At 39.6% G+C, this 72,089-nt stretch overlaps 1 protein-coding gene across 1 annotated transcript; it reads right to left on the reverse strand.

Moving 5' to 3' along the window:
* Positions 1 to 16,252: 16,252 nt before the first annotated feature.
* Positions 16,253 to 56,829, reverse strand: zgc:172282 (leucine-rich repeat and fibronectin type III domain-containing protein 1-like protein). Its single transcript, XM_067365716.1, has 3 exons — positions 55,451 to 56,829; positions 20,298 to 20,926; positions 16,253 to 16,320 (listed from the first exon to the last, which is right to left on the reverse strand). Exons 1-3 carry the CDS (start codon positions 56,827 to 56,829, stop codon positions 16,253 to 16,255), a joined length of 2,076 nt encoding a protein of 691 aa, XP_067221817.1.
* Positions 56,830 to 72,089: the final 15,260 nt, after the last annotated feature.

Here is a 72,089-nt window from a genome sequence, read left to right on the forward strand (position 1 = left end):
GGAATCATAAACATAGGCAACTCTGAATCTTATCACGCTCCAAAAGTGTGACAAGATTTCCACGAGCCATCCCGACACTGATGATAAAATGTGCGATCCATTTGAATTATATTGAGAGTGAAACACTTTAAAACGCTATAGAGAAAGTCAAACGCGATCTAGACTGATGGACAAAATGAACAGAAGTCTGAAAAGAGGACAAACATCATCTTGCGCCAACATTTATTAGGAAGCTTTTTAAACTATTCATCACCCACCCTTACTAGAATTTATATCGTTTTATTGTAGTATTTATGGTAAATTTGGCTAACTTGTAGAATTTATAATCTATTAAGGGAATATTTTCACTAGATTTATATTACACCTGTGACATGTTCTGTTGTTTCTATTGGCTATGTGTAGGTTGCTATTATTCATAATAAATGCTATGATAATGGAAAATGATATAGTTTGACTTCTTATGACACAATGAAGTAGAAAATTCAGTCAAACTGATAAGCTTACATGTGCATAAATAATATAAAACTGAGTTTAAAGATGTTACCGGGGGAAACGGCTCTATTTCTGCTGTTCCATAAGCGCCACCTACTGACAGAGAGTGGATTAAATTTCCATTCAGCCTGACTTCTGTTTTTGTTTGTTTGTGACCACATTTTTATACTGTTAATAAATTAGATTTTGAATAATTTGCTTTTTTATACCCTTTTGAATAAAATGAAACTTTAATTTCAGATATATCACTTTTCACAGTGAATATAATTCCAAAGCAGCATGTTTAAATAAGTCAAACTGTAAAACATTAAAGGTCCAGTTTTTGTGTTTTTTTTAAGCTTTGATTCTGTTTATAGTGTGCAATATAACATGTGTTCATGTTTCGCGTGTAAAAAAACACAGTATTTTTCACATAATTTACTTATCTGTATACCGCTGTTTCCACTGTCATAAAAACGGGCTGATGACTTCCTTGTTCTATGAAGTCCTTCCTTCAGAAATACGTAACGAGTTCTCATTGTGCCAGCGGTTCCTGTATTGTGATTCGACAGCAGTTTAGCGCATCTTGCCCGGAAAGGTCACGCCTCTTACCATAAGGTGGAGATGCATGCGCTCAGTGTCTTTGTAAACATGTCTTTAATTTTACCCTATCAATTTGAGCTGGAATCAGACCCGGTGATTGGACTGCGGGATGAAAATAACAGCGTTTCGACGACATGGCGACAAACACACTCTACAAACGCAACTCTTGTGTATTCCTGTGGGCGGAGGTTAGTCAAAAAACGGTTTTAGTGACGTCATTAAAGAAGGAAGTAGAGGGATGTAGTCCAAACTGGCCGTTCGATGTAGGCGACTTCTGTTAAATAAAATATCTCGCTTGGAATTGAACTTTGAGCTTTAAAATTTTACAGATTTTATTTATACAACATTGCACACTAACTAAAGTTTGAAACATGGGATCATGAAGAACGGGACCTTTAAAAATGTCAACCAATTTTAGAATGCACTGTATTTATTTGTATTTAATGAAACATGTTACTAGTGAACAAAAACATAAAACATATTTATGTGTTTGTTGTTTTTTTTTTTTTGTAATAGTACACCACTTATTTTTTTAGGACTACACCACTGATTATGACACAGTTGCCGGCACCGCTTCAACTTTTCCGGTCATGAGTATGAGGTAAACAGCTCTGTTTATCATATTACATACATTTGAGTGTGCTGAAAATGTTTTAATGTTACTCTGTGCATTTGCTCGGCAGCTGCTGTGAGACATTGTTACACACTGCAGTAAACTAGATCGATTTAGAATATCATATTAAATACTGGATGGCTTGTGTTGATAAATGGCATGCATTTAATTTTAAAATGTACTGTATGATGGAGAAAATTCTGTATTACTGTTACTAAAAATCAAGCTGCATCTGATTATGCTATGTTAGCTACTTGACAAAATAGTCAAGAAAATTAGATTTTAACAATAAGACTAAATGTGTTGAGCTATATGACAATAATTAGTTTTCTGTCTATAAATATATTAAAACAGTTGTTCCCTTGTCTATTAAAACATGTAAATATTAAAGTGTCTTTGGTGTTTCCATGGTTTCTACAAAAATAAAACCAGAAACCGAGGGTAACGCGGGTATGACGCAATTGACAGGCGACTCCTCACACGTCCCACAGCCTTGGTTAAAATTGCAATTTCCTCACGATTTACAAATAGTTGCAAACATTTGGGATATTGTAAGTACTCAAGTGAACAAAATATATAACACTGGCCTAGTGGTTTTTGGATATTTTACTGCAAAATTCTTGCATATTGCACCTTTATGTGTCAACAATGTAATGACTTAAGACACTTGTCAAAAAGTGTATTTATATGTAATTTCATAATTAGTTGCACTATCTTTTAAATCTGGTTAAAGTGTACTGCTGAATGTACTGACAAGAATTGTAGTAGCCTAAACTACAGTGTAATTTCTAGTGAAACCTGTATGTCATTTATTTAAAAAAATAAATAAATAAAAAAATGTAATTACACAGTTGTAATCATGAAGTTAGTACATTTGAAATATAATAACATGGCGGAAGATAGATATTTTACTTCATAACTTGCTAAGTATGGATTTTTTTTTTCTTTTTTTTTACATAAATGCATTGCTTTGCTTCAGAAGGCCTTTATTAACCTCCCGGAGTCGTGTGAAGTACATTTATGGATGGATGGATGTGGATGGAGACACTTTCTTCAGCTCATACTCATTGGTATCGCTCACTGCCATTATAAAGCTCAGATGAGTCAGTATTGACACTATTGACACTATTCTTTACGATTAAATGTATGTACCAGTTATCAATGTAAAGCTGTTTTGACACAATCTGCATTGAAAAAAGCGCTATATAAATAAAGGTGACTTAACTATTTGCTAAAATATCTCAGATTGTGTTCATCAGAAAGAAGAAAGTCATATACACCTAGGATGGCTTGAGGGTGAGTAAAGTTTGGGCTAATTTTCATTTGAAAGTGAACTAATTCTTTAAGCACTCTTCCTTTTCACTATATAAAGCATCCTAACAGGGATGAAACGTCACAAGTAACTGATTTGAAACACTCAAGCAACTCGCTGCCATGAATGGGAGACTTGCCTCAGAATTGATCAAGGTATAAAGTGACATTAGCATGTTGCTAATGATCATCAGTCATTTTTTTTTTTTTTTACTAAGCCTGTAACAGTGCATTCTGGGACTGCAGCGCAAAATTTCAATAGAAGAATTTAAATGACTGTTTGCGTGTGCAATATTTTCAGTGCTTATTAGACTATTGCATTGTTAGCTTAGCAACATGTGCTAACACAAACCTTGTTTGTAAGCTCTTACTGAATTCCTAACTACTAATTATTTTTCCCACATATGGCAAAAATAGTAAGAGAGATATGCTAGCTTGCTACTGATGCTAATTCAAATTAAGCTTCTCTTGTGTGTTTAACAAGAGGAGTGCTAATCGTCTGATGCGCATGAGTAATGGTTAAATTAGCAGCTTATAGCAGACAGCAAGGAGGTTTTGGAACAGAGCCATTGACTTGACCACTAGTGAATTAGCTTAGAATCATCATGGCCATTTTCTGTGAGGAAAAAAAGAAAAAATTCTCTAAATATAGATGCAGATGTTGACTAATACAGATTTTCACAGTAAAATACTCATCGGCTGGAAACACTGCCCTGGCCATATGGTTTGACAAAGTGAGGTTTCCCCTGAGTGATTGCGCGGCGTAGGAGTGTGAGGATGTTTTGCAGAAACACCTTTGAGTAGGTTGTGACATTACATGTCTCCAGATTCTGTGCTGAAAAATACAAATGGAGTGAGATTTCCAGACGCATGGAGACAGGGGTGCATAAGGTTGACCATATTCAGCCACTCAGTTGCTAATGGACAATTTATGTCAGACAGACTAAAAAAGATGAGTCTGAACTCTGAGGTGCAAGTTTTGTCGGAAAAAAAGAATTGACTTTTAAGACTAAAATGTCTTTGTCTGAGTTAAGGGAAATTGGATGTAATGAATGCAGCACCGCTGTTGATGGTGGCCAACCCAAAGATATTATACAACAGCAGCCTTTAGTGTAGCAAGACGGTCTCTCATTTATCCATAGCCTGTATACTATAAAAACTTAGGCACCACTTTTATCAGAAATCATATGGTATAATGTAGATAAAATCATTCAAGGTTTAGTCACAAGCGCTTTTTAATACTTTTCATTGGTTAAATATTCACAAAACCTACAGACAGATTTAAAGGATGACTAGTCACATGACATTTATGTCTTAGGTGATTGGCTCAACAATTTGTGTCCCAACCCAAGATCATGGTAGCAAGCAGGTCATGTACCTCTGGTGGGGTCATTGTGCTGAATGCTAACTGATAGCTTTCCTCAGGTAATATACAGTACACCTCTTTAGTGTTCATTTATATGGGTTTTTATTTCCTCGGCCTGACAAAACAGAATCCTGTTCAATTTTAACAGCTTTGACAAATTTAGTGCATGTGAAAGTAATGTTGCACGTATAATGATAATTGTATGGACTGCAACTTTACTGTTTATAAAGGGAAGAGAAATTAACAGATAGGAGTGTAAATCGATGTACAAGAAAATTCCTGAAAGGAATGTGACACCTTAAAATGAGACCATTAGAATTGATCTAGTCTTTTATTTTTTTTTTAAAAATCACACACCATAAAAATTACATGTACAAAACTATAAGATCTTAAATTGTTTTATGTACAGTTACAAAAGAAAATGGCAAAATAAAAAGTGACCAAATAACTCAAATTAACAGGTATACTTGTGCTCCCATTTGGGACCGCTGCCGTCTGTTTGTTGCTTTGAGTCCTTTGAGTTTCAGTTCTCACTGGACGGGAGGGTCACAGATGACACTGTAAAGCCAGATGAGATGGAGGAGGAGGAGGAGGAGGAGAAGGGCAGATTGATGAAAGTGCAGGAAGCACAGACATGCTGTTTACTTTGTCCCATCTGAGTTTCCTCTCACTGGTGCAGTTTGCATGATTGAATAGGAGGAGGATGATGAATATCTAGAGGAAACAAGAGAGAAAAACAAGATCAGAGCCCTTGACAGAAGGTGTGAAGCTTTTGAAGAGATAAGAAAAGACTGCAGTCCTTGCCTAGTCATAGTGGAGCTGCTCACAGGTCAGCTAACATACAATTTAGAAGAAAAAAATCAATTCCATTCCATTTAAGCTCTATCGACAGCATTTGTGGCACAATGATTACCAGAGTGAATCTATCTATCTATCTATCTATCTATCTATCTATCTATCTATCTATCTATCTATCTATCTATCTATCTATCTATCTATCTATCTATCTATCTATCTATCTATCTATCTATCTATCTATCTATCTATCTATCTATCTATCTATCTATCTATCTATCTATCTATCTATCTATCTATCTAAAATTGGCTCTCATCATACCGATCTTTTTCTGTAGCCATTGAAAACTCTACTTCTTCTTATACTCTGTTGCTTGCACATGTGGTGTACCACAGGGTTCTGTTTTAGGCCCTGTATTATTTTTTCCTCTATCTTCTTCCTTTAGCCAAGATCTTTCATAAGCATCACATTTTATATCATCTTTATGCAGACGATGTACAGCTTTACCTTTCAGTGAAACCAGATGACAATATCTCTTCAGTCACTGTTGGATTGTTTAAGTGATGTTAAAAGTTGGATGGCGGATAATTTTCTGTTTTTGAAAGAAGTATCTTATGCTCACCAAACCACTTTATTTGATCAACAATATGGTTAAAATAGTAACAACAGAAATATTATTATAATTTAAAACTGTTTTCTATTTTAATACATCATTACTCCAGTCTTCAGTGTCACATGATCCTTCAGAAATCATTCTAATATGCTGATTTGATACTCAAGAGACATTTCTTATTATTATCAATGTTGAAACAGTTGTGCTGCTTGATAGTTTTGTGGAAACATGATTCATTTATGAATAATAGAAAATTAAAAAGAAGAGCATTTATTTGAAATAGAAATCTTCTGAAACATTATAAATGTCTAGATATAATAAAACACAGATTTATTAAAATATATAAAATAGTTTGTATAGTCTTGTGTATTTTAATGTTTAATTCATAAATCCATGGTGGATTACTGTAAGTCACTTTAACATACATACATACTGTTCATAAACTAAAAATGAAAGGGCTTAGTCAAAAAAGTTTATTCTATGACCAACAATACTGTTGACTGAGCTTAACTTGAATGAAAGCTGGAGTATTCGTTTATAGTCTGAAGTCTTCAAAGACCAGAGGGAGTGGGTGAAATTGGCTTTCATAAGTGGTGATTGTGACATCTAATATTACATTGATCTTAAATGCATAAAGGAACAAAAGGAATCAACAGCAGTGCTGGCATCCTCTCAAATTTAGGATGGTGGTCTCCTCTTTGGGCTTCTGGACCCTTTGGATTGGAGAACAGCTGATATAAATGTTAATTTGTTGGCAGGAGCAGCAAACGATGCCGCCAAGCTCTGGAAAGCTTGAGAGACCATGAAAGCAGCCTGGATTAGACAACATTTCTGCCAGTGACTCGACCCCATGCCTTTTCTGCGTCTGTCAGATAATGCGTTCGCCGAGACCACCTTCAACAGGTCAACACCTGGGCACGGACCTCAATCCTTGCCCTGTTTCAGCAAACATCACAATCGGTCTCATATCAAAACCTAAATGAACGTCCATCAATATTGATCTAAGTATGTCACAACTGATTTTTTTCTAGCTCAGTCCTGACAAAAGAAAATTCATGGGCATAAATTTGGCCTCTAGAGCGGCCATATGTTCCAGCCAAGCGCGCTCAGCTCCGAGACAGATACTGGATGTTTCACACAGCATGTGGCCTCAGAGATGGATCTGTCTGGAGCCTCACGGCTCTAAATGACAGCGTAGACGTCATAGTAGACTGAACACATAACCAAGATCTTCCAAACACAGCTAAGATCAACAGCTCCAGGCATTTGCATATTAAGTGAACTTTCTGTTCCTGCTTGTTTTTAATCTCAGCCATTTTCTCCTCACACCTACCCAAAAAAAGCTGCCGTGTTCTGGTGTTTAATCTTGTTAGGTGAAAAATGAATGTTTTCAGTATGGAGTGTGACGACGTAAACAGACTACTTAAGATATATGGGGGTTTATACAAAGAGAAAAGATATGCCTGTTGTTCCGGCGAGGGGACTATTTTGAGTAAAGAAAGAAGATAAATAATCTTCAGACTATCACATTGCATTATAAAAGCTTGATCCCACAGCTGTACAAATACCTGCCCTGAAATCTATTTATAATTCACGACAATTAACTTTGGATTTGTTTAGTTCTTTCAATTGCCTTGAAGCTTCTTCTACTTTTTAAAAATATATTTATATGTCAACACCAGTATATTCAAATATGCACTATTGTTCAAAAGTTTTGGCTCTGTAAGATTTTATTTTATTTTACTATATTTTCAGTAAGGATGTATTAAACTTATCAAAAGTGACAGTAAAGACATTTATAATATTACAAAAGTTTTCTATTTCAAATAAATGCTGTTCTTTTCATCAAAAAATCCTGAAAAAAAAAAAAGTTTCACAGTTTCCAACTGTTTTCAACATTGATAATAATAAGAAATGTTTCTCGAGGACCAAATCAGCATATTAGAATGATTTCTGAAGGATCATGTGACACTGAAGACTGGAGTAATGGAGTAATATAAGACAGTTCTTTTCTGATATTATTTCATAATATTTCTGTTTTTACTGTATTTTCGATCAAATAAATGCAGCTTTGAACATAATAGACTTTTTCAAACACATTGAAAATCTTTTGAATAACTGTATATTTATTTTAGGTAACTTTTTATTTTACAGTGCCATAGTTACACATTATTACATATAATACTTATAATATAGTAATAACAGTAAATTATGCATAATTACAAGTAACTAACCCTAAACCAAACCCTAACCCTAACTGTAACTCTATAGTAAGTACATGTAGTTAAGTAATAGTACTCAGTACTTATTTGAGTATTTACAATGTAACTATGGCACTGTAAAATAAAGTGTAACCTTATTTTATTATTATTATTATTATTATTATTATTATTATTATTTTAAATACGTGAACAAAAAAGTATATTTAAAAGTAAGTATCTTTATTTTTCTATTTTAATTTCTTTTAATTAGCCAATTGATGGGAATAATACATTAAATTGATGAAGAACTAACTAAACCCATAGATAAACACATCCAATCTTCTACATCAGAAACCGAGGACAGCACTCAGAGAATCTTATTACTTAGTTTGGCTGCCATTATAGCTTTCATTATGAGTTATATCACCACACCTTGTTTCTCGTCAGCACTATTGATTCTGCAATTAAATCCAGCCTGACCATTAGATATCATATAAAGGAGTCTTTCAATGGATTTTGTGCAAACCCAGGGGCAAACGGTGAATGACAGCCAGGCATAAATCACAGAAGCTCTTTAATAAAACAGCAGTCTGTCATGCAAATGACACACAAGGGAATCTTGGCCACATCACTTTCCAAAAAGAGAGATAAGTAAACTCCATTTGAACTCTAATCGCTTTAGTGTCAACCTATTTATTTGATACATACACTTGTGCATATGTGCATGGAAGAACAGATGCATAGATTTTTGCATCTTGTTCCATATACACTGTACAGTTCTTTTGGTCACACTTTAAAATAAGGTCCAATTCTCACGATTAACTAACTATTAACTAAGACTTTTGCCCCAATAAACTCCGAATGACTGCTTATTAATAGTTAGTTAGCTGTTAAATTAACTAACTATAGTTAATAGTGGGAATTGGAACATAAAATAAAGTTTTTCTTTTTCATCAACTCACACATCAGTTGGGGTGAACGAAAGCTCAAGCATGGCAAAGCTCAATGCAGCTTCGTTTGAGCTTCCGCAAGAGGTTTGTTCTCACACATCAAGCAGGTTCGGTTGAGCTTTGATTAATGTTCGCTGATCAATCTTTATATGTGAATTCAAATTCAATCTGTTCATCATCTAAAGCGATCGAGTCTCTTCAGAAAATTTTGATTAAACCGTTCAATTCATAGGGATTAGTTTTACAATCTCTTTCTGAACCTTTTAAGCGTCAAAGTGGTAGTTGCGTAGCTGTCAATGGAGGGACAGAAATCTCTCAGATTTCATCAAAAAGATCTTTATTTGTGTTCCAAAGGTGAACGAAAGTCTTATGGGTGTGGAATGACATGAGGGTGAGTAATTAATGACAGAATTTTCATTTTTGGGTGAACTAACCTTTTAAGGAAAGAACTGTGATGTTACTGGAATTTGAATTAACATGTTAAGTATTAAAATATATTAACATTCTGAATAATCCATCCATTTTCAAAACCATCTATCCTAGGTAGGGTGCTATTAAATTAAATTAAATTAAATTAAATTAAATTAAATTAAATTAAATTAAATTAAATTAAATTAAATTAAATTAAATTAAATTAAATTAAATTAAATTAAATTAAATTAAATTATTTAAATTGTATTTCTTCAGATCAGAAGCCATAAAATGTGGGCATAATATCCAGTTGCAATATTCTAAAATAATTTTACAACCTTAAAATCCAGTGTGACCACCCCCAAATGAAACAAGATGCATTTTACAAGTCAATGTGGGTGACTGGTTAATCTAACCAGAGAGTAAATTTGCATTTTCTCTGACCCTGTGAGGGGAGCATTTGGGAAAGAGGAAAGGGCAAATTTATGAGTCATTGTTTCATTCCTAATTTCAATTTGCCAGAAAACGCACACTAAAGGGTCTCCAAGAAACAAAACATTAGCAACAAAACCAGCATCGAACCATTAATTTCGAGGAGCACGGCTGTACTATGTGATTAACAATGTTGTGGTAATTACTAATTGGGGAGTACTTATCTCAAAGAGGTGGAAGGTGGAACAAAGAATTAAGGTATCAACAAACTTCCCCTCTGGGTGAGCAGACAGAGGCCAGATAACATCGCCGTGGACTCCTTCAACGGGTGTGTACAGAAAACAACAACAAATCGCAAGAGCAGCTAATTAAAACAGCACAAAAAATATGCTATTGTTTTCTTACAGTAATTTTCCAATTCCAATCCGATCCAAAATTGGTAAAGGACATTTCAAGGTCTTCACCATGAGCCAACTGGTCTAAACCAGATGTAAGATTTAATTTATGATCCCAAATTAATTAATCATTACATATCAATATTTAAAACTGCTCTTGTTAGTGTAATTTCTGTCTTAATGGCATTTCTGTGATTAAATGGCAAATAAGTAATCAAAACGGACAACCTGCATAAGTGTCTGTGGCAGAAAAATGTGTTCAGTGAGCTTATCGCTGTGTCATCAGCATGAAGAAGTGATTAGTCACGTAATGATTTTTTAATTGGCGAAGAAATGAGGCTTGACAAGTCAAAACGAAATGCTAAGTGTGGTGAAGGGGTGCCAATGCTGTGTAATTGCAGTTCTGTTGGTCTATTTTTAAAAAAATATACAACAACTTAGATTCACCACTGAGAGATGAAAGTCTGAAACAACACTGTTGGAAAGCTTAGTCACAGAAAATTTATATTTTTCATTACTCCACTCTTCAGTGTTCCATGATTCTTCAAAAACCATTCTAATATGCTGATATGCTGCTCAAGAAACATTTCTTATTATTATCGATGTTAAAAACAGTTGTGCTACTTAATGTTTTTGTGTTAATCGTAATACATTTTCCTTAAGATTCTTTGAATAGAACAGCATTTATTTGAAATTGAATGTTTTTACCAATGTAAATGTCTTTACTGTCACTTGTGATCAATTTCATGAATTGTTGGTGAATAAAAGTATACATTTCTTTAAAAAATTACTTCCCACAAATATGTAAACATATATACCACAGTTAGAAATGCTTGCTCATTCTTTCAGCTATTGTTGTTAATAGATCACAATCGGTCTATATATGTTATATCGGTCTATCCCTGATGATCTATAACATATATATGTTAGTCCATGGCCTGCTTACAAAAACAAGATGGTATCACAGAGGTAAATCTCAGTCAACACCTGACAGCTAGGTTTGATTCACAGCTTTAAGCACTGAAACAAGGGAATAAACAACTCAATCTATCTTAACTTTGCACTTCGAACTTTTAACTGCTCTCGTTTCTCAAAGTCATGGAAAGCAGAAGCTTTGATTTTGGGATCAATAGCCACGTGAAGCACCAATCGTTGGCCTGTCAATTTTTCTTTGTCAGCTCCTTTAACTGGCAGACTTTTGAGACCAACTGATTGCGTATGACATCGGCATCAAACACCTTTCTGAGGTCACACGTAGCCAGTCCACATGTGTCCTCAAATTCAATCGATATTTCATCAAGCAAGTTGCAACTTAATTGACTGCTAAAGTTTCTGAGTGGTCTTTATTCTCTGACAACAAATACTAGGAAAAAAAAAAAAAAACTGAAAGAAGTATATATATATATATATATATATATATATATATATATATATATATATATATATATATATATATATATATATATATATATATAAAGTTGTAGTTAATGGTTTAGTTTACCCAAAAATTGAAATTCTGTCATTAATTCCATTCCAAGGCCTCCATTACCAGCAAAATAATTAACACTTTCAGATGCCCAGAAAGCTACTAAAGACATATTTAAAACAGTTCATTTAAGTTCAGTGGTTCAACCTTTAAAATTATAAAGCGACGAGAATACTTTTTGCACCAAAAAAAACAAAATAACTTTATTCAACAATAATTAGTGATGGGCAATTTCAAAACACTGCTTCATGAAGCTTTGAAGCTTCACGAATCTTTTGTTTCGAATCAGTGTTTTGGAGCACGTATCAAACTGCGTAAAGTTACGTCATTTCAGTAAACGAGGCTTCTTTACGTCATAAGTGTTTCGAAATTTCAATGATTCACCGCTGGGGGGCGTGACTTTGGCAGTTTAATATGCGCTCTGAACCACTGATTTGAAACAAAAGATTCGTAAAGCTTAGAAGCTTCATGAAGCAGTGTTTTTAAAATCGACCATCACTAGATATTTTGTTGAAAAAATCGTTATTTTGTTTTGTTTTTTGGTGCACAAAAAGTATTAATTATCACTTTATAATATTAAGGTTGAACCACTGTAGAACTGTTTTAAATATGTCTTTAGTAGCTTTCTGGGCACTGAAAGTGTTCATTGTCTTGCTGGCAATAGAGGCCTCATTGAACCATCGGAATTTATCAAAAATATCTTAATTTGTGTTCCACAGATGAACAGAATTGGACCCTAACCTAAAATGTGACCAAACATTGTTTCTATACCATTTTTTTTTTTTTTTTAGTAGACGTGCTATTACTATGGATTGTCCATTGTCTGAGTATGTAACATTCCCTGCTTGGTTTGCGCGCAGCATCCTGCTTATTTCCTTTGACATGCTCTGTCAAACCTCTGTTCTGACGTCACACGGCATGAATGGTGGAGGAATTTTTAGCAACAGTTAAAAAACAAAAAAACAGTACGATCAACTATTCATGAGGCTGTTGTGCTCAAAATGTTCTGAGCTAAAATACAATCCTCGTATCCACTGTGGAACAACTATGCTGTTAGGTCACCTTGTGATGTAAATTGTGCACGGCCACATTCTAACCTCTGCTTGACGTCTTGCCTTGGAAATGGGGAAACTTAGATACTTGGCATTTACTATGGCCTTATGTTGGCATTTGTTGGCAGTCTGAGGTGATACTTAGAGATGAAAGGTACTGATTATGCAACACAAGCAAGTTAATTATATTTCCACATGAGTGAACATGGTAGAGCATCTGATACATGAATCTGAGGTGCAAGACATTAGCTGATAACCTCAGGACAGACATTGCAATGTCAACACCAGAGCTGAGAGCGTCCTAATCACTGACTCTGATCTCAGGTGAGCATTTTTAGTGAGCAAAATGTACTAATATAGAATTGTTTGCTATATTATCATATATTAAAAACAAATGTGTGTCTATATACGCTACCGACTGTAGATAGAGCATATACCGTATTAGGGAAAGTTACTTTTAAAAGTAATGCATTGCAATATTGTGTTACTCCCTAAAAAAAAGTAACTAATTGCATTACTTAGTTACTTTTTATGGAAATGAATGTGTTACATTGGGGCCGGGCTGTTTGTTTGTTGTTTTATGACAAAAAGTTATATTTTTGGTAAATGTAAATGTCATTTTACACCAAAAGTGACATGAATAAGCCTCAGGCTAAAGGAAATGCAAATTCACACCTGTACAGTAGAGGGTGCAGCTCAAACAAACCTTTCAGCTGTGCTGCATTCTGGGCTAAAGAAGATTAGGTTCCAGGAGAAGTAGTAAATGAGTATATGTATGCTCACGTCTAGAATTAGTCTAGAATAACCACCATATTCACACAGCGCACACAACAACTGCACTTATTCATGATTTCTCTCAACATGGGTACAGGAGAGGTGTCAGTAAATACATGGGAAAACTTGTGTTACTTATTTGAAAACGTATATTGTGTTACTTTACTGGTTACTTAAAAAGGTAATACGATTTATTAATGTTTATTTAAAACTAGAATTTAAATAACTTTAAATTTCATTACGTTTATGTAAGATGAGGCCTATGTAAAGTACATAAGCATTATTGAGAAAAACATTTTACATATTTTCATTGACAAAACATTTTATGTTTCATTAAACCAGTGAGAACAGTTGTGCGAACTGATTGCATTTTGATTTATTGCACCTTGAATGAATATTTTACAATACTTTATAAGTAAAATGTTTTACCACCCAACTTGAAAGATGCAATGTGTAAAATTTGGGAGGATCTATTGACAGAAATGCAATATAATATACAGAACTATGTTTTCAATGATGTATAAAGACCTTACATAATGAACCATTATGTTTTTATTACCTTAGAATGAGCCATTTCAATCTACATACACCACGGGTCCCCTTACATTTTAAGTCACCATTTTGCGCCAGCATGTTTCTACAGTAGCCCTAAACGGACAAACTGCTCTACAGAGCGCGTTTCATCACTATGTTGTTGTTCTTCTAAATAATTCGTGTTTTTAGAGGTCACTACGTTGGATATGCACAAAGAAGCAGTAGTAGTAGTAGTAGTAGTAGTCGTTTGGTTTATTAGAAGCAGAGACCGTTCTTTGTTAGAAGTAAAAAGAAATATCTTTGCTTGACTGGCTACTCTCTGGTGTCTCAGAAGACAACATCTGTCTTGTGTCGGCCAGACGGCCAGTGTAGCTTTAAAAAAGGGAGGGGTGAATGCCGTTGGTTACAGTTCACAACCTCACCGCTAGATACTACTAAAATTTACACACTGCGACTTTAAGAAAAATGTCCTATTATGCTTTTTCACTTTTTCAGTTTTAGTTAATGTTTCTGTCTAAGCATAAAAAAGATCTGCAAAGTTACAAAGCTCATAGTCCACTCCAAAGGGAGATATTGTCTTTAACAGAAAACACTTATCAAGAACTACAACAAATGGCTCGTTGGCACTACAACGCACTTCTTACAGATCTTGTGAAGTCACAATGTCCCTCATTTAAATAATCCCCGCCCACGGAATATGGAAGACCTGCTTTAGGTAGCATCTTGTTGCCATGTCGAAGAGACTTATTTTTAAACTAGACTAAATTTATACAAAATTTATTTTTAACACTGTTCCTGAAAATTATAACTCCAAAGTTTATCTGTGTGCAGTAACTTTTTTCAGAGGACAGCTTCCAGAACCTAAGAGAGTATGAGTCCTTTCTTGAAAGACGGAGCATTTCCCACTTTGTCGGAACAATCAGTTGCTTATGGATCACAACCTGTAAGTATGTTTTAATATTTGTGGCTCTGCTAGCTAATATTACAGTGTTGATGATGTGTTTAGCTACGGGGCTCTCGCTTTTTAAGACTGTTTAGGAACGTAGCACTCTAAAACATTATGTAAAATCCATGCTTGCAAAGGTAGGCCTACTGCAAAATGAATCGCTCTCCAATTGGTATTAACTGACGTTAAAATTGTTAATATTTACACCTGAGCAGATACAGCTAACTAATCAGAGCACATTTCATATTTCAGAAGGAGGGGCTTCATCAAAACAGGAACTAAACAGTGTTTTTCAGACAGATTGGGAAAAGAGGTGCTGCAATAAGGTAAAATATGTGAAAAATAATGTGTTTTTTGAACAGTCAAGCATGAAAATCTATTCTAGTACACACCAAAAACAAAATCAAGACTTCGTAAAAAGGCCCCTTTAATTTTTCAGTTTGCAATTGCAGGTAGAGACACATCAAGGTGAATGTTCTCTTTCCAAAAGAGCAAGTGTATACTCACCCCTTCCAGTGAGGTGTAATTCTTGAACCCAAACCATCCAGTAAACAATGCATACTGTAGTCGGCAGCAAACACATAGACAGTCCCGGCCGCGAGGATGTAAAAGGCAATATGTTCCAAAAGCCAGCAATGGAGAACAATTATTGTGCTCCGTTTCCATTCGTTGCAGTAGTGGATTGAGTCCTCAAATATGTCCCGGTAGGAAACGGTTGGATAGTCCTTGGAATACAGTGTGAGATGTGAAGACTCAGGGGAGAAAGTCCAGCAGGGGTTCAGACAAATTATCCCATATTCCTCCCCATAATCGGATGACCTGGCGAGCTCTGGGATGGGTTGAAAACAGAGAGAGAGAGAGAAAGAGAGAGAGAAAGAGAGGCCATCGATAAACAAAACACTCTCCAAACCCAAATGAAGTGCAGATGTCTCAGCTGGTAGTGCAGATTTTTTTGGAAATACAACCCTGAATAGAGAACAAGTGCATCTGTCACACTACAAAGAATTGAGATGAAACAGAGCTGTAATATGCACCAGACAGGACTGCAGAAACTACGCCAGAACCCATGTAAAAAATGTGTTTGTTATGCGCAGGACAGTATCTGTGTCTTATATATTCATCTCTCAGTTTTTTTTTTTTTTTTTTTTAAGTTTTGTGGTTGTTTTGATCATTTACAAAAATAAATGAACTTAAAAAATTCCACATAGCAGATGACTTAAAATAAAAGAATAAAAAAGAAAGGTGACATTACTCTTCAGGGATGCTTGCTGTCTCTTGCGGGACAGCGGAAGGAGTCATCAAATTTTAAAGTCACTCCAATCTCGTTGAACCTTCTTCTCGTCACTGACCTGTGGGTTTGCTGTGTCTAGGGAAGACAGAAAAATAACCGTGAGGGATGGGTAGGACTGGGGTAGTGACAGCACAGAGCGTTCTCCAGTCTTTCTCGGAACACCACTAAAGCGGAGTCTGATGGTGGAGGTGAAGGACAGCAGCCGGTCTTTGGCGGTAAAAGGGACAAGAATATAATGTGTCACAGAATAGATAAATAAGGTGCAATCAGCTGATTATAAATACGAAATAAACAATTGATCAGGACATTCGGACACATTTGAATTCTACAAACAATGCTATATTTTAAAGCAATATGGAGGAGAAACGGTTAGAGAATATGAGGAAAATTGTGTTTTACGAGCTCAGTGGCTCTCTATTGTTTTTTTTTTTTTTTAAGGGGAGGGGCTTCTAGATATATCCCCCTCTGTCTTCCTGTTTCATTGGAAATTACATCAACACAGTGAGAAAGCTGCACGTTCCAAGGCACTTCAGTAGGCGTTTAAAAGTACATTATTTCTGTAATAAGTACTCTTCTTAAAAGTATGCTATAGTGTACTTATTTTTCACAAAGGGAAACATTAATATATGAGTGATGCGAGAGACATGAGACTAGCAAAGCACAAAACAGGGACATGGGTCAAATATACTGCATAATTGTCAATATACAACATACGCTCACTATAGAATGCTGCAATTGACCAATCAAGGTCAAGTATGCCAGAGAGCCGTGTAATCCTGACACTTATGCAGTGCCAAAACAAATTCTCTGCTGGTACGAAGCCTTTTGATTTACAACAAGCAAACATCTTTCTGATGTCAAGATCTGACACTACGCTGTTCAACTAATCAGCAATTGTTCAACTATTTGTTGCACATGTAGAATGGAAAATACAACATACTATTCCATACACAGAATCCTCTGATGTATTATGTAATGCACAAAACCATTTTTTTATCACTCCATGTTGTTTATCGACCGTGTGTTGGTGTGATGCCATTTTTGGATCAGTAGCTATACAGAAATGCCAATCTTGTGAGGTAATTGTTGGCACTTTTAAATCCAATGTTGTTATTATTATCATTTCTTTATTCTTTTCTGTGAGAACCTTTAGATATGTTAGATAGTATTATAAGTTAAAGTAAAATGAGTATCAAAGTCCTGTTTGTACTTTAGTATTAAGTCATCAAAATCACAACATTGTTAATTGACATAATCAGTTCATACTACAATTCACTCTAGTAAGAAAATAATTTTGCTTACCAAAAGCATAATGTGTAGCTGATACTACAAGATTTTCCCTAGCATAAAAAGACAGTCAGTAATAATAATAATAATAATAATAATAATAATAATAATAATAATAATAATAATAACATTTCATTCAATTTTCTTAATTTTTATACAACTTGTAGATTTGACTGCATTTGCCAGGCTCAAACATTCAACCCAAGCTATTGTAAGGTAAATTATGTCACATATTATTTACACATGTTTTTCTTACATGGATTTAGATGTGGTAAAAGGGTTGAAACTAATCGCAAACCACATTAAAATTAATATAAAATAAACTAGCACATGTCATACACTAGTATTTAGTATTCTATTATCTACCAAGATTGCCAGTGAACATTTAATGAAGGTTAAACCTCTCATTTCTCTGACCGTTTTACTAAAAAAGCAAAGAGCCTTTTTCAGATTCTCTTCATAAAAAGAGTCTGTCTGAGTCATCATGCTCCTTCAGACATAATACATTTTAATTTACATCCTGTGCTACTATAGTTGACTGATGATTACTTTTAATTCGTGGCCATTAGGTGCCTGCAGTGATTGACGGGATCAGTAGAATCATGGAAGTTCACCCTTCTGCATCACCAGCTCTTGACTGAATGGACTTTATCGATTTAATGATTTAAGGATGAGGTCCTCTTGAATTCCATGAGCATTTATCTAGAAACTGCAATTACCTGATTGGACCCATAAATCCAAATTCTACAAAGGAAAAGCTCTTCAAGGAATACCTGGACGTGGCCCATTGAATCAGGTGAATCGCTCTATTCCTGGCAATTACGGGAGTCTCTCTATATATATATATGCGTTGCAGCTGTAAAGGGCCCAGGCATTGTTAAAAGCCCACCGTCAAAGGGTTGTATGAATGTGCAATTGCCTGAAAGCAACCTTAGGCATTTTAAATCAAGTGGTTTGCCTTTGGTTTTGGTGTACTTGCTGTTACACCAGATCTTCGTGCTAGGAATATTAGATCTAGTCTCTATACCAGTTCCTGTCAAAAGATATGTTTTGTCTGCATCCAAAATGGTCAGCAGAGTTTAAAACACAACACAGATGTATTGTCACTGTATTGTCATTGTAAACACACACAGTCTGCAAGTGAGAATTCTTAGATACTTCATTGCTGAACACTTTACAATGGTCATTGATCGTAGTAATGATCATTGTAATACAAATGCAACTGTTCTTTGTTAGTTCATGTTAGCTTGGGTTCATTAAATAATATAAACAAATACAACTTTTGATTTGGATAATGTAATAGTGTCTCGTCTACCAGACAGAATGCCTATGATAACCACCAGAGGGCACTCTTCCTGTCTTCTTTATCGCATTATGAACTGCATTTCCCATGACTCATTGCCTGGACTCATTAGGTTTGTTTGAGATGCATTGGCGCTGCACAGACCGATCAGTGTATAGCCCGGAACACACCAAGCCATCGCCTACGAACTAGTGGTGATGAAAACAGACTGCAGGGTTGGCTCACGTCGGCAGCGTCTGGGTCTAAAGTTGCCCTGACACACCAAACCTTTCCGTACTAGCAGGTGGCGGTAGCTGAACAGCCAATCAGAATGATCAGATAGCCCAACATGTCATATGGGCTGAAAAAAAGCTGACGAGGACCAACTTCAGCCGAAGGTATGGAACACACTGATAAAACTTAGTCGGCCGATGAACAGAAACTGCCCGACGGCCGGACTTATGGCATCAAAGTACCGCAAGAGTGATTTAAAAGCATAAGGAGTCGTCTGGTCTCCAGTCGTTCTCGCGGTACTTTGATGTCATTCGCCGATCAGTCTGCGCAGCACCGATGCATCTTGAACAAGCCAATTGTGTGCCGAATGCTTCCACCTGTGTATTATTATTTCATTTATGCTCTCCTATGTTAGCCCTGTGTGTTCACTTATTCTTTGCGGAGTCTTGCTGCATGTTAAGCCCTGGGTATACTTTGTTTTTTTACTCGTACGCAAGTGTACACGCACAGTTGAACGCACAGTCTTGGACACAGAACGCAAAGTATACTTCATTTGACTCATACACGTACATTGGTGTTTGACGCATGCGCTGTTTTGAGCAATCTCTCTCCACAAGTTACAACCCATGTAAACATCTTTGTATTCTTTCATGCTATAGTTGTACAAATGAAGGTACTTTCTAACCTCTTCAAACAATCTCTTGTCTATGTAAGCCTCCATTGTCGCTGTAGCTTGCATGCGTACTGTTCTGTTCCGTTTATGCAGTTTTTCTTTGACTACCTTCTGAATTGACGTCCCCAGGGCAAGGTTGCCACCTTGTGGATAAACTAATTACTGCAAAAAAAATGTAAATGCGCATGTGTGACCTGCACAAGTATGCATGGTTACAAAAATTTGAAGTTAAGCAACTGAATTCCAGTGGACGGGGCCTATGGTGCTTTGATGTACAACTATTCCTCAATGTCTTGCTCTGGAGGCAATCATATGCAAATGTATTTGTCTATGTGACATCACAGAACCCACATTATGAAAACAAGCTGTTTTTGAACCTTGATTAAATAAATGCTTTATTTATAATGTGGAGGATGTTTTGAAACTTGCAGGATGCTATGAAACTTGCAGGATGTTTTAATGCTACAATGACCTCTCATATTTAAGATTACCAAGGCCAATTTGATTTCTCATTTCATGACCACTTTCACAAATGAAACTTTTTTGTAAAGTGTTACCACATTTTCTTTGACTTACCTCCTTGTGTGTCTGTGCTTGTACCCTCTTTTGAGGAAAGTGAAGGACGTCTCTTGAGCTCTATACAAGTTCTAGGATGGTGCCTTTGTGTTGGGGAGACTATGTCCTCACAGCTCATCTCTGAAATCTGCACAGCTGTCTCAGAGTCTGTGACCAGCACCATGGCAGAGGAGTCTTTAAAACTACCAGTGGCCCCGGCGGCCCCCTCTAAACCATCTCCCGAGGCCTCCTGGCCCTCCATGATTTTGGAGCTGGAGCGCGGGACCTGCCCCGATGCTTGCCCCCCATTCGTCTGTGAGCGTACGTTCGTCATGGCAGTTCCCTTTCCAGAATCTGCCCCGTTATGGCTGTAGACTTTATATCGGATCATGAGGATGATGATGAAAACGAGGACAGAGGCCACAATGATTCCTCCGATGATGATGATCATGGTGCCGCCCAGGAAATGGCTGCGGAGCGACTGGCACTGGCTGTACTCCGTCTCCGTGACGAATGAGACGCAGCCCACCTGCCGCGTGGCGGTCAGCGAGGTCACACCATCATCGTAGACGGCCAGAACGCACAGGTCATACTCCCGTCCGGATACGAGGTCTCGCACCAGGAAGTCATAACTCGCGGAGGGAATCATTCTGCAAGACAGGCAGGGCAGAGTTGAACGTTATCATGTATTCCTCAGATAATACATGAATATAATTAAGATTATGCTCAGCCAGCATGTGCATGTATTATCTACGGCCACATGATCACTGTAGAGAACCTTATGTAATTATATCATAATTCTGAATATTATGGACATTATGTTAATTCTCAATGATGAATTTAATATATAACATACTACAATGCATCATCTAGTCATTTCAGAACTATTGCTATCATAAAATAAAGTGCAGGCAAAAATGTACTCTTTATTAAAAGGCTCCATCAACATAAAGTCAAAATCAATACCCAAGACAAATACATTGGTTTCCATTGAAATTTACAACATGGGTAAGATATTCTAAGTGAAATGGAAGTCTATAATGTATAAACAATATACAGTATAAATATGTTAGAGACTCTCCCCAGGAAAAGCATTTATTATATAAAGGATAATATACATACATTAATATATCTTGTATCGTATTTTATTTATTGCAGCATAGAATTGTGCAATTACTGAGATACACTATTTTGAGGCATGTATTCATCTACTACAGACAGTGTGTGTCTTAGTACACACACGATTATTACTTTTAAGATCATTAATATTACATTTGATATGCGAAACTATCCTGGGGGTTGACATCGAGGAAAAAGTGATTTTCCTTTAGACAAGTAATAAAAGATCTTGATGCAATTAAACCTACATTAAATATTCTATTGCTTCAAATGACCATTTGAAAAGTCAGAGTTCATTAAGGGTAATTGAAAACTGACCATTTGTCAAAGCAAACACTTTTGTGAATCTCTCAACTACAATGATCAGAGAGATTTTCAAGAACTATCATACTACAGAGCTTAACCGTCATATGATTAAGTTCAGAGTAATCCTGGCTCTTGTTAATCTGTACATTTTTCCAAACACTAATACTGTTCATAATAATCCCATGTATCATGAGTTTCATACAGACTATACATTACAAGTAGTTGTCATGTGCAATGAAAACGATATTGAGGGATATTAAATGTATAATCTTATGAAAGATTACTTACACGGGACCACTTGTTAAAAGAAATCACTTGCTTTTATGAAAGCTTCTCATACAATCTCGGTCTGAAAAAAGTTCTGTCATAAAACTCTAGATGGTGCAGGCTGATAGGTCTTTTACTCAGTATGCTTGCAATCACATAATTCTCTATAGGGCACAGCAGATTGGTTCCTGCTGTATCAGCAGCCAATGAGCTTGCTGCTCAACCTTCCAGTACTTGGTCAGCATTTGCAGCACACTTTCAGAAACCCTCCTCTTTCCCCAGCTCCACCTGTGTAGATCTGCTATGGGTTATTGGCGGAATAAGTCCCACCTTCTAAATGAGATGTGCATTTAGGACTGCGCATGCGCATTAGCTTGATCTAGCCTGAAAAATACTGTTTTTTGTCATGATTTGAGGGTTTAGAAACAAAATTTATAAGACGGTTGTTGTCAGATTTCATTGCTGATTTCAAATATGAAATTTAATCGAAAGCTTGTCTAACAGCTTTGGATAATTTGATGTTTCCCCATTCAAAGAGATAAGAGCTGCACTTGAATGCCCGAGAGGCGTTTCAAAGATGGCCGCCGAGTGAAATGACTTGTCTTAAAGGGACTTTGGTCTTACTTGTGTATGTATTGGCAGTAGCATAGCAGATCGATTGAGCAAGCGTTCAGAATTTGAACTGTTGAACCAGAGAGTAGAAAAAAAAATACAGCGTTTAATTCCACAGAGGTCACTGGAAAGTCAAGTTGGAAGATTTTTTTTTTTTTTTTTTGCTCCCATACCTTTTACAATAAGTAATATGATGGTGAATAAGAATATGGTGGTGTTACATATAGGTCACCCAGAAAAAAGAGCCTCTAGTTTTTTTTTTTTTTTTTCAAACCTTTATGCTTTTTTTCTTCTTCTTCTCTGGAACACAAAAATAGAAAATGCTACACAGCTCCTGCCATAAAAGCTCCAAACAAGCCAAAAACTATAGCTTTATATGAAAAAAAAAAATAAAAGAAGAAGTTCAGTGGGGTTCAATACAGAACACTAGGGTTCTTGACTCAAATTTAAAGAACCCTTTATGCCAACAAGGTTCTATATAAGGAGAAATCTCTCGAATGATTTTTCAAATAAGTTCAACTTTAAAAAAAAAAAAAAAAAATGCAAGACCTTGCGTGTTGTCCACATTCCCAATTCCATTGGCCACGTCTCACTTTTTTCGAAACCAAAAACGTGTTCTGTGAGAAACAAGCCCCTGGTCAATGTATTCTGTATCCATTAAGGGGAAATAAGTGTATTGGTTTGGAAGAACATGAAGGTGAATAATGACAAAATTCTCCTTGTTTGGGTGAACTATCATTTTAAAATCTATAAATTGAGAAATATGCATCATGTTACGACGTGGCAAAGGAAAGGCGTGCAACTTCTGGTTATTGATTTTAAAGCCGTCTTTGAAGTGTTCTCATTTGCGTCCTTCCTTCTGTTCATTCAACAAGAAACTGTGCCTTTGTTTTTCCCATTGAAGATGACATGCATCAGATCCCTCTGCACCTTAATTCATTACTCAAACACACTTCACACACGCTCGCTTCATTTGCATGCAGTCGAGGGCCTTTCCTTTCTGTATGATATTAAGACCACCAGTGAAGTCTTGAGTTATTACAGAGGTATTCCAGGCCATCAAAGACCCTCAAAAAATAGCTTTCAAAAGAAAAGAGCTGCTAATAAAGAAACAGAAATACAATACAAAAGAGGACTTTGTGCAGCTGCGGCACAATAAAAAATGTTTGAATTAAAAGACCCATAATTTAGTGAACAACTGAGAATTCTTTTCTCTCTGGTGCCACACAAATCAAAGCTGGTCTCAATTTTCACAGAGCAGTTTATTGTTGTCATTCTCGATTCTGTTGTATTCTCAACATCAGGTGTCGGATGAAGGCTGGAAAGGAAGAAAAACAGTATCGAGCTGAACTGCAGTTCAGTGCTAAACGGCGACTGTAAGTTTGAGTTTTAAAACACACGCTTCCTAATGCTGATTCTTCAACAGACACATGCATTTCAAAACAAGTTATTAAAGTACTGTCCTTGAGGGAATCACATCCTCCAATCCCTGCATCCAAACAACAGTAATAAAACACTGCGGCATGCAATATAAATAACACGGCTGCTAAACATGCTAACACTGTTAGTGCACACCTGCCACAAACTAATCAGTCATTTATTAACTTCACTGAAAAGAGAAAATGATGCTCTCAAAGAGGAATCACACTAATATGCTGTGGGGGGGAAAGCAGTTCGTTTTTTATGGGCGAAGTAAACGCCTATAGATGCTAGTTAGGAATTGCCTCATTTGTCATGGGCTTACAGACAAATGATGCACAGAATACAACTTATATATAATCACACTGTTTTTTAGAGCAGTTCAGGCTAAAAAGAAAGCAAACAAAATGTGCTGTAAACCTATTTATAAACGCAGTCTTTCACAGTATGGGCTTTTATTAGGCAAATTAAAATAATGAAGCGAACATGTAAAACCCAAATGGTGTCAGACAGCCTTAGTGATTATTTTTAGGCCCAGTTTTTGAAAAGAGAAAAGAAAAAAAAAATCCCAGTTTGTATTCAATTCTGATTCATTTGAGAACCTTTCAGTTACAATATGAATTTAGCTTTTTTTTTTTTTTTTTTTACAGCTATAAAGCTGTAAATGGTTCGGGACTTTTTTTTTTTTTTTAAAACTAATCTTCTAAAGACCCAGCTCATAAGAATCATGTGTTTCAGAAATTTGGCTACAAAGGTCTCGCTGTAGATTATTGATTCACTAACAAGAACTGGCTTGAGTGAATCATTTATTCAGGAATCAGGTCGTGCTGTATGTTTTTGACTCACTAAAAAGAACTGGGGGTGCTTCTCAATATCCCTCCTCGTTTCCTCGCTCCTCCGTCCTCCATCCTATGACCCGGAAAACTATCGAGCTCAGCCATCTTGAAGGACATCTCAATTCTCTAATTGCACCGTGAGGAGGCGAGGAACGAGGAGTGAGGAGGCTTCCTGAGGAGTCATGAGCGAGGATACACAGGTGCATCCTTTGCGGAAGTCTTTCTCATCGAGTAACCTGACGCACGCATTAATTCTCCTCCCCCTTCTTATCTGTCACAATAATTTAAATGTATGCTTTACTTTTACAGATTAAATAAACTTTATATCTCATATATTTCAACTAGGCATCTTGCTTTATTCATATTTATTATATTTTTTTAAATAACTAAACTTTAACAACATGTGGGTAGATCCCTCGAGCGCAGCTGATGACGCTTTGAAGTGACGCTAAAGGGAGCGAGGATTTATCATTTCACTTGATTCAATTCCTCCGTCCTCTCGTCTTTTTCTTGCGTCCTTCACTCGCATCCTGGAGGGGTGGAGCTAAGACGCGAGGAAAGGAAGCAAGGAAAGGAAACGAGGATGCACAAATAAGAATTGAGAAGCACCCTGGGTCATAAGAGTAATTTGTTTGTGAATCACAATACATCTCAGGCCCTGTCCCAAATGGCACCCTAAACACTCTTCCCATGAGTCCGCACTTTTGTGACGTAATGCCGCTTTGACTGTCGGGAAGGAGTGTGCTGCGGAGCTCAGCAAAAGTGCGGGCTCGGCAAAAGTGCGCATCGAGGGTGCATATCGAGTGGAAAGGGGATGCTTACGAGCACCCTTCTGAAAACTAAAATTGGCAAATGGGACACCCTACAGTCTCGTGGACTTAACGGACACACACACAGACGCGCGGCAGCCATTGCAAGTCCACAAGACCGAAAGTGCATATGAAGTGTGCCATTTGGGACAGGGCCACCCTGGTCACGCTGTATGTTTTTGATTCATTGAAAAGAATCGACTCGGAGTACTTTGTTTGTGAATCAGACTACATCACACTGGTCACGCTGTATGTTTTTGATTCATTAAGAAGAATCAACTCATAAGAGTAATTTGTTTGTGAATCAGATACACTACATTAGATGTGCTGTATGTTTTTGATCACTAAAAATGACAGGCTCATATGAATCATTTGTTCAGGAATTGGGCAACTCTGATCTCGCTGCATTTTTTGATTTGCTGAAAAGAATTGACTCACCAGAGAACTGGACCATAAGAGTCATTTGTTTTGCAATCACGCCACATTGGTCTTCCTGTATGTTTCTGAATTTGCTCTGCTTGCACTTTTTTTCTGAATCACTTAATAAAACCAACTAATTAGAATAATTTCGACAAAAAAAACAACAACAACAACAACAACAACAAAAAACACATTAGTCACGCTATGTTTTCGATTCTTCAGAAGGAACTTTAGTGATTTTACGCTATGGTTTTATAAAGTGTATATGTTCTCTACTGCTCAACCAACAGGAACATATATTTTAATTTTACATGACATTTCAGGTCTGTTTCAATTGCCTGGAAAATCCAGCCTCACCACTGTACCAGTGGATGAGTCTGGTCAGCCATTGAATCAATTCGATTTCTAGGGCGGAGCAAATCCGATCAAACAGGAAGCGAAGTAAACCAATCAGAGAAGGGCGGATTTGACGTTAGCAAAGCGACAAGAGATTCTACAGCGAAAAATAAATAATGAATGTGTTTTTTTGGTCATTTAAAATTGAATTCACGGCTGAATAGAACAAACTCTCAGTTCTCCAGTGCGCAATCTTTGTTGACATTGAAGGGAAGAATAAACGAATCTGATTGCACGGTACGTTTTGGAGTTTACTCGAATCGCGACGGAGGGCGGACTGACCAGACTGATATATCTTGTAGAAGATATTTCAGTCTGGCCTTGCCAGGCAACTGTTTCAAGGGTTTCCAGAAATTTCAGTATGAGTTTGCTGCATATTTAAAAGATACATGGAAGTAGAAAATATATCCTAAGACCAAGTGAGTCATTAAACAGAATGTTTGTAATATTTGTGTTGTTGGTATCAAAGAATGAAATATATACATTCTTTCTCTTTGTATTTTTATATGGTACAATATTATTCTACTCAAATCAATGTGATAAACGAGTTAAGTCAAAAGTAATCTAAAAGTAATCAAAAAGTAGTAGTCAGATTATATTACCTAAAATGTGTATTGTGATGGATTACATTACTAACAGTGTAATTTGGAATCAGTAACAGACTAATTTGTAAGTAATCTTAACTGTGTGCAGGTTATCCAAAAAAGGACTGCTTTTTCATCCTCTTGAGACTAAATTAACTAAATAAAGAAATGCCACATGCGCATATACCAAGATCTCATGCCTCCCTATATTTTCTAGTATAAAAACCCATCTGTGCTCTTGAACTGTGTAACACAACAATCACACCCGCTCCATAGCAGAAGTAGTGACCCAAAAACATTGCACACATTGCAGATTTTTCCAACGGGGATGCAGTTTTTCCATACGTTAGCATCCACTAAGCTTATTTATTTGTAAAATTATCAGTGCTGTAGTCTCCTGCGTACCTGACCAGTTTGTTAACAAGGGTGTGCTAGGGGAGCATCACTGAGTTCAATCTTTCTGTACGCGCGAGCAGAATCCTGCCACAGCAAGATTGGCTCTCGGAGGTTATGATCTCAGTGCTGCTCAGTTTCAGGGACCAATTTATTACACCAATTTATCTCATATCAGGCCAGAGCTAAAAGCACGCCTGTTAACTACCTGCTGAAAAGCAATTCGTTACGAAATGCCTCATTCTTATCGCATCAATAATAATCAAGCTCTCAAAATGATACGTACAATCAGCTATCAAAGCAAACTAAACCACTGAAGAAGCTGTAATTTAATAAGCTACAAGCTAGTCATAAGAGTAATTAAACAGTCAAGCTAATCTTTTGAAAAAACAAAAACAAAAAAAAAACAGTTTGCTCACCACATGCTACTAACTGCTAAAAGCTATCCAAATATTTAATTTAAAAATAACAAATGAACAAGTCTTAAAGTTCACCCAAAAATGAAAATTATCCCATGATTTACTCACCTTCAATCCATCCTAGTATATGACTATCTTCATTCAGATAAACACAATTGGAGATATATTTAAAAATGTCCTTAGTCCTCCAAGGTTTATAATGTTTGTCAATGGGGGGCCGCGTTTTGAAGACAAAAATACTGCATCCATCTCTAAAAAAAAGAGTAATCCATACGACTCCAGGGGGTTAATAAAGGCCTTCTGAAGCGAAGCGATGCATTTCAAGATATATCTCTGAATGTGTTCATCTAAAAGAAGATAGTCATATACACCTAGGATGGCTTATTTTCAATTCATTAAAAATAACTGATTTTACACTATCGTTTTATACAGCATAAGCCAAAATACGTTTTTTGCATAATCTTTTGGTGGAATACGACATGCATTGTTTATCAGTATGTTAACAAGATAAAGACTGTAGACTGGTGAATTAACTGAAATATCTTTCTATGTGATTAGTGGATTGATTAAAGTGTCTGCTTGTCTTTAACGTCTGACTTAAAATGTCACAGGCGGCACTGAATCGTATCTGTGTGCCAGCTGATATCTGATTCGGACTGTGGAAGCACACAAAGACATCAAGACAGACATACAGTACAATCTACTGCCCAGGATAGAACTCATAAAGGCCTTGAACTCAGTTGGATGTCAAAATATTTAATTTAAAGTCAACATAAAACAGCATTCACAACCCATTTTACTTCCATAATATGAGATAAATCTTAAAATTGATTGGATTGTGCAACGTGAGTGTTACACACGAGAAACATCTTCGACACCCACATTGGAGGAGGCTTTTGACCAAAAGATGAAGGCTGAAGGTCAAGTTCACCCTCGAGAGAATCTTGACATATTCCAATGGTGACACTTCTTTTTAAAATCTATTATTATGGCTATTATTGCTGTAACCTTTACTACATGAAGGTTAACCAGCATTAAATTACTATTGTAGACTATTCACACAATTTTAGAATGTCCACATAACATATAACAGCAGCCTAAAAAAAGCGGCTATTGGTTAACATTAAAATGAAAATGGAAATAAAACAAACAATACATTGACATCCACAGCCCCTTTTGGTTTAATGTTTAATTCAATGCTTTACTTGTCTGTCACAATAATGCAATGTTATTTTTAATTATCTTTATTTGAGGGACTTTCTCAAGAAAATGTTGACATATGCAATTATTTGTGATTCATTTGACAAAATTAATTACAATGTATTAAGTAATGAAAATGACATGCCTAGTTATTGCATTCTAATGAAATAATATGAAGTCATACCTTTAAAATTAAGTACTCTGATCATCCGTACACAATAAGACTAGAAATATGTATTAAGAAAAAAATGAATACACTTTTATGTTGAGTTTAACATCTAAAGGACAAAATAAATACACTACAATTTAAGATTTTTAAATGAGTTTTTGAAAAATTATTCTCATCAATTCTGCATTTATTTGATCAAAATACAGTAAAATATTATTGCAATTTAAAACAACTCATTTCTATTTTAAAATATCATTTATTTTTAGATTTTCAGCATCATTACTCCAGTCTTCAATGTCACATGATCCTTCAGAAATCATTTTAATATGCTGATTTGTTACTCAAGAAATTTTTTTTATGATAATCATCAATGTGCAAACTTATTTTGATGAATAAGAGTACAAACAAGCATTTATTTGAAATAGAAATCTTCTGTAACACCTTAAATGTATTTTCTGTCACTTTTGATTTATTGTATTTTATTTTCTTTTAAAACAGAACAAAATCTTGCTGACCCCGAAACTTTTGAACAGCAGTAAAAGTTGTAGTACAAGTTGGAGGACAACAAAAGTCAAAGCAGACTATGAAACTTCATGCCACATGGAGCTGTACTTCATCAGAGACTCTTCATAAGTGGTTGATGTTGGGTTGTCACACTGCTGGCAGGCCTGTGGAGAGTGGGGGGATGGAAGGATGGGGGTTTGGCCCGTTCCTCATTCCCAGAAGAGAGCCAAGGAGAGCATGAGCCTCAGGCAACTCAAGATGTTCTCTATCTCCTTTCCCAGCTCCTCCTACTGTATATAGAGCAGGTCTGTTTCCAGTTTGCATGTGAAAGGGAAAGTCACAATGCATTTGCAAGTGTCACATTCCCAGAAAATTCCTGAGAGTCAAGCGATGTACAAATACATTTTTCAGAAAATGAAGACATTCATAGAGCCACTAGCTAATGAATTCTCCAGACTTCACCCCGTTCCATGATACTTTAATATCATTGGCTCCTTCCTCATTTGAATTGCATGATATTAATTGTATGCAGTTGCATAACAGTTTCCTCGTTACAAATGCATGGTAACGTTAGAGCCAGCGCCCTTCATCATCCCAAATGTGTGAGCCTCTGCTTGTCTGCGTCTACCTTATGCATTGTGCCAGGACTTGCATTATTGATGTGTGTTGAGTTTCTAAAGACTTTTGCAGAGGCTAGCCGGTGGGCGGCAAATATAACCCCTTCTCCAAGCCCTCAGAGTCCCTCTTCTTCTGCACTGGGACACCGAGCATAACCGACTGCTGAAAGGATGCCTAAAATATTCACTTATCACTTATTCATAAGCTGGTCTGAACCTAGCAAACATGATTTCAGTAATAGAGGTCTTCGCTTGAGGTTGGAGGTCCCTTGAATATTGATCCTTGTAAACAGAACAGCCAGAGAAATGGCTTAATGCTAACCAGAAAAGCGCAGCCCCTCTTACCTACCCTTGTGAAAAAAAGTGCTCTCAACTGTACTGAATGTGCACTTTTAGTGTACTTCAAATCTTAAAAGTTTATTTTAAGAAAAACTGTACTTGTTGATAATATAATATTAATCAAAAAAGTATACTTAAAGAGAGTACACTTTCATGACGCTGTTTTGTAACATACTTCGTAATATCAAATTTTACCTTAAATATCAAGATATTAAATTTTTACTTTTAGTCATTATGTTTCAATAATCTTTTTTAACCCTCTGGAGTCTGAGGCTGATTTGGGGCCTGGAGAAGTTTTGACATGCCCTGACATTTGTGCTTTTTTCATTTGTTCATAAACATATTAATGGAAAAAAGGTCATTACACTGTATTCAGCACAAACTAGGCTACAATAATATGTGAGGAACATGTATGTACATGTTTGTGTTTTTGAAGGAATAACATTTATGCATGGTTATTGAAAAAACTAAAAACTTAAGTCACTGAAATAAGGCCAAAAAAGTATAGTAAATCTGTGTTTACAATACTTTAGGGTATTGGAGGTTGTAAACTAGAGTTTTTGCTTCAAAATTATGTAAAAATTATGCTGCCTACTCCTTAATATAAAACAATATATTGATTTAGTTTTTGTAAGAAACTTTTTGCCAAGAAACACAGTATGCAAGGAGGCGTGAATCACCACTGAAAATGGGCCATTCTCACCTGAGAAGACAAAAGAATTGGATAGTAATGAGCTGAAATGACTTGCATATTAATGAGGCATTTCAGTCAGGTAGGCTATGGAAAAAAACCTTCTGTGATGTCTCAAGCTCATCATGATATATGAAACATACAGAAAAATATTATTACAATATAAAGTAATGATTTTATATTATACTTTAAAATATAATGTATTTCTGTGATACCAAGAGTCTGAATATAGGCTTTTAGTTTAAAAGCATGCACATTTGGAGAAATATTGGATTCTCATATGCTTATGTCAATTTTCTATACAGAGGAGTTATATTTATTTAATATTCACTGCATTACTATGAGCGCTGGTGTTTTTAATTCATCCTTGAAGTCGGAGGGAGCTCTGTGCATTTTCAGTCCAATCAATTCATCTTGTGCGCTAAAGAAACAAAAACTCATCTAAAATTCATCTATAGAAGAAAAGAAAACAGGAACTAATTGCATGTCTTCTAGAGCTCCCAAAAAAAAAAAAAAAAAAAGTCTTCTAGAGCTCCCTAACTATGACTTTTACATCCAGATAAACACTTTTCAAGACAATAGATACATGATTGAGACGATGAATGCATGTATTGCCTCTGAATTTGCGTCTGAATAGCGCTGGCTCTGTGGGCGTGGCCGCATTAGCGGATAATGAGCTGAATCACGGACTTCTGACATGGCTCTCTTTTCATACAGATTACATAAACACATAGGGTTTGTGTTTGACTTACATGATTTAAAACCTGACATCTTAACGTTTTTTTAGACATAAGTTTAATTTTTCTGTGATTAGTATTCACTAAGTTACAGTTCATTTTCTGAGAATTATCAGATTGGACTTCGTTCAGAGGGTGAGGAGTAATCATGCATCATGTTAGTTTTCTTTATTTTACAAAAAGCACAACATTGTGTTTTTACTCTGAGTGTACACAAATAAAAGAAGACATTCCACAGATTAAAATTGTGTATAACTCTTAATTGTATGTGCAACATTAAGGGAGTATTTTGAGTCTCTTTCACACTGGTAAGAAAAAAACGCGGTGGTATCGCCCATTGGCTACTGATATAGCAGGAACCAATCAGCTGTGCCCTACAATTTGAGAGTCAGACTTGTAACCCGAAGGTAGTGGGTTCAAGTCTCAGTACCGGCAGGATATGTAGGTGAGTGAGTGAATAAACAACGCTTTCTTCCACTCTCATTACCCACAACTGAGGTGCCCTTAAGCACCTTACCCCCAATTGCTCTCCGGGTGTGTGTTTAAAACTCACTGCTGTGTGTGTGCACTTGGGTGAAATGCAAAGCACAAATATATGTCACTTTCACTTAAGGAGTGCCTGTGCAGTCTAGAGTTTCATGAGGAATACTGTATTATTATGAGTATATTATTTCCTTAAAATGCTAAAGTGTAACAAAGTGTGCTAAAGTGTACTTCTTTTTCACAAGCGTACAAATCAAAGACCTGCAAACATTTACTCTGAGAAAAAGTGATTGTTGGTGGAAATGTAAAGCCTTGTTAATAATTGATGCAATACATTTCCACTTTGCTCGGACACTTGTTTGCTTGTAAAAGGACACTGCTACTTCACTCTCCCGTTACTGCGTATAAATGGCTTGTGTTGTTTTTGACAGAAAGCTGAATGACCGTACGGTGAACTGTGAAATATCTGGAGCATGTGTGTGCAGATCCATGCATATTTTTGAGACTGCAATTTGTTGTATTGAACTCAACCTTCCAATTACAAACCCGATTCCAAAAAAGTTGGGACACTGTACAAATTGTGAATAAAAACAGAATGCAATGATGTGGAAGTTTCAAATTTCAATATTTTATTCAAAATACAAAGATGACATATAAAATGTTTAAACTGAGAAAATGTATAATTTTAAGGGAAAAATAAGTTGATTTTTAATTTCATGGCATCAACACATCTCAAAAAAGTTGGGACAAGGCCATGTTTACCACTGTGTGGCATCCCCTCTTCTTTTTTATAACAGTCTGCAAATGTCTGGGGACTGAGGAGACAAGTTGCTCAAGTTTAGGAATAGGAATGTTGTCCCATTCTTGTCTAATACAGGCTTCTAGTTGCTCAGCTGTCTTCGGTCTTCTTTGTCACATCTTCCTCTTTATGATGCACCAAATGTTTCCTATGGGTGAAAGATCTGGACTTCAGGCTGGCCATTTCAGTACCCGGATCCTTCTTCTACGCAGCCATGATGTTGTAATTGATGCAGTATGTGGTCTGGCATTGTCATGTTGGAAAATGCAAGGTCTTCCCTGAAAGAGACAACATCTGGATGGTAGCATATGTTGCTCTAGAACTTGGATATACCTTTCAGCATTGATGGTGCCTTTCCAGATGTGTAAGCTGCCCATGCCACACGCACTCATGCAACCCCATACCATCAGAGATGCAGGCTTCTGAACTGAGCGCTGATAACAACTTGGGTTGTCCTTGTCCTCTAGTCCGGATGACATGGCATCCCAGTTTTCCAAAAAGAACTTCAAATTTTGATTTGTCTGACCACAGAACAGTTTTCCACTTTGCCACAGTCTATTTTAAATGAGCCTTGGCCCAGAGAAAATGCCTGTGCTTCTGGATCATGTTCAGATATGGCTTCGTTTTTGACCTATAGAGTTTTAGCCGGCAACGGAAATTATTCACAATTTGTACAGTGTCACAACTTTTTTGGAATCGGGTTTGTAAATATGGATTATAATGTTGGATGTTCTTGAATTAGAGGGTTTACAGGTTTCATTTATTGCTTAGATAACATACATTTATACATGGATTTCATTCAACCCCCCCTATCTATTTTCTAGATAATACCGTATTTCAGTTTACAGTTTATTCACAATATGGCTTTAGTACAATAATAAATAATTAAATAATTAAGTTATTTAATAGTTATTTTAATAGTCTTTACAATATTAAACTTAATATTTTACCCAAACAATATAATATAGTATTTCAGGTACTGTATGAAAACATAAAGCTACAGAAAGACTTGAATTAAAGCAATTTTAAAGTGTTGTTATGGCCATTATAAGAGGCGATACCATATTAACTCAGAACAGTAACTTACTGAAGATTTAAAAACATGAATTAGTCCCATTTCTTTCCCTAAATGCTTTATTTTTTTTATTTGCCAGTAGCATCGAAAGCTCAGTCATAGTTAATACAAGACTTTATTTGCATTCAATGCAATACATATGGCTCTATTTTTGGCAAAGTGTCATACTAGCTCACCATAGTGAATAGAAGTGTTAAAATTGTTCTTCCTTTTCAGTCATCTGAATAAGATCAACTAATTAGGAAAGACGAATACTGCTTGTTTCCAGCAGGTAAACAGTGGCTTGTGTGACATCAGTCTGACAGTCACCCTGGAGTCGAATAATCACAGCAAATGAAGGTATAACGGCAGCCCGTGCTCAAGCAGATGTCTGATTGGAGTATGATTACATTCAGTCCGAGAGAATGTCTCTATATTGACAAGAGAATGCGGTTGAAATTACATTTATTCGTGCCAGCCAATAAAGAGGTGGTGACATGTCAGTGCTTTCCTCTGAGAAATGCCAATTCTGTCCTCACATGGCCGACGGTCCTTTGGTCAGCCCACGCTGGTGTGAGTTAGGGTTGTCTCTGAGCTAATGTGGTGTAAAGTGAGCTGGGCCTAATAAAGCATGGCGAAATGGGAGTCGACAGACCCAAGATGTCATCAAGGAGTGGGCCAAGAAAATGAGACATGCTAAATTCTGCTATATTAATCTGGTGGGTCTCAAAACTAAGATGCCACATTTGAGTTTGAGTGTGCTTAATTGTCTGTTTAATTTTTCTATCTGCTTATGCAAGTTGATCACATAAACTGTCAGATGCTTCCTGGAACAGGCATTTAGAGTTTTTTTTTTTTTTTTTTTTTTTTTTTAAATACTCTGTAGAATGAGAACATCTCTAAAACCATCTGTCTGCAATCAGTAAGTAGCAAATCATGGTTGTATGCTGGTGTTGGGCAAGATCTCCATATATACTACATATATACTGAGCCCCTAAAGGGAAATGGTGAAGAAAGAAAATGAGATGGAAGAAAAATTATTTATCAATGCTTTTACGTTCTCTTGCAAACGCTTTCACCCCCCATCTTGTGAGTGAATGCAAAATTTCTCGGGGGAACGCAAAACATTTTGCGAGTGAACGCAAAGTTTCTCTGGGAGGGGCATTTTGTTAGCGAATGCAAAGTTTCTCGGGGGGGACACAAAACGTTTTGACAGCAAACACAAAGTTTCTTGGGGGTGGGGCATTTTGTTAGCAAATGCAAAGTTTCTCAGGGGAACGCAAAACATTTTGCGAGTGAACGCAAAGTTTCTCGGGGAGGGGCATTTTGTTAGCGAATGCAAAGTTTCTCGGGGGGGACACAAAACGTTTTGACAGCAAACACAAAGTTTCTTGGGGGTGGGGCATTTTGTTAGCAAATGCAAAGTTTCTCAGGGGAACGCAAAACATTTTGCGAGTGAACGCAAAGTTTCTCGAGGGGACGCAAAACGTTTTGTTAGAGAACGCAAAGTTTCTCGGGGGAATGCAAAACATTTTGTTTGCGAATGCAAAGTTTCTCGGGGGAACGCAAAACATTTTGCGAGTGAACGCAAAATTTCTCGGGGGCAGACAAAACATTTTGTTAGCAAACGCAAAGTTTCTTGGAGGAATGCAATACAATTTGTTTGCGAACGCAAAGTTTCTCAGGAAAACGCAAAAATTTTGCGAGTGAACAAAAAATTTCTTGGGGGATGCAAAACATTTTGTTAGCGAATGCAAAGTTTCTTGGAGGAATGCAATACAATTTGTTTGCGAACGCAAAGTTTCTCAGGAGAACGCAAAAATTTTGCGAGTGAACAAAAAATTTCTTGGGGGATGCAAAACATTTTGTTAGCGAATGCAAAGTTTCTCGGGGGGACGCAAAACGTTTTGTCAGCAAACACAAAGTTTCTTTGGGGTGGGGCAAAACATTTTCTTAGTGAACAAAAAGTTTCTCGGGGTGATGCAAAACATTTTGCGAGTGAACCCAAAGTTTCTCGGGGAGGGGGCATTTTGTTAGCAAACGCAAAGTTTCTCAGGGGAAAGCAAAACATTTTGCAAGTGAATGCAAAGTTTCTCGGGGGATGCAAAATGTTTTGTTAGAGAACGCAAAGTTTCTCGGGGGGACATAAAACATTTTGTTAGCAAATGCAAAGTTTCTCGGGGGAACACAAAACCTTTTGCGAGTGAACGCAAAATTTCTCGGGGGGACACAAAACGTTTTGTTAGCCTACGCAAAGTTTCTTGGGGGGACACAAAACGTTTTGTTAGCCTACGCAAAATTTCTCAGGGGACACAAAACGTTTTGTTAGCCTACGCAAAGTTTCTTGGGGGGACACAAAACATTTTGTTAGAGAACGCAAAGTTTCTCGGGGGAACACAAAACATTTTGCGAGTGAATGCAGAATTTCTCGGGGGGACACAAAACGTTTTGTTAGCGAACGCAAAGTTTCTCGGGGGGACGTGCCACCATTTCCTTTTAGGGGCTCTGTACTTAAATACTATTATTGATATAAATTGTTATAAACTAATATCCTCAAATGTTACTTCATTCTTACATTATCCCAACATAATGCAAACTAAACCTCAACAGAGGGCTAAGCTTCCAACTGAGGTTTCTTCTTATTTCATAAAACAAATTTAAATCCCACCTAACCACCTTAATTGAATATTAGGAGTTCATATTTACTTCATATTAACGTCTCAGTACTGGATTCTAATAACCCTCCATTTTTTTCTATCAGCCATAGACATTTGAGCTGGCCATAATTGGAGGAAATACTAAATTGGAAAATATACCAGAGGCAAAAGAAGCAGAAAGCTACAAGAACAAGGGGAGTCACACCGCAGTGTCTCATCTTTCCGTGTAAATGCCGTGGGCGATCCGGCCACGCTGGGAAAGATGCATTCCCGCAATTAAATCGGTACATGCTTAAACAGTCCTGCTGACTCCTCGCTGCATTTCTGAATGCTATCTCGCGCTCAGCCAGGGGAGGAAACTGTTTGCGGTAACTGCCTGACAGACTGGAGGAGAAGAGGATTGGATTGTATTTCACAATGCCGGCTAAACAGCTTTCAGAGCCAGTGGTATGAATAGATAGGGCTTTTGTAGCAAAACTGCTGTCCGACAATCAACTCGTTAAGTCTCACAATATGGCTTTTTTTAAAACTCGCAGACCTTGTGTAGGCCTCAGGTGGGCAGTGCAGGATGCTTCGTCGTTTTATAGTCATATCTGCCAAAGCAATAGCTATAATTTTACACAACATAGTGAAAATAAATGGCCTATTGGATCCAGGTCAAGATCAAACGCTCAACAAACTAGGCTCATTCTCAAACTGCCCGGATAATCCATCAGTTCCAGTCTGAAAGAAGATTCCCAGTCACCTTGAATATTATGTCCTCAAAAGAAAGCTTCTCTATCTCTTCTTCAGAATGTTGACTGGTTTTTCTTCTACCAAATCATCATGAAAAACATTTGCTGGCAAATATTGCACAAAAAACAAAATGCTGAGATAAAAAAAGAAAGAAAAAAAAATAGTGTGTGTGTGTGTGTGAGAGAGAGAGAGAGAGAGAGAGAGAGAGAGAGAGAGAGAGAGCAGAGAGGAAAAAGCTGGTTCAACAGAAGAGCGTGGCCTCATAAATCTCTCCTCTTTCCTTCTAAGGATCGATTGATTTGATAAACAGGAAAAAATATGGTGGTGCAAGTCACTTCTTCAAATCTGCCTGGTTTCACTGTAAGCACAGGAACTTTAAGTAGCTCTAGGAGGAGATGGTCTGGCTCAGAAAATGCCTTTATTGCATTAAAGTGAAACCTCAGTCACACATGCTAGCTAAAGGGCTTTGCTGTCTAGCTTAAGGGAGGGGGTGTACTTACATTACAACGGATGCATTTCGGCCTACATAGCGTTCTTTTGATCGCTGAACTGCACTATGATTTTGAGTGATTTGGTATTGAGACCCTTGTAATGCAACCTTATTTATTCATAGAAAATGGTGCTTCTGAAACCAACCACCGATCAATCTCATTTGTTTCACCCCCAAGTTCTGTTAAAATTCACTTTAACGGTTTTTGTTTGAGGTCCCAGACCCCATATAATGGTTACTTGGAAACTAACCTGTTATTTACCTTTCACAATCTTTTGAGATGTTCCTTTGACAGTCAAAGCCCAGAGAAATATTACTAAAGGTGTATCCATCAGCATGGAAACCTTCTATCCCCAAAATACTACTTTTCAGGAAATGGAGGGGGAAAAACAAAAAACAAACAAAAAAAAAAACATTGTATTTTTTAAATAATTAAACAGCATTGTTAGAGTTCATTTTGTGGCTTTATGTATAGTCAGACACTTGAATGTGTCATTATATTATTAACATTTTACCAAATTCAAGGTCAAATGGAGGCACTCATTTGTTTCTGTCATTTGGCCAAAATCTCATGTTATTAAAGACTATTTAAGACAGTATTGACCATGACTCAATGACAAATGCTAGACTGAGGCACTTTTCTCCACTCCTCAAATGCATAAAACATTTATATAGTGTTTCTTAAGCAAAGACAATGTTGTACTTATTCAGAGAACCAGTTCTTTATTTACTCTTGCACTGCAAACAAGCAGAGATGGTCCACTGAGCATGTAAGATATGCTGCTGCTGCATGAATAGACATACATAAATCCTGTAACAAATCTAAGCAGGTGGAGCTAGGGGAGGTGGAGGGATTCAGACTGAACTCAAACACTGAACCAGACTACATGAATGTTTAACAAGCTCACTGCAGTAGTGTAATCAAAAGTACCAACCAAGTCGGCACTGGAATTTAAAAAATGTGAAGCTCTGTTGAGTGGATTCATAAACACCTCTAATTGGCCATTGTGTTCTAGCGCTCAAAATATATGTCTGTGATTGGCTACAATGATCAACGCACGGGAGTGTTTGAAAGCACATGGAAGTGTTTGAATTTGAAAGCGTTTTGAAAGCAGAGGCAGGAGCGATTGAAAGCAGGCTTCTACCAATGGACCAGTCCTCGATAGATGTCTGCTTTCAAACACAGTGTAGAGCAATGTCTATTTACAACATGTTTTTGAAGACTTGATTATTGTAGCCAATCACAGACATATATATTGAGCGCGAGAACACAATGCCCAATCAAAGGGGTTTATGAATCCACTTAACAGTGCTCAAAGCATCACATTTTTAAAATTTCAGTACAGACTTGGTATCTCGGTCGGTACTTTTGACAACACTACGCTGCAGGAGCAGCCATGTACAGGACCTATCAGCCTGTGCCCTCAAGAGTTTCATGACTGAATTTTGTTTTACAGTACAAGAGTAAAATTACAATACAATTTTTTATTGGTGTCTTAATTTGTTTATTTTCAAAACAACCAGCAAGCTTGAAATTTGGTGGGAAACCACAGGGCTCCCTTATAGCTTCTGTATTGTTGACAACAGCTGGTTTATAAGCAATTAGTCTCATTTCAAGTTTGGGAAAAATGTTTGTCGCATCTTGTGTTCCCAAAAGCATGTTATAAGCAACCAAAACTCAGAGCCGATCCAGAGATGAGAACATGTGGAGCAGCATTTAATGTTCTGAGACACAGAAAACAGTGGATCTTGAGCTGTGAAAATAAACACAGTGTATATAAACACAGCCTTTACAATTAATAATTTCACTAAGCCATGTCACGATTTTGGTTTTATTTTGATTAATCGCGCAGCTCTAATGATTGCTATCCAGTACCGCAACACTGTTGACCCCTGCAAGGACACATATTAGAAAAATACAATGAAGCATATGTAAGTCAACACCAGCCAGAAAATTTTCTACTATCTGAGACCACAAACATAAGTAATGTAACATTTTTCAGGAATGTTAAGTTGAAATTTAGTTTATGATCCATTCCCATTATTTTAGGAGAAGTCAAAATGGCAAAAAAAACATGAGGGTTAAAATAAATTCTGTTATAATACAGAACACCCAATATCTAGTAGATAAAAAAAAAAAAAAAAAAAATCCCCAGTGTCGCAGCTTACTAATACATGCTAATTACACCCCCACAAGGAAAATTAATTTTATGCTTCATTTAGAACGACGGCGATATAGAGGATGGAAAAGACATGAAAAATGATACAAAAGATTTTTCAATATCAATCTTTAATAGGTGCCTGATTCTGATTCTCAAAAAGAGAAATAAATGCAATGCATATAGAAGCAGTGCAGAAATGCTGAACTAAAAGGTGAAGTGTGTAATTATTTCTATTATTCTAATATCTTCATAATGTGGATAGACAACTCTTGAGAGTGTTTTCTCTCTAAAACACTTTAAAAAACACAAAGAAAAGGGGAATGTTTAGTAGTACTGATGTGATATAATGTTAAAAATATTGACATATTTTCATGATTAGAATAATAACAGTCAAGTGATTTTTATTTATTTATTTTTAAATTGTAATCAGGTGTCAAATGGTTGCTATTAAAGCTAACAGTTAGTTTTAAATAATAGTTGGCATTCTGCATATATATATATATATATATATATATATATATATATATATATATATATATATATATATATATATATATATATATATATATATATATATATATATATATATATATATATATATATATATATATATTGACATTTATGCTTTGAAAACAGTCATTATTATTATTATTATTACTTTTGCCATTCTGTTAGGTGATGCTAGTGGCACAGAGATTACACATTTCACTTTTAAATTATTAAACCACTTTGTATTCAAGAAGACAACTCTGAGGCAGAAAGAATGCTTCTCTTTCATAACAATGATTTCAAGTCCTTTTGTTTTGCTAGATTAGCATCTTTTTTTGAGGCTACCTGTTGTCGGCTGTCATTAAAATCACTATCTAGGCCAGGGAGAGCTCTTTTATCTGCAGGGCTGTGGCACGTCATTTTAATTAAAGCGTGTAGTCTTACTCTGGTAGAGGGAGGGGAGCCGTAGTGACGCCCATAATTAAAAATTGATCTGGGGCACTGCAGGAATGATGAAATTCCTGGGAGGGAGGAAGAGACGAGGAGGAATGGTTGATCGAAATGCTAACTTAACATTTGACAGTCTGCATCTTTAGGTGGCATATAAGGGGTTTCAAGAGGGCTGGGAGAAAAATAAACTGTAAAAATCTAGTTAATAAAAATTCAGTGCATGTGTTCTGCATTGTTTTTCACACATGCACAGAACTGCTCAAAAGTTTGGGGTTGGAAATATAATTTTTTAATGTTGTTGAAATATGCACCATGGCTGCATTTGTTTCATCAAAATCACAGAAATATTCTGAAATATTATTAAAATTTAAAATAACTGTTTTCTATTTTAATATAGGCCTATTTTAAATTGTAATTTATTCTTGTGATGGTAAAGCTGAATTTTCAGGGGCATTACTCCAGATTTCAGTGTCACATTATTCTAATATGCTGATTTGCTGCTCAAGAAGCATTTAGTATTATCAACGCTAAAAACAGTTGTGCTAATTAATATTTTTGTAGAAAATTCTTTGATGAATCGAAAGTTCAAATGAACAGCATTTATTTTAAATAAAAATATTATAAATGTCTTCCCTGTCACTTTTGATCAATTTATTTCATCCTTGCTGAAAAAATGTATTATTTAAAACCTTACTGTCAAATGAATTATTGACACAATTTTGAATCGATTCACTGAACTAAACAGTTTAAACTGATCCACAGAAATGAATCAAACTTACCAACTAACATTGCTTTTCTATTGAAGTATAAAACAAAAATGTTCCTAAATTATCTTAATGTTCTAATGCATTTGGGAACAGTAATGTATTAATAGAAGTACAATGACATGCTCTTTAAGAAAATTTACATGCATTTATTGTTAAAGAACTAACAAATGTTGGTGAAAATATCACAAACATTCCATTTGTTGATGCGTTTTAATATATTTAGCAACAATGGGCCTCATTCATCAAACTTTCACAAATATATAATGATATAATACCCCTTTTACAAGATGTAATATAAGTATTTGATGTCCCCAGAATGTGTCTGTGGAGTTTCAGCTCAAAATATCCCACAGATAATTTATTATAGCTTGTCAAATTTGCCCCTATTTGGGTGTGAGCAAAAGCATGCCGTTTTCATGTGTGTCCCTTTAAATGCAAATGAGCTGCTGCTCCCGGCCCCCTTTCCAGAAGAGGGCGGAGCTTTAACAGCTCACGCTTCAGTTGCTCAACAACAACAAAGCAGGAGAATCTCACGCAGCCAAAATGAGGATTGTCAGTAACGGTGTTCAGCCTTACATTGTTCAAACCAGAGTCGACACTGATGGAGAGACTCAGGAAGAAGTTACAACTTATAGAATGCATAGGACATTTCTGAACAGTTGGTGGATAAATAGATGTAGCTGCTGTGGAGCTGATTCAACTCATCGACTTGCATGTGCCGTCATGTTAATCTTTTTGTTCAATTGACCCTTGTTTCTGAAACAGTCCAGTGTAAAATAATAGCATGGTAACAACACTCTAGCAACCCAACATGGCCTCGCCCCCTTTATTGTGTGTTCTCTGGGGCAGGGTTAATGTAAATTTTAGGGTTAGTAATGTCACTAACTCGGTAAGAAGCTTGTTGTAGTCCCTACCAGCCATTTGTTGTAGTTCTTAAACAGAGAATTCTTTAAAAGAAAATGTCTCCCTTTTGCACTGAACTTTGAGCATCGTAACTTTGCAGACATTGTTTATGCTCAAACAGCAACATTACACACTAACTGAAGTTTAAAAAAGTGAAATCATAATTAAACACCCCTTTATTAGTTCCAATGAATAAAGGCAAGAAAATATGTTAATACGCACACTTTGAATTGGTATAGCAGCAAGATTGACAATAGCTAAATTGCATTACTAGATCACTGACAAGTTTGCTAATTTTGTATGCACAAATACAATATTTGGATGGGGATTTGTAAACCATCAGTAATCTATGTTACGGCCTTTAATCTACCCAGATAAAGGCTTGGTAACTTACTTGCAGAGAGTTTAGCATCTGAAACTGAAGGAAGGGAGCAGATAATGCAGGCTTCATGCTCTCTGCCACTGCAGTCCAGAGATGCCCTTGCTGGGAGTCTTTTTAATCAGCTCATCAGTCATTCATGATGAATGAAACATTAGCCCTTCTCTGCCTCCAGTTCACACATTAACCATCTGCTAATCAGGACTGATTGGGTACAACTACTCCTAAGTTCACCAAGGGAAACATGACCATGACATACATACGCTCCTTCTCATCATACTCTTTCCATCAGTGCCGTCATCTGTCATTATCAGTATGTGAGCTGGGTTTGTTTGCCTGTGTGACATGCAACAACCCCACCTGACTGTGTCACAGGGGGGGGAATCCTATATCTGGTTAAGATAGTTAAGAAGCCTGGTTGGAACATCCTATGCTAAAGACCAGCATTCAAAACACAAAACATGCGGCAGCCGTAGTCTGTTCAGTAGAAATATACTGCTATAACAAGGCATTATATATTTTAACATTCATATACCAGGTGCATGGTCTTTGCACAATCACTACTCACGTAATCACAGCAGGTGGTGCAGGTATGCCCAATTATTTCTAACAAACAGGACATCTGGGTCCAGTCAAATATCCGTATAGGCTACTTTTAGATGCCACAATTTCATTTAAAATATAATTCATTTGAAATACCGTAATTCTCTGTGTTAATAATAGAGACAATTTTGGAGGTGTCGTGGTTATGTTTTATTTAGTTTCATTGACATGTCCTGTCTAGATTCATTGTCAAGGGCTGTATCCAAAATTGCATACTCTCTTGAGTAGGTACTTATTTTGAATAAGTAATTACTATGCAACTGCTAAAAAAAGTAAGTTTTATATGGTATGAATGTGTGTAATATGAATGTAATCTGGACATACTACATTCGCCTAGTAATTATCACATGATCTACCAGCGTCAGTTGCGTTGCTTCATTGTCATTCACAAATCCTCTCCATAGCCTCATGGGATAGTAAAGTGTCCATATGCACACTTCAGAATCTCGCTGCAAGTAGTAGGTATTTTTTGCCTACTCTTTTATAAGTACTGTGAATTCGGACATATACTCTAAAAAATGCTGGGTTAAAAACAACCCAAGTTGGGTAAAATATGGACAAACCCAGCAGGTTGGGTTAAAAGGCACCTATTGTTATGATCACCGTCTGTTCCTGTCAGTTCCCGGACTACATTACCCATAATCCTCTCTGCCAATCACCTGCACTCACTCCATCAATTAGCAGCTTTATGGACTATGCATTGTTGACTGTTGGCTCTCCGTTTACTGTGGGTGTCGCGGAGGAATGCGACACCATGGTGAGTCCTGTAATGGCCGCCGTGCCAGGTAACACGCACAAGATGGCGGCTATCATCACAACAGCAACAGTTCATGTCGCCGCTGATCGCCCAGAGCAACGTCACGCCTTCGTTGATCGCCCAGAGCAATGTCACGTCACCGCTGATCGCCCAGAGCAACGTCATGCCTTCGCAGATCGCCCAGAGCAACGTCACGCCTTCGCTGATCACCCAGAGCAATGTCACGTCGCCACTGATCGCCCAGAGCAACGTCACGCCTTCGTTGATCGCCCAGAGCAAAGTCACGTCGCCGCTGAATCACGTCACATCTCTGGATCTGTCTGGGAGTGGAGAGGGTTGCGTTCCAGTGTGGCTGATTCACCGCTGATGTCGGCGTGAGCGGCTGGAATTCCCAAGCATCAGCCGGCCGCTTCGCACTCAAGCCCGCAGGCCGCCTCGCTCTCAAGCCCGCCGGCCGCCTCGCTCTCAAACCAGCCAGCCGCTTCGCACTCAAGTTCGTCGGACGCTTTGCACGCAAGTTCGCCTGTTTCAACGCTCTCAAGTGAGTCTGTTTCAACGCTCTCAAGTGAGTCTGTTTCAACGCTCTCAAGTGAGTCTGTTTCAACGCTCTCAAGTGAGTCTGTTTCAACGCTCTCAAGTGAGTCTGTTTCAACTCTCTCAAGTGAGTCTGTTTCAACGCTCTCAAGTGCGCCTGTTTCAACACTCTCAAATTTGTCGGTTGATATGGACTCAAGTGCCCTGGACGCGATGGACAAGATGGCCGCCCCTGCAGTGTCAGTGAACAAAGGGGCCGTTCCTGCCGTTGAGTCCGCTCCAGCCAGTGAATCCACTCCAGAGTCTGCTCCAGCCAGTGAGTTCACTCCAGTTCTGCATGCTCTCCCTATCAGTCCGGTGATGGCCAAGAGGGCTGTACTCACGTTTTATGTTTTGTCGTTCTTGCGAGCCTGGAGGATGCACTCAGAGCAGCCCGAGCCCACTGCCGTCCCGGAGCAGCAGGAGCCCGCTGCCGTCCCGGAGCAGCCCGAGCCCGCTGCCGTCCCGGAGCAGCCCGAGCCCGCTGCCGTCCCGGAGCTGTCTGCTCTCCCTGATACGGCCACGGAGGCCGTCACCGAACTGCCCGCTCTGCCTGATACGGCCACGGAGGCCGTCACCGAACTGCCCGCTCTGCCTGATACGGCCACAGAGCAGCCTTGGGTCGGAGCAACCATTTGCTCTACCGCTGCCGCTCAGGCCATCTGCCCTGCTGGCGCCACCCGAGCTCCTTGCCCATGAACCCACCAATGCCTCCCTTGATTTCCCCAATAACTTTTTTGGGGGGGGGGGGGGGGGGGAGTTTACCTAGGGGTGGGGAGCTTGGGGGTGGGGACCCTGCCCAGCCACTGCTGCCACTGCTGCCACTGCTGTCACTGATGTCATTCATGGACTGTAGGCCACTAGGGCCATGCATGGACCCTGACCTGCCGTGGCTGCCCGAGCCGCCTGACCCGCCGTGGCTGCCCGAGCCGCCTGACCCGCCGTGGTTACCCGAGTTCCTGGACCTGCATTGGGGACCCTGTTCCTATCTGCATGCAGGTCCCCAATGCACCCACCCACCCTCCCTAGCTGTTCCTTTTACGCCGCGAGGACGCGTCTTCCGGGAGGGGACAGCTAGGCACATCCTCAATTACCCCATCAAATTCGGCCAGAAATCTTGGAGTAATCCTTGATGATCAACTGACCTTCAAAGACCACATTGCAATGACAGCTCGGTCATGCAGATTTGCACTATACAACATCAGGAAAATCAGGCCCTTTCTAACAGAACATGCAACACAACTTCTGATCCAGGCTCTGGTCATTTCTAGGCTTGATTACTGCAATGCACTTCTGGCTGGACTGCCATCATGCACAATCAAGCCTCTACAAATGATTCAGAAAGCAGCAGCACGTCTCGTCTTCAACGAGCCCAAAAGAGCCCACGTCACGCCTCTCTTCATCTCTCTTCACTGGCTACCACTTGCTTCTCGCATCAAATTCAAGGCGTTGACGCTTGCTTACAGATCTACCACAGGCTCAGCACCCTCCTACTTCCACTCACTCTTACGAGTCTACACTCCTACCAGAAACCTGCGCTCATTAAAGGAGCGAAGGCTTGTGGTACCATCACAGAGAGGCACAAAATCACTTTCCAGAACATTCTCATTCACTGTCCCTTGCTGGTGGAATGATCTTCCTGCCTTCATCCGGAATGCGGAATCCCTGGCAATATTCAAAAGACAGCTGAAAACCCATCTCTTTCGTGAGCACTTAACCTCATTTAAAAAAAAAAAAAAAAAAAAAAAACTTCTTATTCCTATCCTTTCACTTCCTCTAATCCCTCTCTATTGTAGCTTAGGATAATCTGAGCACTGCCCATAACTTGTATTATGAGCACTTCTTGTCTATTTGCCTCGTCATAACGACTCGCTTGTTGTATTCCTCACTTGTAAGTCGCTTTGGATAAAAGCGTCTGCCAAATGAATAAATGTAAAATGTAAATGTAAGGGGGGCGTTATGTTATGATCACCGTCTGTTCCTGTCAGTTCCCGGACTACATTACCCATAATCCTCTCTGCCAATCACCTGCACTCACTCCATCAATAACTATCACTAATCACCACACCCAGCTGCAGTACATTAACAGGACTATAAAGGACTCACACTCACACCATCAGTTTGCGAAGTCTTGATTCACCCTGTGACAATTCCGAGCGTTATTTCCCTGTCTGCCTGTCTGTTACCTTTCCTGTCTGTTTCCTGTTTATTGACCCGTTGCTGCCCGTCCTGACCCTTGCTTTGTATACCGACCTGTGAGTGATATCTGCCTGCCTCGACCTTCTGCCTGTACCCTGACTACGATTCCGCCTGTTCCTTGCTGTACCTGTTTTGCTGTAATCTGACCCCTGACGGCCATGGAGGCCGTCACCGAACTGCCCGCTCTGCCTGATACGGCCACGGAGGCCGTCACCGAACTGCCCGCTCTGCCTGATACGGCCACAGAGCAGCCTTGGTCGGAGCAACCATTTGCTCTGCCGCTCAGGCCATCTGCCCTGCTGGCGCCACCCGAGCTCCTTGCCCATGAACCCACCAATGCCTCCCTTGATTTCCCCAAGAACTTTTTTGGGGGGGGGCAGTATACCTAGGGGTGGGGAGCTTGGGGGTGGGGACCCTGCCCAGCCACTGCTGCCACTGCTGCCACTGCTGTCACTGATGTCATTCATGGACTGTAGGCCACTAGGGCCATGCATGGACCCTGACCTGCCGTGGCTGCCCGAGCCGGCTGACCCGCCGTGGCTGCCCGAGCCGCCTGACCCGCCGTGGCTGCCCGAGCCGCCTGACCCGCCGTGGCTGCCCGAGCCGCCTGAACCGCCGTGGCTGCCCGAGCCGCCTGAACCGCCGTGGCTGCCCGAGCCGCCTGACCCGCCGTGGTTGCCCGAGCCGCCTGACCCGCCGTGGTTACCCGAGTTCCTGGACCTGCATTGGGGACCCTGTTCCTATCTGCATGCAGGTCCCCAATGCACCCACCCACCCTCCCTAGCTGTTCCTTTTACGCCGCGAGGACGCGCCTTCCGGGAGGGGGGCGTTATGTTATGATCACCGTCTGTTCCTGTCAGTTCCCGGACTACATTACCCATAATCCTCTCTGCCAATCACCTGCACTCACTCCATCAATCACTATCACTAATCACCACACCCAGCTGCAGTACATTAACAGGACTATAAAGGACTCACACTCACACCACCAGTTTGCGGAGTCTTGATTCACCCTGTGACAATTCCGAGCGTTATTTCCCTGCCTGCCTGTCTGTTACCGTTCCTGTCTGTTTCCTGTTTATTGACCCGTTGCTGCCCGTCCTGACCCTTGCTTTGTATACCGACCTGTGAGTGATATCTGCCTGCCTCGACCTTCTGCCTGTACCCTGACTACGATTCCGCCTGTTCCTTGCTGTACCTGTTTTGCTGTAATCTGACCCCTGCCTGTACAACCACACTCTTGCTTTAATAAAAGCTTGCACATGGATCTTATCATGACTCCCGCTTCGTTACACCTATTATGCCCTCTTTCACATGATGTAATATAAGTCTCTGGTCTGGTTAAGTTTCATCTTAAAATACCCCACAAATTTGCCCCTATTTGGGGGTGAGTTAAAACACGCCTTTTACTATATTACTATATTGCTGGCTAAAAACATAAATCCAAAATTGGTTGAAAAAAATGGCTGGGTGAAAACAACCCAATGCCTGGGTGTCCATATTTTGTCCATATTTAACCCAGTAGTTTTTAGAGTGTAATTGTCACATGTTCTTTTTCATCTACTATATAGTAGGGAAGTGTGCTATTTAGCATGCAGCCATGGTTTTTGCTGTTTCCTGGTTGCCTGAGTTCTTGTGCCTTGTTTGTTACCATGGTTTCTAATTGAGTTGCGCACCTGTTTCTTGTTCCGTTGATCATTCCTGTTTATTTAAACCCTTTGTTCAGTTTAGTTCAGTGTGTCTTCAGTGTTAAAGGGTTAGTTCACCCAGAAATGTAATTTTTCAATAAGTACTCACCCTCATGTTGTCCCAAATCTGTAAGACATTTGTTTGTCTTTGGAACACATTTTTTTACGTCCGAACAGTGGCTCAGTATTGGCCAGCTCTGGTCACGTGAACAGCACGATGCATACTTGAGCCCACGTTCAGACATAAACACTGAAAATAACGTAGCAGTATGACAGCAAACGCAAATTTGTTGAATAAAGACGCTATTTTTGTTTTGTTTTTTTGCACAAAAAGTATTCTCGTCACTTCATAATATTACAGTTGAACCACTGTAGTCACATCGACCATTTTAACAATGTCTTTATTACCTTTCTGGACCACAAAAGGTGCAATGTCGTTGCTGTCTGTGTGTGCATCAGATACCCTTGGATTTAATAAAAAAATATCTTAATTTGTGTTCCGAAGACAAAAGAAGGTCTTACGGGTTTGGGACAACATGAGGGTGAGTACTTAATGACAGACATTTCATTTTTGGGTAAACTAACCCTTTAAGGTTGCTCCTACTTCTCCGGTGCCTTTCTATGTGCCTTTTTTGTTCTGTTTATATAGCTTAATAAAGTTAGATTGCTGCTAACAGAGCTTATATTTGCTTCATTGTGGATCCTACCCGTGACAGAGGGGAAACACTAACATTGTGAACTAATATAACACTTAATTATGGGTTCATTACAACTATAGAACAAAATACATATAGCCAGGAGGAAGAATAGTCCAAATAGAATAGAATAGTCCCCCCCACTAAAAAGAGCTTTTCTGTGGTTAAAAACACATAGCAATTTAACACAAGAGGGTATGAGATGGGCATGTTGCACCAACCATCTGTCCCACTGTTGAATAACAAGCATATCCACCTATTCATCCAAAGGCACAATTTACATTGCCTGCTTTTAAAGCACACATGATCTGATTTAATTACAATTTCAGGGAAGCTCTGGACTTTGCTTTTGTCTGGCTGTGAAGTGGATAATTGCTGTGTTTCTTTAAAAGCATCTGCTGGGGGCCCAGTGAAAACAAAACCCTGAATTTCGATGCTGGTTTAATATCCATTAAGAAACCAATTAGCAGATTGCTAAGAGTAAAACCTTTCTGCCATTTGTATTAGCAGAACATCCATCTGCCCCTGTGTTGGGTGGCAACTAATTAAAAGTAGCAATGCTACTTGCTTCACTTCATTTTCAGTCAAATGAAAGTAGCTTGGCTGTTTTTATAATAGTAGCTACAGTCTTGTAAGTAACAAGCTGGGATTTTTAAGTTTAAGTTTTTTCATCTATTTTATATATATATTTTCAAATCCATTATCCATCCATGAGTCTTATGTTCAGTGACATTACCATTATGTGATTCACAGTGAAACATAACACATGAACATAGCCACAACACTCATGCTACTGTCACTTGCACCAACTGTGAATTTCAACATGTCATTCACTGTATTTGTTTGTCACACTGTATTTATCCCCCATTCAGACAGGTTTTCCCTGAGGAGTTTTGCAGAAAATCCCGTTTAATGTTGCCTGAATTGAACAAGTCCGGCTAACTCTACTCATTCACTTAAAATATATCTTGACACTGTCAAGTTCATAACTAATGCTAAATTTGGCATTGCACTACCTGGTCCACTATAGATATTCGCCTTTTTGACAACTTTCTAAGGTATAATCACAGTTGGTGGTTCTTGTACTGCTTGCAACCCATCCGATGTACAAACATAAATAAGGAGAGTCTGATCTCAAACTGTTCTGAACTACACTAAAAAAAAAAAAAGAAAAAAAAACAAAAAAAAAGATTTTTTGATGCTGTTCAGTTTATTTAAACAATTTATTTTGATTCAACACCATTGTATCAGGCTTCTGGTTTAAATGTGATTGATTCATGTTAAATTGACTTGAAACGATTACTCTTTGACTTAACTTGATGTTTTCATATTGGAATTGTAAAGGGGCTGAACTAGGAGTGTAAATGTTGAAATAAAATGTTATTTTAAGCAGTTTTTAGGAAGATGAGAAAATGGAAAGACTTTTTAATGTTTACTGTTCTATTATGTTGGTATTTAAAAGTTTCTGTTAATTAATAGTTTTAGGGTTACCATTGTGGTGAATTGTTGCTCTTGTGCTTGGGTTGAGGACCTGCTAACAAACTTTCAAATTACTTTAATAAGAAAGTAATCATTGTGGTAGTGCTCTGGGTTGCATTTTCCAAAAGCATTGTAAGCCTATGCTGATTGTAAAACCATTGCCACCAATGTACTTATGATCAATTTAGGCTTTACGATGTTTTTGGTTAAGGCAATTTAGGATGAATCCAGTATCATATCTAGATTTCTAACACAGAACATCACAAAAGTTGTATATATATATATATATATATATATATATATATATATATATATATATATATATATATATATATATATATATATATTTCACAAAATTAAACAAGAAGAATTAATTGTAATAATCAATGTATATGAAAACTATTTATTTATTTATGTATATTTATTTATTTTCCAAAACATTGCAAATCAGTTGGGCTGACACTATTAAATTAAGCTGTGCCCAACCATAGTAAATAAGTTGAATCAACCTTAAAAAAATTAAGTTGACCCAACGTAAGTACATTAAATTGGAATAACAGAATTGCATAATGCTGAAATAAAGCAACTTAATCATGTGGAAATCCTTTCCATGAATTTTTTATGTTCGTTCAAAGAGTTACTTTTTTAAGCGTACTTTAAAAGTCAAGTATGGTTCTCATTTGATTTAATTCCTCCCTTAAATATACAAATAAGGCTATGTAAGTCTTGCACATTTAAACGGGTTTCGATCCTGTCCGAATCAAATCACATAATATTGTAAATATAACATTGTTTAGAAAATGAATCCTATCCAAAGAGTGCGTATCGGATTTCAGAATCACAAGATGGAATAGAAACAGAACAAAAAGCAGCGTTTTGGCTGTTAAGCAACAAAGTGCTCAGTCTCTGATTTATGAGGAGCTGCTTTTAACCACTTTTACCATGCGCTACAAGAATAAGCTTATTTTCTGCAGTCTTAAACAAGGCTTTCTTAAGGATCTTTATTTAGGGGACACAGCTGTGCTCTTTTCTTCCTCAAAATAAAACACTCAGAGAATAAAAGTATTACCCTCACAAGATATGCTTTAAAGACAAAGCAAGGCACATTCTGCTGCTCAGAGCATTCTTTTGCCACAATGAAAAATTGAACTGAACTTAATTTGTGCTCGCTGATAGATGTATACGGTTTCTTCCCAACAGACACCTCTGTGAGCAATGTCACTTAATCAATCTTTTCTAGCAGACACTTTTCAATGACAATTAAGGCACATTTTCATTATTCTTCCAGCAGGTTTAATTAATCTCCTGTACACATTAGCTTGTGACTGTACTAGCACACAATGCTAACTGAATGATTTGGATTACCTAGATAAGAGCCATTCTTTCGTTGTTTCTGAAATCGAATACTTCTCTACTATAGTATGTGAAAAACAGTATGCCAAAAAAAGTAGTAGCCTATGTCCGAATACATAGTTTTTGAAAAACAGTGGGCAAAAAATAACCGGGTGACTTACTACTACAGTCGAGATTCTGGAGTGTGAATTCAGTGAACACTTTACTATCCCATTAGGCCACATGAGAGGATTTATGAATGGCAGTGAAGCAACACAACTGACACTGATAGGTCACATGTCAGTAACAACATAGAAGATGTAGTACGTCCAAATGTCATACTACCCATAGTAATACTACACTTTTGATTAAAAATTACTATATGGATGGCTTAAAATGAACCCAAAATAGGTTGGAAATTAAAAAAAAATCAGACACATAATTACTAGAGGCAACAGTAATAATCAAAAGGTGAACATTTATTAATAAGCAATTTAATACATTTTTATTATTTAATAATTATTTATTAAACGTATTAATACATGTTCATTTATTAAACATATTAATAAATGTTCATTTCCAACCTATTTTAGGTTAATTTTAAGCCAGCCATATAGTAATTTTTAAACAATAGTTGAGTTAAATAAAATTATCTAGCAGGTTGGGTCAAACATTTAACCCAACCGCTGGGTCAAAACAACCCAGTTGCTGGGTTTGTTCATATTTAACCCAACTTGGGTTATTTTTAGTCCAGCATTTTTTAGAGAGTATATAGAACATACTTTTTAACAGTCGCAAAGTCGATTCAAATTCAAATATAGCGTCCTACACAGATAGTATGCAATTTTGGACGCACCACACATCACATGTTCACATTTCGCTAAGCCTCTACTTCGTTCCAATATTCTTAGATGTCATACTGACATCTACTGGCCTGGTAAACACATGCATTTAAAGTGAAGTTGTCTCTATTTTGCTTATTCATAATATTCATATTCATGCTTGCATACCTAGAGTACAGTCTTATAGGCAGCCTTTCATTTAGGAGCTAAAAATTCATAAAGAAACATGTGCAGAGTCTTGTCCCCTCCAGCTGTCCTCTAGTGTGATAAGAAAGCAGAAACCTATTTTGATATGTCTGTCCCTATTCGTCTGTTCTATTGGAGCGGCTGTTCAAGGTGTTACTCTTAGCTGTCAGTGGTACATCGACTTCCTGTGGCATCCTGTCAGAGGGAAGAGTGTCCAGTATCATCACTGATAATAGAGCACAAGTGCCTGTCCAAATCCAGTCTAGCCTTTATGGATTGTTAACTGTTTATGTACCATAAACGTATTTACCCCTATCATGACACTGGCTTTATTAGAGAAATATGGTACAATCTATGTGCCCAAGACAAACCTATTTAGTCAGAAGGAGAATTGTGGAGATTTGGTTAAAAGGTTAAAAGAGAAAGATTAAGCAAAAGTGACTGGATTCCTGTTTTAGAATCAATTGCTGTGCTTTAATGCGCATGAGATTTGGCAAGCTGGACTTCTCCTTGGGATGACCCAGTTTCCCAGAGTTTCACAGTAATTCACTCTTAAACGGATAGTTCACCTCCACCCCACCCCCCTTTGTATGAGGAAAAGATCAGAATTATAATTTATCATTCCCTGCTCTAAAATCTTCCCCTTCACTATTACCTCTGGACTCCTTTTGTACTACTACACATAAGAAAGAAAATCATATAGGTTTAAGGGCAAATAAATAATTACAGAATTTTCACTTTGGGTGTCATTAGCAGATAATATTTTTAATGTTAATTCATGTATTTTTTTCCATTAGTACCTTTTGCCTTTTTCTTTAAATTTAACATGTGCAGAATGTTCTTGTATCCCTGACCCAACAATAAATCTACCAGTATCAATGATTCATAAAGCCAAAGTAGCCCATCTTTCATCCATTCAATTTTTTTTCTTCTTCCAGGAAATGTGTTAGCATTTACGACCATTCGTTTCACTGTAGAATTTTGCCCAAGGTTGTGAGAGGGATACTAATTCACGGTCTTCCCCAGCACCCAGACTAATTATACATACCAAACAGCTGTGAATGAGGAGATATCACAATGTGGATTCTAAACATTAGCAAATACAATTTAGCCTGGTTTGTGCCCCACTCTCCCAGCACAGATTTTTGTTTTCACTTTCACGTCAAAAAGAATCATCTGTTAGTCTGACCACAGAGTCATCTTCTCTGATATTTCTGTCTTCTTTCATGAATGGGATTTCTGAGGCTGGAAAGAACATTGCACACAAACACTTTGAATTTTGGATATCCCACAGCTTTAGAAAGTGCTCTGGGAATACATGGCACATAAACAGTGCAACTTCTAACAGATGAAGCAAAGATTTTCTCTTTTATCATGACAAAGAAATCCTGCCGTGCCATACAGATGACATTTCTCCTGTCATTTTGAAAAATGAAGCATAAGGCAGGTCCATGGAGAAGAAGACCATTGATCATTCAAAATAAACAATACAGTAAATAAACAGCAGCAATATATAGACATATGCAATTGCACCACAAAAATCTTGCTATGTTGGCACACCAATTTAGCCTTCTATAACTGTAACTAGATTTCACAAAATAATAAGGCATCTTACCTGTAGACCAAGGTGTCATCTGCCGAGCTGTTGTACTGAATCTGATACATCCTGATTCCAGGGAAATGTTGTTGCGAAGGCCACCTGATGAGTGCAGAATTTGCTGTAAGCTCAGCAAGTACCACCTTCCTCTCTTGAGACCTGGTCTCATTGCTGACTGATGAAGTCGACTTAGCAGAGGTTAGAATATCGGATGGTCCTGGATCAGGTTCTCGGATCCGGTTAGTGCTGTTAGCTAAGTGTGGCAGCGGGCTGACCACCAACTCCACCGTGCCTGTAGACTCCCCCGCAGCATTAGATGCAATGCAGGTAAAGACTCCCGTATCCTTCAGAGAAGTGATGTTGATCTCCAAGCTCCCGTTGCTAAAGCTTAAAGTACGGGAGGTGTTGGCGATTAGACGACCCTCTGGGGCGATCCAGTGAACGTCTGGGTCTGGGTCCCCATTGGCCTTGCATTTCAGGCTAGTGGGTTGACCCTCCATGACAAAGGTTTTGGGAGATTTCCTCGTAATCACAGGGGGATCACAGATGAACTCTTCTTCTGGGATTGTCCAGAAGTACTTTGCCGTAAGGTCGGAAGGTGACGCGCAAGTTTCCAGGTCATCCTCTCGTGTTAGCCTCCTTAGCCAGAGTAGCTCGCAGTTACAATGTAGTGGGTTCCCTCCAAAACTTAGGACAAGGGAGGAAAGGGGTGACCCCTTTGACTTGGCATAAACTGGTATCCTAAGGAACAAGGGGTCAGGGGGTATTTTCTTTAGCTTGTTGGATGTCATATCCAGACGTGCTAGTTTGTGTAGGTTTGAAAAGACTCCTAGAGGGACATGCTCTATGAGGTTATGGTCCATGTTGAGAGTGTTCACATTGGTGAGGCGTCCTATAGTCTCCCATGGGATATCCACTAGATTATTATACGAAAGATCCAGGTCCTCAAGAGTCGTCACAAAGTCATCAAATGCATGTGGCGAGATGTTGTGCAGTTGATTGTTGGCAAGGATAAGGTGCCGTAGGTTAGTGAGTCCTCGGAAGTGATCGTCCATGACAACACTTAGGCGGTTACTGTCCAGGTGCAGTGCACGTAGCCGCTTAAGATCGGCAAAAGCATAAGGCAAAATCTGGCTGATGGTATTGCGGGACAGCGTCAGGTGCAGGAGACTGGTCATGTTTGCGAAATCCCTTCTCCTTACTGCGGTAATAAAGTTCTCAGTGAGACGCAGCTCCACTGTACGCCGGTCGATGACTGTTGGCACAAAAAGCAGGCCAGTCTTGGCACAGAGGATGGCTAGAGATGGTGACAGGTTCTGGCACATGCAACGCTTGGGGCACAGCTGCCCCGAAGTAGACACAGCCAGCACCAGTAGGGAGAATATCAGCCACTCCATCTCTCAGGGGAACTGCAAGACAAGCAAACACAGTGTGCCAGTGTGACAACGTGTAAATGTACTCTACAGCTGAAGTTTAAAGCCAATGACTTTGTAAATGCATTGCCACTGTATTGGATGAATAGTCCTAAACGACAATGGCCTAGAGTAAGCGCGATAGTTTGTAAAGTATTTTTAAATCACTATTGGACTCTGTATTCAAATCTACAGTCAAATTCATATTCTGTTTGGGATCTCTGAGATTCCAAAGCTCTATTATAGTATGGAATGTTTAAGTAACATCGATGTATCAAGTTGATACTTCTTGAATTCTGTTTATTCTTATTTATAATTTATTGCTTTATTTGAATAGGGACAATACAAAAAAAAAAAACATGATTCCAGCCAAAAGCTGAAAAATATGCACTGCACATTGAGAATATAGCATATGTTCAGAGGCATTTCTTAAAAACAACAACAACAACTACAACAACAACAACAACAACAACATCAACAAAAAAACCTACCAACCCTGCTTAGCTTAAGTTAAAACTTGGCTTAAGTTAATACATATATGCATAAATAACACTAGATACCTATTTTAGGGATCTATTTAGGGATCCTTCAAACTCTGGCAACATATTAAATTAAGTGTAGTCAATTTTAGTAAACATACAATTGAATTGTTTGCCTCATATCTAAAAAAGAGAAATGTGTGAAAATTGAGGATGTAAAGACATCGTTCATGACAATAATGGGCAACAATATGGGCATACCTCAAGGTTTAATATTAGGCCTGTTGCTTTTAAGTAATATGTTTAAAAATGTGTTATGTTACTATAAAGTTAGTAATTAAGTTATTCAAAAGTTATAAGTTAGAATGGATACCAACCACATTTTTAAAATAGTTACTACTTTTTACTAAAACTGTGAGAGATTAGGCTTCAATAATATCTGGCTCTGGGTGTTGACTAAAGCCGGGCACACATTTAACGACTAGCTCAAATATTCTAAGACTGTGCTCAACATACAGCAATTGTTTCCTACGACTGAAGCAGATTCATATAGTTACAAATGGAATTTGAACACTGATTGTAATCGTGGACTGAACGCAACTGGCTCTGACTGGATGCGTTCGAGCGCGATCAGTCATAAGTATCAATTTACATTCATAATCGGCCTTACAATCGTTAAATGTGTGCCCGGCTTAAGTCAGAGATTGATATTAGAATTTTAAGAGAAAATAAAAAGTTATTTAAATTGCTATTATTGTTTTACACACATATTTGGGATCTCTATGAGAGAAAAACAATGTATACTGTATCACAATGCAATATAACTAACAAGAAACTCTGATTAATGAATTAATAAGTAATAGAGCTCAGTTGAAGGTGGTAGTTCACCATTAGCTAATCAGTAACTACTGTTTTTTTCATTCCTCCCAGAGAACTACTAAGAACGACTATATACAGGCTCATAATTAACATGAATAATGCATAATGTATAATTAATTCTAAAGTAAAGGTCATGGTAACCCACTAGTAATAACTGAATTATTACCATTAATTATGAACCTGTATTTAGTAGTTCTCTGGGAGGTATGAAAAACAATAGTCCATAATAGTGAACTACCACCTTCAACTGAGCACTATTAATTACTAATTAATTAATTAGAGTTTCTTGATAGTTAATAGTAGTTACTAGTGTTAATAATGCATTACTAATTTGTTCCTGTGTAGTTATTCATTATTGAAGGATCAGTATTCTAAAGTGTTACCCTATCACAGTGTATCACAGCTAACGAGATACACTAATGTCAAAAGTAAGAATCATTGTACCACTGCAAAGAGAAATATGGCTTTTCCATGTAATGGTTACACGTAATGTAGAATCAACTCAAGTAAGTTTGTGTGGAGATGATGCAAGGTGGCAGAAATACGTAACCTCTTGAAATTATATTAAATATCCAAGTCTGCACTGCAACAAAACAAATACAGCATGTTTTCTTACCTCAAACTAGATTCTTCTAAGTACAAACATGAAATATCAGAAGAAAAACATAAGCTAGTGCAAAACAAATATATCACATATTCAGTCAAGTGTTCTTCTCTCAATCACAATAAAACCAATTTTTATTTTACAGATAGCGTTCAATCAGAAATATCAGTACTTCATGAAAAGAGTGCATCTCAGCAGGTCTTGCGGTAAGCTTAAAATAGAGATTACTCATTGTGTATATTAAGCTGCCATGCGACAGGACTGAAACCACAACATTACGGATGCATCTATCCTGCTGAAACAAAAAGTCTTTTGCTGAATTGCATCTTATGAACTCTTTAATATATTTATAGCTGTTGTTGTGTGGTTATGCTATGACATCATAAAGCTGCCCCTCTTGTTGACAATATTTATGACATAATTTCTGCTGCAATGGATTTACAACATAACGGTCTACGTGAGGCTCATTATATGCCATTAAATGTTTGTTAGTGTGTGACTTTGGAAAAAGGAATAATAAATAATGACTAAATCATGCCACTGTTCATTTATTACAGAATTTTTAATGAAATTACTGAAAATGTTGACAATTTCGGAGTCTTTCTACCGTTCCGTGCCTCTGCGACTGACAGAATTCCTAGTCACGTCTGATCTGTGTTAATGTTTTGTTTGAGTTGGACTTTGCTTGAGTTATGCCTGCTACACATTGCAATTTTGGCAGTCATATAAGATCACTACAAATCACACTGTACGACATGGATCTAATAAACTTGTGTTCGACATGTGTAGACTGTACGATGATGACACCTATTTAATCGTAGGCTATGATGCAAGATAGTGAATGAAATGTCATCAGCATGCGCTTGTGATGAATAGAGCAAGATGAACCACACTTTGTCATTTGTGGTTTTTATGTGCACTGAAAAAAAAAAAAAAAAAAAGAGTAGGAAGCAAAGAATATGGACTCATAGTATTAGAGGCACATCATATAGGAATTTCCACTGGGAACTATAGTAAAAGATTAGTTCATGGAAATACTCAGATACAAACCTATATACCATTCAGAACAGCGGCCAATGCTTCTCCTTATACTTCGCCATCTGTAAGCAGCTTAGATTTAAAGAATGGATGGTGGATAAAACTACCTGACGTAGAAGGAGAGAGTGACACTCTTCCACTTTACTCTGATGCGAGAGGTGGTAAGTGATTTCCGGAGTCTTTCTACCGTTCCGTACCTCTGCGACTGACAGAATTCCTAGCCCAGAGAGCTCTGATGCAATGGAGATGGATTACCTCATCCATGTTTCTATCTACCAGAGTGCCCATGAGCCCTGTGAGGTAAAAGTGTGGTGAATCGATATGAACTTCCTTTTCCTGGAAGGAATGAAGAAAAATACCTTACAGACTCTCAGAACCAGATGCACCATTATTTTGCTTGTTTTGTTTTTGTCCGTCCATTCAAAGCGGTCGCATTTTAGTTGCAACTACTTTGCTGCAATGCATTATGTATCATCATGTGACTCAAACCCCTTTGTGCTTCAATCAGTGTCATCCAGTGGAGAGCTCTAGAATCAAGCAATCACAGTAATCATATGCTGCCTTGGGACTTGAGACGTGACCCGCAGGGCGGATGTCATACTTGTCTGTCAATCACAGTGTGCGCCGAATTATGAACTGAATGAAGGCTACTGTATAGAGCTTTTTCAATTAAAAATTCACAATGGATTTAATTTGGCACAATGGAGGCCCAGTCGGGTTTCATCAAAGATGGAGACCCCTTTGGGGCCCACCAAAATAGCTTGCAAAACAGAGTAAAAACATAAAAATCAAACTCTGAGACCAGCAGAGCCACAGACCCGGGCTTTTTACTCCGCATATCAGCTGTCTCCAGCACTCATTCATCTCGGGTAAAATTATGCCCATTAGTTCATGTTGCTATGACAATCCAAAACAGAGAGTGCATTAATCACATCCCATTATCAGGCATTTTATCTTAACAGTGGGCATGTGGTTTGCTTCTCAGTATTGAACACTGATCTGAATTATATCAACACAATGACAACTTGCAGAAACAGGCATTTTCTGAGCCAAAACAGATGCATTAAACAACAGCAGTTACCCATTTCCACTGCTTACAAGGTCTGTGTATCCATTACAATCACCCTAGTTTTATATATATATATATATATATATATATATATACACACACACACACAACAGTTTGTTCTGGTTCTCGAATGTGAGCGTCTTGTCCAGCCATGCAATATTCCCAACCTGATCTCATGGCAATTCTTACGTATTTTACGAGGTGGCTAATTCGTAAGTTTTTTGCTAAATCATACTTCTTATATGAGTTGCCAAATTTGTATGAATTCGTACAAATGACCTACCCCTAACCCTACCCCTAAACCTACCCATCACTGGGGTTTAGACAAATTGTATGCATTCGTACGAGAGAGGTCGTATGAATTATCCATCTCGTAAAATACGCATGAATTGGTCTTGAGATAGCGTTGATATTCCTCTAGTATTAGCAATAGAACTGTTTCGCCGGTTGTAACTCCACTTGACGCGCCTGTCATCACGGTCGAGCAAATCCACAATATTTTTTCGCAAATACTACTGTTGTTGTGTCACAGAATGTAGTTTTAAGAGTTTTATGTTTACTCATATGTAAACATAGTTCCCATTCAGTCGGTCACGTTCGACGTACGTCGGACAGACCGACGAATAGGAATCTCGCTAGAGAGGCCAATCTACTTCGAGTGTAACTAAACGAGCCAATGCACATTGGCATGCAATCATATGCATCAGCTGCTCGCCTCGCAGCGCGGGTATATAATGAGCAGCAGGTGCGTTGCATCTTCAGCTTTTCGCTTCGGAGCCAAACCTTCTATGAAGACAGCTACTGAAAGCGAGTGTGGTGAACGAGTCTCTCTTCAAGACGTCTCTTTGTTGCGAGGTGCAGTCGGACAGCGCAGCAGCGGGGCCGATTCTCCTTTTGTTTTTGTTTTTGCCTTTAATTTGATTGAGCAAAGCTGTAATCAGCGTGAAGGCCGTTCTCACGGCTGGTGAAACGGTGCGCCTAGAGCGCTAAAAAGCTGTTGTTACAGCTGGTAAGAGGAGCGCCTTCAAGGAGAGTGCACACGACAGGCTGCACATTCCCTGTCTGTGCTGCAGCGGCTATTCCCCTGCGTGCTTCAGCACCTAAAAGAGTCAGTCCTTGAAAGAGCTAACACGTGTAGTTCGCGTCTTTTTAAAGATGTCGTTCTACTTGTGTGTTTCTGGATGCGGTCGTTACCTGGCGCCTCGGGATGGTCACCAGCGCTGTATCGCGTGCTTGGGCTTAAGGCACGCTGAGGCAGCGTTTGTGGATGAGTCATGTACCCATTGTGGGAAGATGACCATCGCGGAGTTGCGGTCGAGACTCCACTTTCTGCAAAGGGGTGGAGTCCCGGTCCCGACGCCTCGCTCCAATCCTCCTCAGAGGGTTGCTGCGAGCGGCGGGGCTGGTGACTTGAGGATAACGGTGAGCGCGCTTCCTTCGGGGAACCAACCCCCTAGGAACCCTCCCCCTCGTGCGCTCCGCAGCCAGTAGAGCTGCCCTCGGAACGTGGTGGACCACCCCAGAGGTGTGTACCATCCGTTTCCTTCGGAGCTCCCCCAGACGACCGGATGTCGATCGCTGCATCGGAGGGTGAGCCTGATACTTCTGGGGAGGATGAGTCGGCGCAGTTGCCTCCTTCGGGGGTGACAACTGTGCCCGACACGGACCCGGAAATGATGGCTATGCTTTCCCGGGCCGCCAACAGGGTCGGGCTCGTGTGGAATCCTCCACCGTGTCCCGAACCCTCGAGGTTGGATGACTGGTATCTCGGGGTGGCCAGGGCTGGTTCTCAGCCCCCCACCCCAGTGCCCTTCTTCCCGGAGGTGCATGAAGAGCTCACGGGCACGTGGACGGCACCTTTTACTGCCCGAAACCGTGTCGGTGGGTCCTCCTCCCTCACCACCCTTGATGGCGGGGCAGCGAAGGGTTACACGCGCATACCCCCTGTGGAACGGGCCGTTGCTATGCAACTGTGCCCTAACTCCACCTGGCGGGGGGAGCCGTCTCTCCCTTCCCGGGCCTGTAAGTACTCGTCGGATCTTACCGGCAAGGCTTATCAGGCCTGTGGGGAAGCTGCCTCTGCCTTACACGCTATGGCGTTGTTGCAGGTCCATCAGGCCAAGGCACTGAGGGACCTGCACGAGGGTGGTCATGATCCACAAGTTCTCCAGGAACTTCGTGCCGCGACGGACCTCGCGCTTCGGGCGACGAAGGTTACGGCGCGGTCAGTGGGTCGTGCGATGTCCACTATGGTGGTCCAGGAACGCCATCTCTGGCTGTGTCTTGCGGACATGAGGGATACCGACAAGGTCAGGTTTCTTAATTCCCCCGTGTCCCAGACCGGCCTTTTCGGCGACGCGGTCGAGAACTTTGCCCAACAGTTCTCGGCTGTACAAAGGCAGTCTGAGGCCATCAGTCACATCCTGCCGAGGCGGTCAGCTGCTGCACCTCCACCGCCGGCGGCACCTCAGACTACCCGTCGCCGAGGGCGCCCCCCTGCAGCCGCCCCCGCTCCCGCGCCCCAGCAGCAGCAGCCTCCATCCAAGCGGCGCCGTGGAGCCGGTCGCGGGCGGGGCGCCCAGCCCGTCCAGCCACCCCCCAAGAAGAAGGGTGGCAAGGCCAAGTCCAAGCGGCCCTAGGACGGGCGACCCGGAGATGGAGGGGACTGCTCTTCAGGAGGTGGTGAATGCACCACTCCTTCCCCCGGAGGAGGGCCGGGTGGAGAATCTTTTGTTGTTTCCTTTTGTTCCGCCGCTGGCTCAACGGCCAGCGGTACCCAAATTTTCAAGAAAAGAGCAGTTTCCTTTATCTCCGGGTCCGAAGAGGGCTCGGAGAGCAGTGGGAGGGCTAGAACCTCACCACTCTCATCCACCTCTTCTGTCGCCAGCGGACAGCAGCGAGCAGCAGGTAAGCAAATCCTCGACTGCTCCCTCTGTCCACCCGTGGAGGCAGGTAAGTGTTGCACAGCACACTGTGACCCCGCTTCGGGCCGCCTCACACAGAGAGCCTCCCGGGCCGCGTCCCTGCGTTCCACCTCGCTGCCCCGCGGCGGGTACGCCGGTGGTCCCCTTGGTGCCGCTGGTGCGGTCTCTGGGAGCCTGGCTAGCGCTCCCCAGTCCGTCTCGCTGGCTCCTCCGGACCATCAGGCTCGGCTATGCGATTCAGTTCGCCCGGCGTCCCCCCAAGTTCAGGGGCGTCCTCTTCACTTCAGTGAAAGATGTCGATGCCCCTGTTCTGCGTGCGGAGATTGCAGTCCTACTGGCGAAGGACGCGATAGAGCCGGTCCCTCCAGCCGATTTGAGGTCAGGGTTCTACAGCCCCTACTTCATTGTACCCAAGAAAAGCGGCGGGTTACGACCGATCTTGGACCTGCGAGTTTTGAATCGGAGCCTTCACAAGCTACCGTTCAAAATGCTTACGCAGAAACGCATTTTCGAGTGCATCCGTCCCCGAGATTGGTTTGCAGCGATCGACCTGAAGGACGCGTACTTTCATGTTTCGATTCTTCCGCGACACAGGCCATTCCTGAGATTCGCGTTCGAAGGTCGAGCATATCAGTACAGAGTCTTACCCTTCGGGCTGGCCCTGTCTCCCCGCGTCTTCACGAAAGTCGTGGAGGGAGCCCTTGTTCCCATGAGAGAACAGGGTGTTCGCATTCTCAACTACCTGGACGACTGGCTCATTCTAGCACAGTCTCGGGATCAGTTGTGCGAACACAGGGACTTAGTGCTCAGGCACCTCAGCCAGTTGGGGCTTCAGGTCAACTGGGAGAAGAGCAAACTCGCCCCAGTGCAGAGGATCTCTTTTCTCGGTATGGAGTTGGATTCGGTCGAACGGGTAGCACGCCTCACAGAGGAACGTGCTCGGTCGGTGTTGAACTGCCTGAATATGTTCAATGGCAGGACAGCGGTCCCACTGAAGTTTTTTCAGAGGCTCCTGGGGCATATGGCGGCTGCAGCGGCTGTAACACCGCTCGGGCTGCTTCATATGAGACCGCTTCAGCACTGGCTTCACGGCCGAGTCCCGAGATGGGCGTGGCAACGCGGCACGTTCCGGGTGCCAATCACTCAGGAGTGCCGCCGAACCTTCAGTCCGTGGTCGGACCCTTTGTCTCTCCGGGCAGGAGTGCCCCTAGAACAGGTGTCCCGGCATGCTGTGGTTTTCACAGATGCTTCTGCCACCGGCTGGGGTGCCACGTACAACGGGCATGCAGTCTCAGGGGTTTGGACGGGACCCCATCTGCATTGGCACATCAATTGCCTCGAGTTGCTGGCAGTACGCCTTGCGCTGAGCAACCTCAAAGGCCTGCTTCGCGACAAGCATGTACTGGTCCGTACGGACAACACTGCGACCGTTGCGTACATCAACCGCCAAGGTGGTCTACGCTCCCGTCGCATGTCGCAACTCGCCCGCCATCTCCTCCTGTGGAGTCGGAAGCATCTGAGGTCGCTTCGCGCCATTCATGTCCCCGGTGTGCTCAACCGCGTGGCCGACGAGCTATCACGAGCTGCGCTGCCCGGAGAGTGGCGACTCCACCCCCAGGTGGTTCAGCTGATCTGGAGAGAGTTCGGAGAGGCTCAGGTAGACCTGTTTGCCTCACCAGAAACCTCCCACTGCCAGTTGTTTTACTCTCTGACCGAGGGAACACTCGGGACAGACGCACTGGCTCACAGCTGGCCCCGGGGCCTGCGCAAATATCCGTTTCCCCCAGTGAGCCTACTTGCACAGACCCTGTGCAAAGTCAGGGAGGACGAGGAGCAGGTCTTGTTAGTTGCGCCTTACTGGCCCAACCGGACCTGGTTCCCAGAACTCTCACTCCTCGCGACAGCCCCTCCCTGGCCCATCCCTCTGAGGAAGGACCTCCTATCTCAGAGACGGGGCACTCTTGGCACCCGCGTCCAGACCTCTGGAAACTCCATGTCTGGTCCCTGGACGGGACGCGGAGGTTCTAGGTGACTTACCCCCCGAGGTACTTAACACCATCACTTCGGCACGTGCACTGTCTACGAGACGTGCTTACGCCTCGAAGTGGAACCTGTTCGTCGAGTGGTGCTCTTCTCGCCGAGAAGACCCCCGAAGATGCTCGATCGGTGTCGTGCTTTCCTTCTTGCAGCAAGGGTTGGAGCGTAGGCTGTCCCCCTCCACCCTCAAAGTCCATTCTGCTGCTATCTCCGCTTACCACGACCACATAGATGGCAAATCTGTTGGTCAGCACGACCTGGTCGTCAGGTTCCTTAGGGGGCGAGACGGTTAAATCCTCCTCGTCCCCCTCCATACCCTCTTGGGACCTTACTCTGGTGCTCAGAGCACTCCAGATTGCTCCCTTTGAGCCTTTGCTGTCAGCAGACTTAAAGATTCTCTCTATGAAAACTTTGCTGCTGGTGGCATTGGCCTCCATCAAGAGGGTAGGGGACCTGCAGTCATTTTCGGTCGACGAATCGTGCCTAGAGTTCGGGCCGGGTGACAGCCACGTGGTACTGAGACCCCGGCCTGGCTATGTGCCCAAGGTTCCTACCACTCCCTTCAGGGATCAGGTGGTGAGCCTGCAAGCGCTGCCCTCGGAGGAGGCAGACCCAGCCCTGGCTTTGCTCTGTCCAGTTCGCGCCTTGCGACTGTACATAGACAGAACTCGAAGCTTTAGGACCTCAGACCAGCTCTTCGTCTGTTACGGAGGCCAGCAGAAGGGAAAGGCTGTCTCCAAGCAGAGGATGGCCCACTGGATAGTGGATGCCATCGCCCTGGCTTACCAAGCTCAGGGCGTGCCCTGCCCGCTCAGGTTGCATGCCCACTCCACGAGAGGTGTGGCATCCTCCTGGGCGCTGGCTCGTGGCGCCTCGCTAACAGACATTTGTAGAGCTGCGGGGTGGGCGACACCTAACACGTTCGCTAGATACTATAGCCTTCGTGTCGAGCCGGTCTCCTCCCGTGTTCTCGCCTCAGGTCAGAGGCACGGAGAGGCCCCGGCTTAGTGTCGGCTTGCTGCGCTACATGCGCATTCTATTCTCCAGAGAGTCCCTACGGGCAGACCCTGTTGAGTCCTCCGGTTACCCTTCGGCAGCCGACGTGGCGGAGCGTCTGGCGCCAGGCCTATACTCCGTTGTATCCTTGAGAACCGGATTTAGGCTGGGTTCCATATGTGTGACCCTACGGGGATCCCATATGGCTTTTTCCACGGCTGCTCCTAAACGAAGCCCGTGTCTTTCCCTCTGGGAGAACCCATCTCTCACCGAGTGGAGTCACCCCAGTTCTTCCATATGTTGTACAACCTACAAGGTTAGTCCATATGTACTTATCCATATAACTCCTTCGGGGAAGGATATGGCTTCCGCAGCGTTCCTTATCGCATGTAAGGCTACGCTTTCCCAGCGTTATCCAATTGTCGCACTGAGTGGGTTTTGGGAACAACAGTGATCGACCCTCTCTGCGTGAGCCTGGTCCCACCGTCCTTAGGCAAGGGGGTTCAGGTGGCTCACGACAGAGCGCTGGAAGAGGGCAGCCCCTGTGGCGCTTTGGTAGGGATTCCTATTCGTCGGTCTGTCCGACGTACGTCGAACGTGACCGACTGAATGGGAACGTCTCGGTTACATAGGTAACCCTCGTTCCCTGAAGGAGGGAACGGAGACGTACGTCCCGTCGCCACAGGCGTTGTCCTGCTGATGCTGCCGCCTGCTGGGTTCGGCTCCTCAGCGAAAACCTGAAGATGCAACGCACCTGCTGCTCATTATATACCCGCGCTGCGAGGCGAGCAGCTGATGCATATGATTGCATGCCAATGTGCATTGGCTCGTTTAGTTACACTCGAAGTAGATTGGCCTCTCTAGCGAGATTCCTATTCGTCGGTCTGTCCGACGTACGTCTCCGTTCCCTCCTTCAGGGAACGAGGGTTACCTATGTAACCGAGACGTTCCTATTTTACAATTTGCTTAGATGCTTTCGGAGATGTGAGCTGCAGATAGATAGCGGCCATTCAACGCTCATGTACCCGCCAAGAACAGCTTTATCTTGGTCAGTCCTTAGGGAATTTGCCACTGTCTCTTATGTAGATAGTGGTTAAACATGAAATATAATTCATTTGGGGTATATCAATCTTATTAATCTATAACTTTCTCCAAATTGATTTGGGTTAAAGGGAATATTAAGTTTCATAACTTTATATTTAGGCTATATTTAACTTAAATTCCATACTAGAACACTGCTTTTGTATGCTTGACTGAATAGTTTGCTTGTGTTTATTCCCTATTGTCTTTTATAATCGCTATTGTTGTTAATTTAAATATTATTGTTCAATAAATATTATTTTGTATAAATAATATGCCATATTTGGTTTTGAGAAAAGGTTTGTTAGTGATCTTGATATGGACTTCAATGAAATTTTAGTTTAGCCGATCTCTCTCTCATTTAGCCAATCTCTCTCTCTTAATACCATACTCTATGTAAAACTCTACACTTCAATGAAGCGACTCAACGTTCCTTCGTTACTAGTGTGATTCTATAATTAGTAATGGAGGCTTGAGCTCAACTGTCAACTTGATATTTGAATCCGTGGCGGAAGGAAGTATTTTTGCACAAAAGAGGGTTTTTAAAGACACTCTGTTGTTGTTTCTTATTAATTTACTTATTGTGCCATCAAACTGTTGTATAAACACAATATCACACTCGCAGATGTGCGATATGGCTGAATATCAACACGCTGTGATTGCCTATGGCACTCGGCCTGCGGTATATATATATTAACACAATGATAATCTGCACAAACTGGCATTTTTTTTTTTTTTTTTTTTCTGAGCCAAAACAGATGCTTCAAATACATTCAAATGACAGCAGTTAGCCATTTCCACTGTTTCCCAGGCCTTTGCATCCATCACAATCCTCCTAGTTACTGTAGGTCTCATTTGACTGCAGATGTTTCCTGGTCCATTTAACATGGCTCGAGTTTTCAAATGAAATGCACTGAATTCATATATTCACAGCCTGAAAGTCTTCTCATTGAATAATATGGAGACGTTGTTAATTGTTTGTTCTGTGTGAAGTCTCAGAGGGAGACTATGCCCTGAATATCCTTGGCACTGGAGCGCAAGTAACTTGCAGACTTGTTTAGTGGTCTATAAAGTTTACAGCTCCTTTATAGAATAACATTTTTCATTTGTTTTGTTTGTGGTAATCAATAGCATGAACTCCACAGAGTTCAATGTGATTTAAAACCCTGAAAATGTATTTAATTAGTAACGGGATATTTTACAAATAGTCCATAAAACATTAAAGGCCCCATTAATTTGCAAATGTAATCCTAATCATTTAAAAATGTAATTTAAAATTACTATTGAAAAATGTATAGTCTGTTCTCATTGATGACTGAAAATCAGACACAGATATTTGTCCAATCAAATAGTCTAGAATGAGATATATTAAAATACATATTATAGTAGTTCTGCTTAGATTATTGCACATATTTCAAGTACACTGCAGGACACTGCTGTCACACTAAACTATTCTGACATGTTGTTGCCAACACTTCTACACTCATATGTTAATGTCCACAAACATAAGTACAGCTTTAACCTACTTATTCTTATTAATGCTGAAAATCTCTATACTTGGTGTTTGGTAAAGGTCACACTGTAGGATGCTGAATAAATGAACATGGAAGCAGGTGCATGTAAACACTGCAGAATGAAATGAAAGTAGGAGGCAAAACTTAAACTCTTTTTAAATTAAAGCATCTTTACTTCCTGTTGGGATCATGATTAGCAAAATTATGCTAAGAGCACCAAGAAATTGACTGACTAAAAATGTTGTTTTTCACTCAACACCCATCATTAACTGGTAAAATGTTTTACACTGAAGGTAAATACATGGACAGACAGTTGCAAATATCTTTTAAAAATGTTTCAGTTTATATTTCCATCCATCTTTGCAGTCCAATCAATTCATTAACATGCTAGCTATAGCCTATATAAAAATGCTAGCCATTGAATTTGTCAAATATGGCAGTAATGGCAGCTTTCTGAATTCAACTCCATTAATACAGAGGTGTCAAAACACACACAGCCATGGAAATGTAAAGCTGGGTCAAATGAGGAAAAAAGGAAAAGTGGCAGTTTGGTTTGACCCAATGTGAATTACAGAGGGCATTCTTAAAGAGCTATTTAATACACAAAGTGCTGCAGGAAGAGAAAACACACAAACAACACATACAGAAACACATAATTGGCCGTGACCTTTGCGCAGGGCTCCCGCAGAACTGGGCAGCTCTTCAAAAGAGCGGTTTCAAGGAGAAAGGAAAGCAGTGGCGTGCTCTCTGAGACAGGCTTCTATTCAGCATCCCTGCATGCAGCTGTCCCTCTAGGCCACTTTCTTTGATGTGATAAGAAAAATTATTTAAAGATATACGCTGCCTTTTGAAGATCGCTTTCCACATGCATTTGGAAATACTCCTGTTGCTTTCCACAGTGACTGTAAGATTCTGTAACTGTCTGGGTTTGATCATTTCCGGAGTTTAAGGGGTTGGGGGGTGGGGGGTTCACTTATATTCAGCATGTGCAGCACAGCAAAAATAGACTCAGTGCGGAAGCATTCGCTGCACCGCTCCTGGAATGCATTCCCGGACCACATTCATCTGCAGTGTGAACGCTCTAACCTGTTGACATGGACATGGAAAAAAAAACTGCAAACATGTGTGAACTTGGTGTTAGACCTCACTGTCCCTCCACTGACTACTGTCACGGCTGTCTGAGTGATATATGGCATGGTAAATCTGTGGAGTGACTCCTATCAGTGCATAATTGTGATGAATGTCGACCAAGAGTGACGTAAAAGTTGCATGAATTTCAATATGACCGTTCAGACTGAGGTCGCATTGCAAAACATCCAACCTGTGTTTGATTCAAGCTTTGTTCAGACTTCAGATTTTAAAAATCAGATTTTATCCAGATGGGTTTTTGTAAGTTTGGACACCAAAACAAACAAATAAATAAACAAAGAAACAAAAACACACATGAAATCCGATTTTTTTTTTTTTTTTTCAAATGGTTGAAAATGTGATTCCAATCAGATTCCAATTTCAGCATGGAAGCTCTGGCTGCTTAAATCGGATTTCAAGTTGTCTTTTGCGTAACTCATAACACGACATACAACGATAACAAAAAACTGGCGATGGAAACGCCAGAAGTATTCATACGTATTTTGGCCATGACTACAGCATGGAACATCACAGTATATACCAGTCACCTCCAGTGCTGAGTTTTTCTTGTGTAACGGAGGAGTTCTGCACTGTGACTCAACAGGGCTCTGATTTGGAGAGCGAGATGATGCATCCGTTTCCTGCATCCGTTTTGAAAGCCTTGTCACATACGTGGGTACACCTTGGTCATTAAAGGGATAGAAAAAAAAAAATAAAAATTAATTACTCACCCTCATGTCGTTCCACACCCGTAAGACCTTTGTTCATCTTCAGAACAAATTAAGATATTTTGATCAAATCCAATGGCTCAATGAGGCCTCCATTGCCAGTTAACACTTTCAGAAGCTATCACACAAAAAGAATTCTCGTAACTTCATAACATTAAGGTTGAACCACTGTAGTCACATGAACAGTTTTAAATACGTCTTTAGTAGCTTTCTGGGCATCTAAAAGTGTTAATTATCTTTCTGGCAATCGATGCCTCACTGAGCCATCAGATTTTATCAAAAATATCTTAATTTGTGTAGCGAAAGTGAACGAAGGTCTTATGGGTGTGGAACAACATGAGGGTGAGTAATTAATGACAGAATTTTCATTTTTGAGTGAACTAACCCTTTAACAAAGCAACCCATGCAGATAGGTTGATTATGTCCTGACACACAAATTTGATTTGATCACTTGATTAAAAGATCTGATTTAAGAAAAAAATCTGATTTGCCTAGAGTCTGAACATAGTCATAAAAAAAAAAAAAACAGATTCAATGTGGTTTGTGCTGTTCTCACTGTTATGGAGGGGGACAAAAAAAACACATGTGAGCAAAAAACATTGGATTTGGGCCATTTTTGCCTGCAGTCTGAACTTAGCATATGTGGCAACACATACTGTATGTGAACTGTGGCTACATTCACATTGTCAATCCAAATCCAATTATGTGTGTATCTGATTGGATTCTGATCTAAAATGATTGACTGTCCACATTGTGTATCGCAAATGTT

This window comes from Chanodichthys erythropterus, chromosome 17 (assembly GCF_024489055.1).
Source record: "Chanodichthys erythropterus isolate Z2021 chromosome 17, ASM2448905v1, whole genome shotgun sequence".
Taxonomy (NCBI): Eukaryota; Metazoa; Chordata; class Actinopteri; order Cypriniformes; family Xenocyprididae; genus Chanodichthys; species Chanodichthys erythropterus.

Excerpts from the sequence above, each read along its gene's own strand:
- zgc:172282 (XM_067365716.1), bottom strand. The coding sequence starts at position 56,829 with ATGGAGTGGCTGATATTCTCCCTACTGGTGCTGGCTGTGTCTACTTCG. Across the intron at positions 20,927-55,450 it reads GATGACACCTTGGTCTACAG|AATGATTCCCTCCGCGAGTT; the intron begins GTAAGATGCCTT and ends CCTGTCTTGCAG. Across the intron at positions 16,321-20,297 it reads AAGCACAGACACACAAGGAG|ACACAGCAAACCCACAGGTC; the intron begins GTAAGTCAAAGA and ends TGTCTTCCCTAG.